This window comes from Epinephelus lanceolatus, chromosome 3, assembly GCF_041903045.1.
Source record: "Epinephelus lanceolatus isolate andai-2023 chromosome 3, ASM4190304v1, whole genome shotgun sequence".
NCBI lineage: Eukaryota > Metazoa > Chordata > Actinopteri > Perciformes > Serranidae > Epinephelus > Epinephelus lanceolatus.
In genome coordinates this window covers 17,584,811-17,656,899 of record NC_135736.1, presented here as the reverse complement: position 1 = coordinate 17,656,899, position 72,089 = coordinate 17,584,811, and the positions used below count along the sequence as shown (strand labels likewise).

The window sequence follows — 72,089 nt, the reverse complement described above, 5'->3', positions numbered from 1 at the left end:
GCCATTTTTATGTTCATATCGTCATCCTGAGAACTTTATAGCAAACTAACTCCACTCAAGTGTAGAACAGGTGTTCACTTAAAAGCAGGTCGAACACTCATAAATTTCCATTTTGCATTTTTCTTTAATTACATTTTTGGTTTAAAAAGGCAGGGTCCAAAACGTCTAACGATATATTTGAGAATCTGAGGTTTTTGGTCTTGACTGCAACCAAAGGACTTAAAGAGAGTAGATTATATACAAATTACGATTATAGAAAAATATTAAGGCACTTAAAACTGACATGAAATTACATTTATGTTCCACTAATTTCAAAACAAAAAAATATATTTTGTGATAAGAAGTTAAGAAAACATTGCCAATGAACATGCTGCATCTATAAAGTTGTAACATGTAAATTATAGCTGCTGCGCAGCCATGGGTCGGATCCGAGCATTTTTAGGCAAGTCTGAGCAACAAGCAGAAGAATTGGAAGACATTTAGGAATTTAGCAACACAATCTGCCTTTTGCATCAGCTGAGGCTTGAACTCACAACCTCTGAGACTAAAAATCAATTTCTATCTCACTGAGATATTTAGTCAGTGACAATTCATGTGTAGCTTCACAAATTGACTAAGCCAGGTGTGCAGGTTTAGCAGCCGTCCATGCATGGAAAAGCAGATTTCAAACCACTGTAAAAAATTCAGTTATCGAAACGAAAATCTGAAAATACACATATTGCATCTAGACAGCATGAAGATGTTGGTAATTTGTTTGTAACAATGATTGATTTGCTCCATAAGTGAAAAACTGATGTTTAAAATTGCCATTTTTACATTGACTCCAATTGTTCACATTAGAGCAAAATTCAAAATGCTGTCAAAAATTCAGTTTTTGAGATAAAATTCTGAAATTTGCCACCCATCATCTACCATGAACATTGAAGATTTATTTAGCAAGAATTTGAATGTATATGTTTACAGTACCGTTTACAGTCAAACATTTTGATGCACAAAAGTCTGAAGATGCTCTGTAGCAAGTTTGGTGTCAATTGAGGGAGGAGATAGGTTTAATAAGTTTTACAGGTTTTGAAAAAAACAGAGTGATGAACTTCATAATTTTAATAGGTTTAAATGTACAAAAGTTTCTTCAGTATTGGGGCTTCAGTTTGATGAAAGTTGTGAAGTTGTAGCAGAAGAAGAAAGAAGAAAGAAGAAGAAGAATACCTAGGATTACTATAGTGTCCTGGCAGCTTAGCTGCCCGGACCCTAATAATGAACAGATCAGCAAAATGTTTTCTTGCAATGTAATTCACTTGTTTTCCTACAATATCAACTCACACCACCGAAAGCATGTCTAGCCCACAGTACTTGGTTAATGTTAGGAAAAGAATGTCATAGGAAAATATTGAGCAAGACAGTGAGCTAAGACAGGACGTGCTTACTTCTTCTATTGTATATAAAACCACGATTTTTCCCAATCTTCCCAAAGGAATTGTTTTACATTTTTGGGAAATGTGCAAACTTTCTGCAAGAAAGCAAATAAGTGGATTTCAAATGGAGGCCAGAAAACCAAACTCTCTTGTGTCTTGCTCTTTGTACACCCACCACCCACCCTGACCACTTCCTCACTAGAGTATAACTCTTATTTTTTGCATTATCGTAGCCTTTTACACAGTGACAGTGTGCATTGTGAAAAAATATTTGTCCTAACATGAGACAGCTTATGGCCATTGACAGCCTTAACATGCAAATACTCAGCAAATAAACAACTGCTATGAAGCACAGGTCATGTGAAGTGTTAATGTTTGCTCAGGGCTTCACCATTCATACAGAAACTCTCACACTCATAACTACCCCCATGACTTTCTGCTCACACTGTTAGAATTTGCATATTAACATGATTTCAACAGACTACTTTGACTAAGCAAGTGTACAATAGGAAATGACACTTCATCCAGAGAAACAGGATCTGCCTTAGGAAACTACAGTCCTTCCTGATCATACATCAGCAATGACATGTTTGTCTTTCACTGCAACAGAACTGAGTGTGGGTGTTATCCAAACAAACACGCTGACTGGCACTGACCTTGACATGCTCGGCTCATAGGGCAGCAAACTGATGCATATACATACAGTAATGTTCAAAGGTTTTCTCACCCATTTCCTGTGCACACACTGCAGCTTCACTCTCTCACACACACGCACACGCGCGCGCGCACACACACACACACATAGATGAATGCAAACTTATCGACAGGACTGAGTTTTGTTGTCTACTCACCACAGTTTTATGAAGCATTCTCCTTTAAAAGCACCATTCATGCTGACAGGCCCTGAGAGTTTGACATGATGACTCAAATACACCCTGTGGTGGTGACTGAGCTGCTGATTGCAGTTCAGTCACCACTGACCACATCCTTCCAAACACAAGTACTGCATCTTCTGTATCTCTTGCACTTTATTTCCTCAGGAAAATACTTAATTCACCTTTGACTGGATCTCCTGTGACTTTAGGGATTTCCCCCTTAAACAGAGACAAGGTGCATCTGATTATTTGGCTAAGATTACAAGTCTTAAAAAAGAATAGTTTGGATTTTAGGCTTGATTTGAGTCTTGAGAGGCTGGGAAGTCAGAAATGGATGGTCATCACTGGATTCCCAAGAAAGACTTTGAAAAAAGGAAATGGGAAGGATGACTAGCATTTGCTCTTTCAACATCAACATTTGCCAGTGAGCCACACATTTAGCCTCCAGTTACAACACTGAAGCTGAACTGGCTGCTGTACAAACATGTTCTGGATGTCTCTTTGTCAATATAAAGTTAAAATAGCAGCCTCGGCCTGCTCAATCATACACATACTTGGCAGCGTATCTGCAAGGTTTACTACCTAGCCTCTGCTCTCCTGATAAAAGCTGGTCCATTTGCTGTTGTAGAGGAAGTACACGGCTGGTTATGTGTCACTTGCCAGAGTGGGGACAGGAAGTATGCCGGCCAACAGGAAACTGTTCCCCTCGACATGCCAAACATTGTCCAGAGCAATGTTTGGACTACCTTTCTAATCAGAGCTGTTAGTGCTGAATCTACAGTTTTGTTTTACACATGGTAAGTCCTGAACTTGTCAAATGTGTTGCATATGCAAGACCGTGGTTTTACACATGCTCCCACTTACTGTCTGAAAGGTATACTACACAGGAGTTTGTACAAACATCATTCAAACTTGGCTGTATGTAAACTTCAAGCTACTATTGTAGGAATGTTACATTTACTTTAATGGGAAAGCCAACACTTCAGCAAGCTAACTAAGCTAACCGCTGGCACCTATGTGTCCAACAGGAAACAGGCCAACTCCTCGTCGCTCTTCATCCCCATGGTCTTCTTCAGTGCTGGCCAGAGAGAGAGAGAGAGAGAACCAACCCCAGATTCACTCTCGTTTTGAAATTAGCCTTAAGTTTCGCATTTTTATCTTGCTATATCTGCTTTTTTTCGATGTTGTGGCCATTTTACAGCCAACCTCGCCTGCACATCGTTATTGGCAGAGGCAAAGTCAAATTTGTAAAAAGACACACAAGTTTCCATAAAGTATTTTTTTCTGCCTCAAGCTAAAAAAATTTGCTTCCCAGAAGCAAATTTGTTCTAGCAAAGGCATGATGCACCCTACTCTCTCTCTGATTGGCTAGTAAAAATATAGCACCTTTCAAAACATAGTTACAAAGTACTGTACAATGAAACAAAACATATTCAAAACACAAGAAGAATAAAACAAATAACATGTCATAAAATGTCACTAAAGTAAAAGATAAAATAAGGACGGCCAAAGTTAAAATCAAGATAATAAATGAGAAATAAAATTAATACGATAGCAAAGAAAAAAAAAGGCAAAATGAACTCAGGATATGCTTTCTGATAGCAGTACGTTTTTAGGAGAGACTTAAACGAAGCCAGTGACTCAGACAGCCTCATATCCCAGGGCCGGTCATTCCAGACTATGACGGTACTTGTACTTGTTGCCTTAGTTGGTGAGGTAGGTACGGTTAAGACAAGAGGAGCGAGACTGGTCAGGGTTAGCGTCAGAATGTCAGGATAAGCCAATCAGAGGCAGAGTAAGGCAGAGTAAGGGCGAGTCATGCCTTCTTCGTTAACACGCAATTTCGCTTCCCAGAATGTTTATCTTCCAGTGTATGCTAGGAAGTATTTTACTCATGTTTATTTAAAAAGAAGATTCTGGAAGTGGTTTAAAATATACTTTTGATTCATAAGAAAGCCTGGTAAAAAGGTTTCTTTCACCTGCACCTGTCACCAAAACTCTGTGGCTAATCTATTCTCTCTCATCTCACATAATCCAGTCATGTTTTTGTTTTACCCTCCTCTCGTGGTCTCGATACTGTTTTGACATTTCATAAACCTCATCACCTGTTGATTTTGTTCCCCTTTTTAAAACGTGACACAGATTTTGCATCCGTTTTCTCTTCAGGGGAATTCATCAGCAAAATAGAAACTAATACCATGTTTTATAAGGGAAGTACAATAATAAAAGAGCACAGTTAGAGCGCAGAAACTTTTTTTCTGTCATGGTGATTTCCATTATCACAATAAATATATTGCACCACTTAAAATTATTGTTAATTATGTATCTGTGGACTGCAATGATTCAGTCACAGTTTACGGTGATGAAGAATTTGAGAGTTAATTTCTTGTTGTTGTTGATTTGTTTTTATATTTATTCATGTACTTTCTTAGTGTTATTTATTTATTAATTCGTGCAACTCACATTACAGACATTTGTTTGTGTAGTTTGGGGTTTTAGTCAATGTCAAGTCGAGCTTTTGCAACTTTGATAGAGACAACATTTTTTATGATCTAACAGAAAATCAACAGGCTGTCTGTATGTGCTTCAACAAACTATTGTTACAACTACAAAATTGTGTAATCTGAACAATAAATCCTGAAAGTCAAATTAAATTTGAACTAAATAAAAGTGAACCATTGCTGATTTTACACATTAAAATCAGTTTTCTCATCATACAGAGTGCTAAACAGCCTGTGAAAACCCTGATGATGTCACAGAGATGTCAGCAGGGGCTAGCTTAGCTTGGGCTCAGAGACATAAAAAGTTAAATAGAAGGCTTGCATTAAAAACTGGGAGATTAGAATGTGTGAGTCTGAGAGTGCAATAGTAAATTGATAAAGTCCCCTTTAAAATGTGTTTCATGACCCAACAGTCATCTGACCGAAAGTCATAAAAACTCCATGAACCCAAACTAAAGAAGGGGATGTGTATATTTAGTGAAATGACTCTTCAGAATATTCCTTGAAGCCTCTTTTGTCAAGCATGACAAATCAAAAAGAGAACATACACAGGGTTTCGACAGAAAACCCAAGAACACAGGTCTCTCACACATTGCATGGCCATGCAAACTCTCCACAGAACCACAACCAAAACTATGAAAGCACATTTCGTCTGAGGAAGTCCACGTAGGGAAATCATTTTGAGTCGCAACAAAGTTCTCATCTCAGGTTTAATTTTAGTTTGTACTCATAACCATAGTCTTGGTAACAGATGTTTAAAACAGGAAGTGTCGGATCAAAGATGAACCACTTTAGCTCATATATTTGCACACTGTCAGAGTGTCACCACGTTCTCACGCAGCTGCTCCTCGACATGAGTGAAATCATACTAAAAACACAGCAATCAGCTCAGAGGAGTCTCAACGTGACCTCAGACAGTCATCACCACTGAGGTCAACAGCATCATTACCACTCTAATGATGGCAGCTGCTAATAAGAGCGTGAATGAAGGCGGGCAGGCGGCGGCTCAGCGGTGACTCATCTGGTGATGCCCAAACCCCACAGCCAAACAAAATGGACGCAAACTAAAGGAAAGCTGAATATGTGTGTGTAGAGAGGGAGGGAGAGGGTTGCTTTGGCGTAATCAAAGCCAAGAGAGAAATAGTCAATTAATTTGAGCATTTTTTTTTTTAAGATTATTTTTTTGGGCTTTTAGCCTTTAATGGACAGGACAGATTGAAATGGGGTAAGAGAGAGAGAGAGAGAGAGTGGGGGTTGACATGCAGCAAAGGGTTGCAAGTCGGAGTCGAACCTGCGACCGCTGCAGCGAGGCATCGCCTCTGTACATGGGGCGCTGGCACTATCCACTACGCTACCGACGCCCCAATTTGATTGTTTTTGATGTCAGGTGGAACGAGCAAGCTGAAACGAGGAGGGGCGCACAGCAGGTGACTTTGGGAGGCAAGGGAGGGGAGCGGGAAGAGTGAAGGCAATTTGAGTTGACATTTATCAGGTTTGCCGCAGGAGCGATGGGTGAAACAAAGTGCAAGTTAGGAGGATGAGTCAAGAGGCAAGGTAATTGCCAAACAAATGGGATAAAATAAGCTTTTAAGGCATCAGCTGTCACAGAGTGACGGTGTTGGTGGGGTGGGGGTGGTCACTCCTCTGACTCATTCATTTTGTTCACAAAGGTCTTTCATCCATGCTACTGTAGCTCGTGTGTGGAGGCTCTTTCTTCTAATCACTTCCCTCACATATTAGTCAACCTACAAGTCACATTAATGTCTTGAGGTGTGTGGGGGGTTATTTGTCAATGTTTCAACCTTGTCTCCTGCAAGATCATTTATATGCAAATATTCTGTATTACAAGTTTATATTCAGTGGCAACATTCAGTGCAAAAACAGGAGACAGTTTGGTATTCATTCACAGCAGTGAAATGATGCAGGTATCTGAGACAGTCCTCTCAAGAAGACTGACAGCAGCACTTGTTTTAGAAATTACCTTCTTTGTTCACGTTCAAGTCCCCCAGCAGCCATTGTAAATTAAGACAGGAGCAAAATAGGAAATTAGTGTGGGAGGGCCAGGTGGATGGTTGGATCAAGAAAATATCAGACTTTTAACATGGGAGACGTTTTCACCCAACAGTCTATGTTGTTCATTCATTAACCTTAACCACGTGTTTATATTTGTCACCATAATGTTCAAAGTAGCTATTTTATCCAGATCCACAACTTGGTAAGGTCTTATTGTTTAGGCACAAAAAATGTCACTGATTGTAGGCATAGGAAAACATGAGGTTCAGAATCATCCAATATTAAGATAATTCCTACGGATACTGGGCTGGTTTACCTGAAATATTTTTCTTGTGACTTAGGCAAGTTATTGGTTCTTAAAAAATTTTAAAGGTTTTGATGGAAATAATCCAGTACCAAGTAGTATTGAAACTTCTCCAATCAAACGATTGGATCCTCATTTTGTACCAAGATTTAGAAAAAAATATTTTTTGTATGGTTTTGTTCACAGCCAATCAGCACAAGCATTCCTCAGTTTAATGCAACATGTAATTGGCCCACTACTGCAGCAGCTACTACCCATACAGTCAGTGTTGTGGTGAAGCTGAGAGCAGTATAATGACATATTTTGATGGTTTAGTGTGCGCATCTGGGCGTCTGGTGGCATTTTACACAACTAAATGCTCCATTTACATCATCATCCCACTGGACAAAAAACTCACTAATATCTGGCTTTTGTATGTGATGGGAGAGGTCACAGTCGACATTCACTCCTGGGTCAAATGACTCTACAGTGGTCACAGGTATTTATTGGCTCCAGCTCCAATCAACAGTGATGGAAATACAACACCCGGGTGGACGAGTTAATAAATAACAGAATAGCATCCACTGTCTTCCAAGCAGAGCTCGCACATTATTTACAATCTAGTAAAGAAAGAAGAAACTACCAAAACATTTTTATGGACCTGTCCATGACGTTGAAGATGACACACCAAGAAAACAAAACAGACAAAAAAAAACCCTGAAAAAGCTGTGTACACAGCTCTGGTGTACTGGCAATTGGAAATCACCTATTTTTAATGTGTTTTCGCACGTTTAAAAAACCCAGATACTTTTAGTATCAGTAACAGTGGTTTTGGTACTTGTATCATCATTTTTCCAACTGGTCTAGCCACGGGGTCCAGATTTCTCCTCAGTCATTAGTTCAAGGTCCACACAGTTTAATACATTCAGCGTCACACTTGCGTTTGGCCATGTCATCAAGCTAGTTTTCTGTCTGTCATGTAGCTCTCTTTTAGTCACTCACTCTATAGCAAGAAAAGGCATTTAAAAATAAAAACTCTGTGCCAGAAATTCACTGTACTTAAAAACAAAGTGTGTTTTTTACAAACTTGACATGTTTGTGAGTCACTTGCGGTCCATTCAGATTGGGCCCATGACCCACTTTTCGACCGCAACCCACCAGGTGGGAACCACTGTTTTAAACAATACTCAGCCCTACTTGTGGACATGCAAATTATGACTGTCCTCTAAAGGGAAGGTGGAAGAAATGAAACTTAGTAGCTTGAGATCAACTCAGGAAATTTACATCGGCGGCTAGCAAATAAAATGTCAGAGTGGCTGTTGATTTTTGTGTTGTCACGTCATTATGCAAATACAAACTGAACATCTGAATAACGGTGAATAATTTTAAGAAAAGGATATGCTGTAGCAGTATTATATTATCAAAATTAAAAAAGTGATTATATGTATTTTTTTAATCGGCTAAATTAAAGCTAGCTGGCTGGTGTTTGCTGGTTAGCTCAAAGAGAAACTTGTCTGTAAAAATGTCTGTGAGACTGGCTGGCTGTGCAAACTGTAGCAGGTGTTCAATGACTCGGAGCACCTGGTGTGAAATAAAGATTGTATTTGTATTCTAAACTGAAAAGCCGCAGAGCTGTCTTGCTCTCTGCTGTCTCCTCTGTACCTCAGATGACGAATCAGTCTGGCAGCAGCTAGAATACATGACTAAATTTGGATTATTACCAGACTACAGATAACTTATTCATATGAATGTCTGTGTTATTCTGATGTCACATTTGGGTGATTTTCTGAAGCATTAGTCTTCAGTTCAGTAAACCTTAAACATAAGCACACAGGAGTGTGGGATACCAGCTCTTTGCTTCCTGCTCCCAGCTGCTCTCTAGGAATTCCACTCAGAGGGGAAATGCCTCACTAGTATCCAGCCCCACCCGGCTCCTCTCTGCTGGGAGACGTCTGCCTGCCTTGTCCCCTTTCATCAGTGCCAGAGGTAGTTCATGATAACAGGCTTTAGCTCCGTCACTGATTGAATTCAGGTAGAAGGGCTCATTTCCAGCATTGATCACTTCCTTAATGAACAGACGCCAAGGAGCCTTTCCTATCAAGACTCCCAGTTTTACATTTAAAACTCAGACAAACAGAGAACAGAGATAACCTGGCTTAGCGTATATCTGCCTCCACTTATATCGAGGGAGGAATCGTAGTGAAACGCTCCGTCTGTGGCAGAGGTAGATTAAAAGGCCATTAGCGTGCGTCAGTGGCTTGACTTTCAGGAGACAGGAAATTACCTTTTGATCTTTTCTTTTACCTTTTTACCAGGCAAATTGATTTTTATAACATGAAAACAAACACATGATGATGATTTGCTGGCGGAGTGGCTGGTAGAGCGGAAAAACAAATTATCCCAGGCAACAATTTACCTGCAATTTATGGATCACAGATGACCACTCACTACTCTGTTGATGCTGCAGTTGCTATCAAGACAGGATGTTCTCATACAACAGTTTGTATGATGTCTTGCAAACAAGCACACATAACATACAATATCTAACGAATGAGTTTGCCATCAGTAGTGTTACATAATGTACTTTATACAAATTAGGCTCACGGAAAGAAGCATGGTTTGGCATCACAAAGTGACCATGTACCTTAAAAACTCAAAGTTCACTTGTTTTTAAACACCAGTCCTCTGGGGGAAAGTCCTGTGTTTGTTTGTCTCATCCACCACCTCAACATGACTTTTAACTCTTCACACTAGTCCCGTCTTCACTCCCATCAGCGCATTGATCAAGTGATCGCAGCCCTCCCAGGTACAAAACACACACACACATCACATATAGTACTGTTACAGACAAAATCCACAATCACATGTCACAGCTGAATATTACGTATATCAGTGTTCACATCTTTGGGTGTCAACAAGCCATTTCTTGGCATTAAACTTAAATGAGTGATATGATGGAGACTCTCTAATTGTTTGTGGTACTGAATTCCAGTGATGCGATGCCCTGAAGGAAAAAACGGCCTGGCTGAATGCAGTTTTTCTCAGCAGGATCATGCAGTCTCCCCTATCTGCCTCTCGAGTAGCTCTGTCAGCAGTGGATCTAAAGGTAATGAAGCCAGATAGGGGCTCATCACTAGCCTATGTGGGTTTCGTAGCCATGCATACGAACAACACATTCTCACTCCGACCTCGTCACATGTTGACGTTTCAGTCATGGACCTTCCATGTCCAGCTACGACGTGCATGTTACCCTGGGTGCGCTGGTTGTTGACGTTCTGGGACAAGTTCTCCTCTTTCAAGATGCACTTCCATTTTCACAGGAAATTAACATTTACATACAGTCTATGTCAAAATAAATGCACTACATCGGTACAACACTGTGATTTGATGTTTTTTTTTTTTTACTTCAACAAAAGGCAACAAAAACACGTGGTTAGGTTTTGGAAAAAAGAACAGGGTTTGGCTTTAGAATCTTACAGGACGCAAACACCGCTCTCTCGGGTGAAAGTCGGTGTTTGTTGGATCCATCCACCGCTCCAGCCCGCCCTACTCAGACTTTCTTCGCCTTAACTTTCATCCTTATCCTGCTGCGTTTCCCCCTGATGCTGCTTAACTGTAACGGCAACCAGTCCCATATCATGCCGACATTACAGGACGCCTTTATTCATTGGGTTCTGATGCCGCAAGTCACTGGCCAAAGGCCGGATTTCGATGACTCCGGAGTGAGACTGTGCTCATGCTAACGTACTAACTGTGCATGAGAACAGCCTGTCACTTTGCAAACTATGTTTCCAACAGCGAAAATGTCAACCTAACCCAACCCTGGCTGAGACTACAAAGTCTCCATGTTTTCATTTTATTACCTACATAAGCAGGCTGCACTATGTTTTAGCTGGGCATCAGTAGTGCTCAATGCATCCACATGTAGGAACAGTTCCACAAGCAGAAGAGCTAGGCTGTCTTGGTCAATGTAGCATAGACTGAGGAATTTATTGCTTCAGTTGACTACATTAACCACCAATACTGATTGGATATCCACATAAAGGTGGCAAATTTTCCCTTTAAAAGAAGAACAAGTGTTTGGAAGCTCTCGCACCATTAGTCATCGTCACCTTTGGCATTTTCCAGGACTGTCGTAAGATTTTCTTTTTTAGAGCATCTTTGCACCAACTTGCCTCATCTTTCTCCTCTTCTGTCACTGATTTCACACTTTCCACTGAATGGGAATAGAAATCTCCAAGAGAACATGCCTGGACTCATTCAGGCCGGGTGGGTGGAGGGAATAGCGATAGCATTAAAAAAAAAATTGGAGAAAATGCAACATGTGTTACTCATCCTGGTCAACTGAGGTTTCAGAATTGTTGTGAAAGTGACACTTCTGCCTTTGTTACCTTTTATGTCTTTAAAGTTGCTGCAAAAATTTGCAAAAGTCTTGCTTTTTATTTCTGCAGGAACAACATCAAACTTCAAAACAAGAATCTGGGCAAAGAATTGAAAGGTGCAGCAGCTTTCTAGTAGTTCCATTTTGCATCAAGACTGACGTTTACGTTCACGTCTGAACTCTTTGTGCTGCTGGTCCCTTCTGCCTGCTTTGATGCCAAAGGGAGTTGTCTGCCCGCTGTCCTTCTGTAGAAACAGAAATGACTGTGCTACAGTATTCCCTAAAGATATTTTGGCCTGATTCTCTACCGCTTTGTGTATGTTTCTGTGTGTCTGTGTCCTATCTATCCCTTTGTTGCTCGTCATTTCTGTCTCAGTGACTCAGGAATGAGATTTTTTTTTTTTTTTTTTTTTTTTTCCACCAGGCTGACTCACACAGGGCGTTTTGATCACCATCTCAATAACTGTCATAAACTATTGGTCGGAAGAAAAGGTCGTTCTTTCTGACATTCTCATTTTTTATGTTTCTGCTCTTTCTCTTGCTCTCTTGTTTCATGTCTTATTGCTCATTTTAACGGCCTCCCATTAAAAACTGGCAATAATATTCTCATTAACAGAGCAATGAGTGCGAGTTTGGAAGCAACATTATTTCACGGCGTGGATTTAAAAGACAATATTTATCGTGACTTTCTTTTTTAATCTTAGACATTTTTCAGCATTATTATGTAAGATGCACACACATGTTCCAGTCTAAAGCAATTTGTAGTGACAGGACATCCATTCATCAGTGTAAAGGTTAACCCAAGGAGGTAACCTTGCAGTGGACAAAAAGATAAATGACCTATTGATTAGTGTGAATAGATCCATTGCAGTGGATCAATAAATCAATCAGCTGTTTCTTTCATGTTCCTTTGAGAACACCTGTGTCCTGTGTACATATTCCTTGGATTATTTATTGCGGTCCAATGGGAAAATGACAGAAATAAGCATACATGTCAGCATGCACTAATGTCACTCATTTTTGAGTGTGTTGTTAATGGATTTCCAACAATGCAACACACAACTTAAACTGAAGAGCTACTCAGAGCAGATCCAAGTGAAAATACTGTGCACAATGTGGCTCCAATAAAAACAAAGGAGAAAAACAGAAATAGTGTTTGAAATTTGCAGTTTGTGTGAGATTTTATTTCATTTCTTCTCAGAACAAAACAGTCCTTGGAACAAATTAACTATTTCGAGAAAGCAGATATGAACAAGGATTCTTCTAAGAGAACTAATCCCCCATAATAAACATGTAAATAAACATTAAATGTTAAATCAACAGCAACAAATATATTGCATATAAGGGGGTGGAGTGAGCTGTGGCAGCAAACAGCCCTGCCAGGAGTGCATCAACAGACTAATGCTTCATTTCCACTGCGCTGGTTGGCTCAACTTGACTCATCTCATTTTAGGAGCTAGATCCTTGTCTACATTTTTTTTTTTTTCGCAATTGATAATACCCCCTTGGTGTAGGCGGAATTGTCAGTTCATCACCATGGCGATGTTGCACAAAACTGCTATAGCATTATCTTCAGTGTGACACTTGCCTTCATTGGCAACCAAGCAGAGGTACGTCTGCACTTCTTCACTTGTATGGCATAGTATACTGGGTGGTTTTGCAAGCTATTTTTTAAAATCTGTTTCGAGTGAAGAAAGAAATCATGGTCAGCTTGCTATTTTAAAATACCAATTTTGTGTGTGACGCAAGTGATGATTGTAGTGGTGGTTCTTTCTGAACAATCAGTGGTCTGCAGTTCTTTGGCTCCACCCTCTAGTATCATCTCAACGGAAACCTGGATTGAGGTGGTCCCCAAAGTACCATCCACACCTTTTGCTAGAAAAAGGAGTGAGTCAATTTAAGTAGACCTGTACCGTACCATGCAGTAGAAATGTGGCATAATAGCAGTGTCAAGTTATAATGGTCACGCTGTACCCCTGCATGCATATGATTGGATGTTATTAATCAGCTGGTGGCCAAGTTGCTAAGAGGCATGAATGACAAAGTTGATGCAAATAAGCTAATGTGAGCATGACTCTACTTGTATACGAACTGGCAATATAGCAAACTGTCGTTATCTGAACCCTGAAATAAGCCCTGAAGGTCTGTCTGAAGGTGAGAACCTGCCAATATTTCTTCTCTTTTCCAAATATGTCCCCACTCTCAAGGTCTACAACTCAAATTGGTTCTTAAAAAGAGACATAAAAGTACACACACACACACTCAGCCCCCGCTCCTTCAGCTCCAACATTTCTGACCCACATGTCTGCCCTCTTCTCCCCCTGCAGGATTCTGGAGGATTAATGTGTTTCTCTCACTGATGACGGCACAACAGCTTAATGTCAATCTGCCTCTGCACTCCCAAACACATTCACACACAATCCCCCACTTCACAAACACAAACACACACACACACTTTCATTCTCCACTGTCCCCTTCTCACAGAGTGGAACAAACCAGTGAGTCATTATTGGGGGCTGCTACATGTGTACAGATGGCACTGGTACCTTTCCAGGTTTGTTTTATATCATAAAGCTTCAAAAAACAAAACTGCACTTCCTGGTTGTGCAAAATAACCTTCACATATAGATATGATTCATATTCTTATTATTGGCATGTTATCAATACATGTGAGTCAACATTTTCTTCCGCCATGAGCCAAGATCTCCTGGTTTCAAAACTCACTTTCTAGAACATAGCGGAACAAAAAGACATACCTCCCACTGACATTTCAACACACTCCCAACATTCTGATGGTTTCAGTGAACGTCATGTGTCATTGAGATAAGCAAGTACAAACCTCTCACCACAGTTTCATTCTGTTAGGCCAACACTTGTATCAGTATCTGTCGGGGCACACAGGATTGGCTAAGTATCAAGGTTGGGAGAGATTGGCCCAGATGTGGTTTAGTTTGGACATTGTCCACTGACACTCATTCATTCATGAGCATTAGTGAGTATCATTTCCGCTTACGCCATGTTGGCTCTGATCTTGGGGTTATGTGCAGCTAGGTCAGTGTGTCTCTTTATGAAATCTAAACAAAAAATTAAGACATGGCCTCATTGCACTATTCGTGGTCTTGTACACTCTTTATTGAAAATGTCCATAAACAATCCATAAAATGTTCTTACTGTCAACTTTAAAGTAACAAAGATCAAATAAGGTGTCATGGCAACCAATATTTCGTAACGACAGTGTACTTTGTACTGTATGCAAATTTTCTATTGCTAGTATGGCAAAGTCATGACCTGCCCTACTCTCCATCTGACTGGCTAGTACTTGTTGTCTTCGTTGGTAGGGTTGGTTAGAATTAGGCAGGAGGAGTGAGATTGGTTAGGGTAGGAATGTCAGGGTAAGCCAATCAGAGACAGAGTAAGGCAGAGAAGGGTGGGTCATGCCTTCACCACTCAAGGAAAACTATATTTGTGTACTGTGCAGCCATCATCTCCTACAGCTGGAAATAAAGTTGTGCATATAAGCGTCACACAGTCACTACAGAGCCTGTGCAGTAGCCACTCTACCTATGACATAGGCTAGACAGGTGCAAGGTAGCTATGCTGCTGTGGGGATTACATCATGGAGATTGCAAGAACTAGGATTGGTCAGCTTGTGTTCTCTTTCCCACAAATTTCTAAAGCCAGTAGAGACAGTTGATGGTGAAGACAACATTAAAGATGTACTATGCAGGATTTTCCCAAAATCTTCTGTATAGACTCATACGGAAGTAATCCACCTAAATGATCCCTTATGACCCACAAAGGACGCATTCTCACTGGCGCTATTTGGTCCGCTTTAAACGAACCCTGGTTCGCTTCCACAGATAGTTTGGTTCGTTTGGAGTGGTGTGAACATTCATTCGAACTCTGGTGCCGACCAAATGAGCGAACCCTGGTCCGCTTTAAAACCGGGGGTCTTGGTTCACTTGCAAGTGAATCCTGGTGTGGTTTGCTTACAGTTGGGAAATGCAAGCAGACTATAAAGCAAACCAAAGAGAGGAAGTGAACCAAAGAGAGGAAGTGAGCGCAGTGTATTTTGGGTAGAAAAAAAACAAAGCCAAAAGCAAACCAGTAGAAGCAAAGGTAAAAAAAAAGAAAAAGTTGGAAAATGTCTCGTGGACAGACGTGGCAGATTATATATCGCAGTTGCTTGTGGCTACCCACAGTGGATTTCCGTTTTCAGTCCTCACCAGTCAATGACCCGGCTTTTCTTCTTCCTCATGCTTTTTTTCTTCCTGGTCAGTGCTCGTATCGGGCAATATCACCCCCTAACAAGCAACTGCATGACGTTGTCCAGGCAGTTTGGTCTGCTTTAAAAAGTGCAGTGTGAAAGTGAACCGAACTAAATGAAGATGTGAAATTTTTTGGCATTCCCCACCAAATCGAACTGAGTCCCTCGGACTATCCTGGTGTGAATGCACCCTAAGATTGTGAAGCACTGTATTTAGTGAGGTGGGCTCTAGTGAGGTGGGGGCTTTATGAGAAAGTCATCCAAGTGACACAGTGATACAAACAATGATTATACAGCGAGGCAAAATGCCAAACAAGAGTGTATCTAGGGTTGGCTTTTACTTTTACTTCACTAGCGAGCTAAACACTTTACAATCCTGCACAGTATTAAGAGAGCTGATAAAAGATATATTATACATCTCAGCTGCAAAGCTTCTGCTTACCACAATTACTGTTCTGTATCCCAGTGAATGAAACAACATAAATATGATGGATGATCAGCTGCTGTCATATTCAGTATGGGCACACCATAAATGAAATAATTTGAACGCATATGGTGGAGTGGGAATAGGGAATATAATTAAAGCATGATACGGCCTTATCATGTATGATACATCTGTCATCGGTGAAATTTGATGCTGAATTATAAATGAAAACCTACGCCTTAGCATCTACAGTGGGAAACCTTATAACCCCCTGTATCTATCTCCTGTAAATGGAGCATTCTCCACACAGGTTACACAGTCTGTGCATGCTGTTCATTGTTATGATTTACCAGAGTATTTCTCTTCATATTTCCCTTTTTTTCTTTTAAGGGATACTCTTGAAAGTTGGGACAGACAGTCTGACTTATTCTGACCTTTATTAGCAGTCAAATTTGCTTCTTCTATATCAAAGTACTGATAAATGCTGCTAATGCAATTCAACTGAAATGAACCATCTCCTGTGGTGATGATTAAATATGTTTTCCACCAAATATTAACATGGTATTTGAACCCTCTGTGCTTTACTACTTACTTTAATGACCACATAACCGTGCTCAGTTTAATTTACTTCCAGTACAGCATCTGTTTATGTGCCGCCCTGCTGTGACGGGTGGATACTCAAGAGGACAGAGGAACACAGGATCAGAATTTCGACCCCCATGATTCTTGGTTTTCCAGTGAAATCTTAACAACATGCCGTGTTTCTCATTTTGTCATATGAGTTATCCAGAACTGACTATCTGGATGTAGGCACTTGATTACAGCTGGGATTCTGGTGTCGTTTATCATCTGCTACGTGTCTTTCCTCTGCTGCCCCTCCCTACACCACTTCAACCCACCCACAGACCAGCCTTATCAAGAAGCAGCGGTTCCTCGTAATCAAGGCAGTGTATTATCTAGATAAAATTAGTCCCTCATTCTGTTTGATAGCTCTGCAGGAAGGAAGAGAAGGGTGAGAGGGAGAGGGAGGAGTTACGCCTCCAACAATAAGGGATGCGTAACCTTTGTGTCTTCCCCGAGTCGGTTGGTTGGGGTGGCAGCTTGGGGAGTTCGTCAATATGAGGAAGAAAAAAAAAGAAATTGAGAGTCAAACCTCCCACATCCTTCCCTCCCTCTGTCACTGATTGGGGGAAGTTAGATGAAGACTGACAATGTATGAGTCACCACCTCAGTTACTCTGAGTGATTGTTAAAGAGGACCTATTATGCTCATTTTCAGGTTCGTACTTGTATTTTGGGTTTGTACTACAACATGTTTATATGCCATAATGTTCAGAAACACTTTATTCTTCTCATTCTGCCTTTGCTGGAACACCTGTATCCACCCTCTGTCTGAAACACTCCGTTTTAGGAACTATTTAAGACCCCAGTGTGCTCTGATTGGTCAGCATTTCTGCGCCTACTGTGTCTCACATCCCTGCACCGTCACTGCAGCCGGAGGAAATGACTGTTAAGGAGAATAGTGGCATTTTGTACTGTGAAAAATTACCAATAAAAGCTTCTAACACAACTGAACATGTTCCAGCAGGAATATGGTCCGAAATCGGGAGGAAATTGACAACAGCAGCAACCAGGATTACATGTTTCCCTGACTTTAGCATGTAGCTACATGTAGCAGTGTACTTGCAGGTGGGGATAACTGTGTATAGTGGTTCTTTCTCTCGTTAAAAGTTACCAATACAAACTTCTTAACAGAACTGAACATGTTCCTACAGGAATATGATCTGAAACAGAGTAGAAATTAAATACATCAGGAACCAAGTTTGCATGTTTCCTTGACTTTAGCATGTAGCTACATGTAGCAGTGTACTTGCAGATGGGGATAACTGTGTATAGTGGTTCTTTCTCTCGTTAAAAGTTACAGATAAAAACTTCTTATCAGAACTGGACATGTTCCTACAGGAATATGATCTGAAACCGGGGAGAATTTAAAAACATCAGGAACCAAGTTTACATGTTTCCCTGAGTTTAGCATGTAGCTACATGTAGCATGGTGGGCTACATAATGTAAACACCCATTGTAGTGTGTCTGCAGCAGATGACCATATCAAGATATCTGTTACAATCTGATGTCAACTTGTTGCCAAAACTGAGAAACTGTCGGAAACAGAGTAATCAGAACGGTCTGAGGCCTGAGGCTTTTGCTCACAAGGATTACTTTTACATATGTTTACCTCATTATTTGAAACTTTGGCCAAATTTAATCTGAACATTCAACATTATAACATCATGTATATATGACAGAAAATAAGGAAAAGCACAATAGGTCCCCTTTAAAGAATGGTATAGAAAGGGAAAACGTCAAGGCCCGGGTGACTGTCAGCATGCCCTCTAAACCCACCTACAGCTGCACTGTGCTGCATCACATCAGCTTTAAAACATTCCCATCATGATTACAAACACTAATGTGTGTGTGTGTGTGTGTGTGTGTGTGTGTGTATGTGAGCAGGGGCATCACCGTGACAATGAAATTACACAGTGCTTTCCCACCCACTGATAATCTGTCATAGTGTATTATGCAATATGAAACCTGATCAGTGAAATGTGGTTTGTCTTTTCTATTCACAAAAGCATGTGAATGGTTTATTAAATAACATTACACACCTCAAATGCAGTAGGTTGCATGAGTTAGAGCTGTAGATACCAATATTTTATGTCAGCTACAATCAATGACACCAAATTTTTTACCACAGATTATTTTACCTGTAAAGTCCAGTTTGTTTGTTGTTTGTTTGTGGTGCCACTTTATTCATATGTGTTTGTGCATAGGTCTTGGTGTGTAGAGCCAAATGAAAAAATTACCACACAAAATGTCCTTCACCCTCTAGAAACATTCACTCTAAAGGTAAAATCCACCCTAAAACACGCTGCGGACAAACAGCTGTAGGTAATGTGCCTTACATCTGTCTTTCCATTTTGTTGTTTGATGGTGTGTTTTTTCTCTGTTTCCCCGACACACTGGCACCTGCTCCCAATGACAACAGCTTGTGTGTGTGTTTAGGCATTATATACTGCGTGTGACAGCAATGTCTATACCCACTTCCTATGACGTAGGCACTCCCCAGTCGCCACCCGCTCCCAGCGCTCCTATCTATTACATCTTTCCATTCCTGCCTCTGTATTTCCATCCGCTGAGTGGGAGAGCGTCTGTGTCAGTGCGTGATGTGTGTATGTGCAGGTGCGTGTGTCTGTGTGTGTGTGTGTGTGTATGTGTGTGTGTGTGTGTGCTGTGTGTGTGCTGTGTGTGATTAAAGCGGAGTAGTGCAATCTGTAAGGTCCCAGTGAGTTTAATTCCAGCTGAGTGGATTTGGCTTTGTGCCTCCCACACAGGTGATGAGAGGGGAGAGGGGGGGGGACAGGCTGGACAACAGGGGATGAGAGAAGAGGGTGGAAGTACAAAAGAGAAAGAGAGAAAGAGGGCGAGTCGGGGACAGACAAACGGGGGGGGGAGGGGTGAGTGACTCTTAAATTCCGGTCTTTAATTAAAAAAAATCCCTTATCTCACGGCATCTGCACGGAGGAGGATTTCTGACATGGCTTCCCATGAAGGTCACATGTGTTTCCACGATGAGCCGCAGTACTATTGCCAAATCTATTGTAATTAAATTGAGACGTAAAACCCCCAAATGTAAAGTAAAACTCCAGCTGGTTGGCAGCCACAACCGTGTATTTCCCCAGTAGAATTGAATCCGCATTTATTTATATATCTACAGACACATTTGTGTATTTATTTTATATTCAATGTATTGTATTCTTTTGTAATATATGCTCTGTATTCTTTCCTTCATTTTATTTTATTCTTCACTGTGCAAAAAGAAGCAGTGTGTAACATTTATGGGGGATTAAATGGCTTGTAGCAGTGAGGACTGCGAATTGCAACCAGCTGAATCTCCTGGTTAGAATTCCTTCAGTGTTCTTCGTTCAGGAGGTTTTTACTGGGAGCCGAATTATCCATAGAGGTCTTCTCCTCTCCAAAACAAACTGACCCAGTAATTTAAACCACTAAAAACACTGAATAAAGTTGTTTCATGTTGCAAATTAGCGTTTCTTCAATGCTGTTTGGCATGTCGGAGATGGGCCGTTAGCCTGGCTCCTGCTAATATGGGCTCACCTTTTTTCTCTGATAACTTCAGATTCAGACGCTCAGGCGTTTTTTTCCAGGCGCCGAATTATCCGCAGAGGTCTCTTCCTCTCTATAACTAATGGACTAGGTCACTTAAACCAGTAAAAACACAAAATAAAGCAATTCAACATTTAAAAAAAATGTTTTTCCAATGCTGCTTGTCGTGGAGGGGTTTACCTATGGTGGCTGACATGAAAACACAAACACAAAAACAGAAAGACACAAATACTGTACACGAATGGCCCTATCTAGAGCCAGTGTTTGGTTTCTCTGTTTTGGGCTACTGTCGAAACATGGTGGTACAACATGGCAATCTCCATGGACGAGGACCAGCTTCTTATGTAGATATAAAGGGCTCATCTAAGGCAACATAAACACAATAATTCGTATTTTCTAAGTAATTATACACCAAAGAAAACATACCTCTTACATTTTATTCCATTTCTGCCAATATATCACAATAAATCCTACACACTAGACCTTTAAGATTCATCTGATCTCATTGTATTTAAAACAGTTTACTGTCAATGTCCTGTATTGGGCTGTACAGTTTATGAGCCAAAAATAATGTATGAAATACAAACACATACATTTGTTTACTGTAAACTGTAAGGAACTTGTGGCACTGATATGACTTTCATTCTGCTGTACTTTCCAAATTGAATGTCTGGTTGTGAAAACCGCAGCATGCTTTGTAATTTCAGGCAATCAGGCGCCAAATGATTTAGAATTCAGCCTGTCTGTGCAACTGAGTGCATGATGTTGTTTCAGTAGTTATCATCTCACTTGCATACTTTCACCTTACACACAGCTGCAGACACAAGCATTCGATTGTCTACAGGAATGTTTTTGAGCTTGCAAGCGAGAGCGTACTTCCTTGAACAACAAAGGCCGGTTTGCCAGGCATCAGGACATGCTCAGGAGAAGCTGAAGGCTGTTTTGCCAGTAAACCAGTTTGATTCTTTTAGTTACAGTATGTGATAATGGCTGCAAATCTTTGGAGGAAGGAAGTAATGCACCCAAATACTGACTGGGACTCTTTCTGAAAACTTTACAAAGCTTCTTGAAACCAGTTCTTCAACCTTGTGGCTTAGTGAAAGTCCCGGGATTTTTGCAGATGTAACTCTTCCAACTTTTTTTTTCTTATCAGTTTATCCAACCTCATAATTGAATGCACAAACAAAGATGAGCTAAGAAAAGTTCACAGCCACTGCAACTGAAGTAAGTCCTCCACAGTCTTCCCCAGCCCTCCTGCATTTGTACGATCCAGATTATTTTGTTCTTTGTGCAGAAAAGCGTGATGTACGCAATCATACAAAGTGCATGCTGGGATTTATTCGACAGGGCTCTGAAGTTGATGACGTATTGGCTGACTCACCACCAAAGGCTTAAAGTAATATTCATTGCCTCCTCAACGTAACATTAACACCCTCAGAGAGGTAAACACCAGCTACATTTTCACTGCTGCCCCTGTGCTTATTTATCTTCTGGCTTCCTTCCTCGTTCTCTTCTGTGACCCACTGTACTCTGCGGAAGCGAAGACGGATAACAATATAGTGACATATATGTATATTTATGGACACTAAAATTAGTTAGAGAGCAAAGCGGGGGAGGAAGGCACAGCTTTACAGAGGCATTGTTATATATAATGCTGAGGATGTGGTAGAATAATGCAGAGCAGGCAGACAGATAGGAGGGTGACTCTATCTGAATGCTATGAGCTCCTTCATACTCTCAGCTTGATTAATTACAGAGGCTGTTTTCAAGCTGCGTTTCTGCCCAGATTTCACACGTCCTGCTGAAAAAAAAAGAGGCCATGTGAACCACTGCAGCACAACAGGACTACATCTGTAGCGCCATAATGTCTGTGATGCTAAAACACAAACATATGAAATATAGGAAAGGTCAGTTTTCATTTGTTTTAGGTAAAAAGAAAAAGCAGATGCATGAGAATATCTTATTAATCTCACAAACATAAAGTGGTGAGATTTTCTACTTCCCATACTACAAAATCGAGCACTAATATGCGGGAACTGCCCATTGGTCCGACATCCCATTGTTCCGATCATATTAAACCCATTGTTCCGAAGTCCGTTCCGAAATCATCATGAAGCCCTGTGGTTAAGGTCTGGTTAGGTTTAGGCACAAAAACCACTTGGTTAGGGTCAGGAAAAGATCATGGTGTGGGTTAAAATGAAAAAGAAAGTGACAAACACAAACCGTGAGCCTGCTTCGCCTCAAGCCTTTCCCAGCTGACCCAGAGTCGATCGCAGTGCACCATCAAGGTAGAAATACGCCCGCCGGGAGCCGTTCAGCACCACGGACCGTCGGACTAATGGGATGTCGGACCAATGACATGGACCCCTAATATACAGCACAGTATCTGAAGAGGTTTGATAGCATTGTTGATTAATATCAATGACAGCTCTTGTCTAAAGGCCCAGACATGCCAAACCAACATCAACAAATTGGCGACACAAAAGCTGACTGGTGTGTTGCCCCATGTCACTGTGTCTCAGCCAAAAAGTTGCACTTAGAAACACTGCAGCGATCAATGCCAACGGCAAACCAGCATGTACGTTCTGCACCTGCATGAGAGGAAATAACTGTGCTACATTTAGATGGAACTTGTGAGCTTGTAGTAACGACATGCTTGGCGTTCAAGTGGTTAAGTCGTGAGAGCGCAGCTGCCAGGTAACGGCAACACGGACACTGCTGTCGGCATCTGGAAGCCACTGAGGCTAACAGTTTAGCAAGCTAACGAGTGAGCCAGCCACTGAGGCTAACAGTTTGGCAAGCTAACGAGTGAGCCAGCCACTGAGGCTAACAGTTTGGCAAGCTAACGAGTGAGTCAGGTAATGCAGGTAATGCAAGGGCATAGTGTCAAGGGAAAAAGATGAGGCTATGGGGAATATCAACATTTTCCCAGACATAAAATCACACAAACGTCACGACTTGAACTTAGAGCTTCCATAAAATTGAGGGGGGCACTCAAATTTACTCTTCTCATGATCACAGTAAACACGACCCCATTCGATCGTTGTAATATTCTGCATTCAAGAAGGGAAACTAAGACTGACACAGGGCTGGTTAGCCAGTTGGCACGTTAACAGCACAGTCTGATGTTGAATGAACAGTCCCCCAAAAATTATCTCACCTAAATTACATGTTTGTTTTCATCTCACTCCCTTTTGCTTCTTTGCATCAGAAAAGGATTCTTCAACATTTACCACTGAGCAAACTTGTTAGACCGTGCAAACACAGCCTCCTCCTTTCATTCCTTCAACCACCTTCTTGAAAAGGTCAGCACTGCGATATTTGCACCTATCTGAAACCCTGCTGATATCCAACTCCTTCATAAGATTTAAAAGTAAATGTGTTTCTCCTTCACACCAGACATGTGGACCTTTCTTTTTGGCATGCATCTCCACCAGGCTTACAAACTGTTGTGAGTTTCACGCATCCATGACACAAAGCTCACTGTAAAAAAAGGCAATGTGTCACAAACTGCAGTAAAATCCCCAGTACAGTGCCCCAGGGATGACATTTTATTGGAGGCGGACACGGAAGTTAACATTGCACTGATTCCTTTGTCAGAAGCCTATGGGATTTTGGGATATTGCCGAAAATAAGCTCTGTTGCAAACAAAGGTTTATGATACCTGAAGCCTAAATTGCCAGAAGTAAAAAGCTAACGTTAGACTAAAAACAAGCTACACTACAGTCGCATGGCCTCCATAACATGACTGTAAAGCTGTGTTCGGTGCAGCTTGGCATGATGACGTTTTGCAGTCTCATTTAGCCAGTAGCAACCGCCTTTAAAAGACACATAGAAGCTTCAGATCTCACTAATGGCATATTTGCTGATGTATTTTATGTCATAGAACAAAACATGAAAGTGTCTTAAGCTTGTGTGAACCACAGGCCTTATTTCAGGCATCTAACCAAAAGCCCATTTAAAAAAAAACATTGATTTTGAAACTAGGGAACCGAAAGTGGTAAAATGCTAACTCATTTCCAGGTTTTAGGACTCATTCCTGGCACTGTGTCCAAAGAATGCTCCTATAACCCAAATAATACTGGCCCATCCCACTTGTCTTAACTTGAAAATACAATATTTGTTATAAAAAATAGTAAAATGTTAGTGTGCATGTAAATGTATTCAGTGAAGGGTATGGCACAGTAGAATACCAGCATTTGGAAAAAGGCATACTTGTTACTTAGGACCAATTTATTTCTGGTTTTTGTTATTCTCTTTGTATTTGTTGACACTATAAAAATACAGAATATCACCAGCCTGATCCTTTAACCCTCCTGACTGCTTGTTTTGGCACAAAAACTACCCATCGCCTGGCTTTTCAAGACACTTTCTGTAACCCTGCCCTCGACGGGAATAGATCTCAGCGCTGCCAACAAAGTATCGGTATAACAACACATTTTAGTGGCAAAAAGCCAAGTAGCCTTGTTGACAAGCCAAAACAGGAAATGACTCCACTTTATTGTATGCTGATGTATTACTTCTTCACCACATTTCTGTTAGATCTGTGCTCTGAATAACTGCCTCATTTGTGGGTAAGGAGCAGGAATAAAGAACACAGAGTACATGATGCTGTGATACACTGGGTTTGTGAGCAGCGCTGAAGGAGACAGCACAATGAGAACGCTCCAGATATGGATGTGTGTGTGTGAATGCGAAGCAGGTGGATAGCAGGTGAACTCAGCTTTCCTGAATTGTCATCTGTCATGATAGCTTTCACAGATCTGCAGGCGCACTGTGTTATTTTAAGAGATGTGATAAGCGTGGGCTCCTCTATAAAACTCATCTATGATAACCAGGCCATGCTGTGATTCACAGTACAGTACACAGTGTAATTCAGCTGGAGTTACAGCGTCTTGTCAACCGGAAATGCTGTCTGATTTGTGAGACATCTAGACACAAATGACAACATGGGAAAAAGAAATAACCAGGTGTCTCTCTTTTTCTTTTTTTTTATAGTTTACACATCACAGAGCAGCACGATGATGTCTCGAGCTCCACGGTCAATTCCCAGAGTGCTCTCACCTCTGTGGCATAAACAGGGCAAGACAAATTTATCACCACCTGAGGCCTCAACTATTTTTACGCAGCTGGAATTTCACCTGGGGACCGAGAGTGGCTATGTTTCGAATAACTGAGGGCAGTTAAAGGGTGAATTATCTTCTGATTAATCTGCCAACACACACACACACACACTCTCTCTTTCTCTCCCCCTTTTTCGCTCTCTCCATCTTGACTTTAGCTTGCCTTGAAGAGTCATGACATGACGGTGAGCAGTGGGTGGAAATCGTGGGGTGAGTCAAGCCTTTGAGGCATTTGTGTGTGTGTGTCTGCATGCGTCTGAGTGTGCGTTCAGCATGTGTCATCTGGGCCATCATATCATGACTTGAACTCAGGAATACCAAACATTCCTGTTTCGCATTGAATTTGGCAGCCACAGGTTGACTGGTGCTTTGGATGTGATATGATTTGAGTGTGTGCTTACTCACAACGCTGACTTTTGTTGTTGCTGTCTCTGCTCATACACGGCATAAACAAGAAGTGGCATGTGAGTGCATGTCATCCGCATTTCCTGAAATACTATATTGTGTGCTTTATTAACTTAAAATCTTACTATTGTAATTATGTGGCTGCTACTTTTTTTTAACCTTAACCAGTGTTGCCAGTTTGGGTGGTTTTCCAGTAAAAACTGTCTGGGGTATGTTGAGATAATTTCTGATTGTTGTGCTTGGATGGTTTCAACCAACAAAAAGTTAATTCCAGGAAATCGGCCCCTCCTCTCATCAAAGTAGTATTACTCAGATTGGCAGGACACTGAGTTCACTCCCTTTATTTATCACTGTAATTAGTCTGGCTAATCGTACTGATAAAACAGAACACTGAGGCAATTTTGGGCTACTTTCTTGACGATTGGACCCGTTCTGTTAGTCAAATTTGGCAACACTGTCAATGACATCTTTTGTTCTTTCTGTGGTTTCTCCATTTTTGTTTGTTTCTCCCTGTTTCCATGACAAGATGTTTATGCTTCCACAGATAGCTGAGTTCGGAGGCATTGTTTTCAGGTTGTCCATCTGTCTGTCCCATTCTCAGTATCTCAAGGACACCTTGATGAGTTTGGCACAAACATTAACTTGGACTAAATGATGAACGGAGCAGAATTTGGAGCTCAAAGGTCAAAGGTTACTGTGACCTTTAAAACTTTTTTTTGGCCATAAAGATAAGAAATGCTGGGGCCCATTTCTGAGTATTTTCTGAGTTGCCAGTTAAACTGAAGATTTTGTGTTTGTTTCTTGCTCTCTGTGTATGGGGTGCCGTTTGTAAAGTGGCTCACGCTGAAACATCAACATTTTGCCACATTTAGCTTCAAACAATGTTTAAAAAAGTGTTGTGAATTTTTTAACGTCACCTTTTACCACATTTACAGCAATATTTGTTAACTTAGAAATATATTAAATAGTTAAATCTAAATATTAAATGTGGCACCTAAATGTTAAATGTTAAATCTAAATAGTTAAATCTAAATATTAAATGTGGCACCTAAATGTTAAATGTTAAATCTAAATATTAAATCTAAATCTAAATGCTAAATCTAAATCTAAATCTAAATGTTAAATCTAAATATTAAATATAAATATAAATGTTAAATCTAAATGCTAAATATAAATATAAATGTTAAATCTAAATATAAAATATTAAATCTAGATCTAAATGTTAAATCTAAATGTTCTGGGTGAAACTAAATATTTAGCTAATATGCAAATTCACACTGCCGGTCACCGGAAGTACCAAAATAAAAGCTCAAGATGGTCAGACTGTGTTTATAGAATCAAATAACAATATTTATATTTATAATATTAAATATAAATATAAATGTTAAATCTAAATGCTAAATATAAATATAAATATAAATATAAATGTTAAATCTAAATATTAAATATTAAATCTAGATCTAAATGTTAAATCTAAATGCTAAATATAAATCTAAATGTTAAATGTTAAATCTAAATGTTCTGGGTGAAACTAAATATTTAGCTTATATGCAAATTCACACTGCCGGTCACCGGAAGTACCAAAATAAACCCTCACTCTGACATCTCTCCACTTTGTGCATTTACAAACACCGGATTAGTCTAAACGGTAATATAGTGATGTGAAAAATGTGAGATATGCATATATATATGTAGCTAAACTCCGCTGGTTTTCTACCCGGAAGTATTTGTAAACAACAAGGTGATTCTCTTAGGGACACTAACAACTCAAAATTTCTCCAAACATGTTTCTTGTTATTTTAGGTAGTTATTATCATGCTAATGTATGTTCAAGTGTCCATTTCCCCTGATAAGTTGGTTTTAATTCGTTATTTGATTCTATAAACACAGTCTGACCATCTCGAGCTTTTATTTTGGTACTTCCGGTGACCGGCAGTGTGAATTTGCATATTAGCTAGATATTTAGTTTCACCCAGAACATTTAGATTTAACATTTAACATTTAGATTTAGCATTTAGCTTTAACACTTAGATTTAGATTTAATATTTAGATTTAACATTTATATTTATATTTATATTTAGCATTTAGATTTAACATTTAGATTTATATTTATATTTAGCATTTAGATTTAACATTTAGATTTAGATTTAGATTTAATATTTAGATTTAACATTTATATTTATATTTATATTTAATATTTAGATTTAACATTTAGATTTAGATTTAGCATTTAGATTTAGATTTAATATTTAGATTTAGATTTAGCATTTAGATTTAACATTTAGATTTAGATTTAGATTTAATATTTAGATTTAACATTTAACATTTAGGTGCCACATTTAATATTTAGATTTAACTATTTAATATATTTCTAAGTTAACAAATATTGAAAAGGTAAAAGGTGACGTTAAAAAATTCACAACACTTTTTTAAACATTGTTTGAAGCTAAATGTGGCAAAATGTTGATGTTATTTTCAGTGTGAGCCACTTTACAAACGGCACCCCATATCTGTGCTCTATGTCAGTGTATACTCTGGTAAAGTACCCCATCATTCTGATACTGCCTTTTACATAGACATCCCTCCTCCTCTCTTTTAATATTGAGCCTGACTTTCAGCTCATGTGTCTTTCTTTTTTCACTCTTCAGGAGATGGAGAACCATCCTCCTGACGATATTCTGGCTGTAATCATGGGTTAGGGTATGGGGAGGATTGTGATTTGATTTCAGGCTTTGTTCCCCATCATACATATGCTTTAATTTTAATACCTGCTGTGAACATGATTTGTGTAATCCTGTTAAATCTGAATAAAAATATTCTTGATTATCCATCCATCTTCTAACCGCTTCATCCTCTTGAGGGTTGCGGGGGGGCTGGAGCCTATCCCAGCTGACACTGGGCAAGAGGCAGGGTACACCCTGGACAGGTCGACAGACTATCGCAGGGCTGACACATAGAGATAGACTACAGACTACTTCACATTCACACCTACGGACAATTTAGAGTTATCAATTAACCTAATCCCAAATCTGCATGTCTTTGGACTGTGGGAGGAAGCCGGAGTGCCCGGAGAGAACCCACGCTGACACGGGGAGAACATGCAAACTCCACACAGAAGAGCTCCCACACCCGGGATCGAACCGGGAACCCTCTTGCTGTGAGGCAACAGTGCTAACCACCACACCACCGTGCCGGCCATTCTTGATTTTTTTTTTTCTTTTTTCTTTTTTTTTTTTTTTTTTTTTGTTAATGAAGAAATTATGATATTTTATATCCAAAAGGTCAAAGACTAACTTCACATTTGGTCAGTTACTGAATTGGTGGCACTAATCTTGGGTGTCCATCTTGAAACTGATTGTATAGATCTTCTGTGCTGAGAGGTTGAAGATGTGTGTGAAGTGTCCACATTTCAGAATTTGTAACTTCTTTGCAGCAACATCCATATTTGAAGCACTGTCAACTGTCATGGCCACATATGAGCGTTGGCAGACATGGATGTAAACTATAACTTGACTGCTTTGAGGAGGCATACAACTGTAATTCTACTTTACAAAGTGTATTGTTATCAAACTGAGGGTCTAAATATAGAAATTGTCTAACCTCCTGAAACTAATTGTGATTTGGGGCAGTATAAGTCAAACTGACTGAACAGTAAATTTACACTGTTCTCTTTATTCTTCTTTTTCCACTTTATGTATTAGTTTCCACATTTAAGAAAACATGTATACAAAAATAAAGCAAACATTTTTCTTTTTTTTTCACCCCCTGGGAGCAAACAGTCAGATACAATCCAGTATGAAATAATAATGTGCTCCCATTGAAAAAAAAGAAGGAAACAACAGTAATAGACAAATGTTCTTTTTATTCTTTAACATTTCTGCTGCTCCAGCTTTCAAGGTATTAGCCTACACATATTTTTTTTGACGTAAATTCAGAGTTTCTGCTCAAAGAAAGTTAGATTAGAAGGAATTCAATCTGAATTGTAGATTTTTTTTGTTGAGTTGAGTTAACTTAATTGCCATTACAGCAAAGGTTGAACTTTCCCTAGTGATCTCATAATATAGGAAAGCCAGGACAACATTCAACAGAGCATATTAATAAAACCTTTATTCATACTGACAAAACATTAAAAATACACAAATACATCAATATAAAAGATGAGCTACATACAAAAGTGCCAAACATACTCTTGGCTCCCAACAATATGTAAACTGTATAACCCCTGGAGTACACAGAAAGTACCTTATCATACGTTCCCTTATCAGTAATGGCCATCTTTGCTTTGATGGAACCGGACGCCAGTTAATACGTCATACTTGGTTAATTAGTTTCTGTGATGATTTTCTTTTTAATTCTGTGGGGGACATTACAAGGAATGAGCGCTGTTGCAATAACTGTACTGTAAACTATAAACTGTAGCTCCTCGCTGGAACTTCTTTGAGTCATCTTTGGTACCCGAGTGGAATTCCAACCGGCTGTACTCAGTGGTCAGCTGAGGTGAGATGAGTAATGTGGGCCTTATTAGGAAACAGTATCATCATCTGGAGGCTCAGTCAGCAAATCAGGAAGCACCTGCGCAGCCGAGGAGGGGAGGGAGGGGGAGCGGGGATACATGTCCCAGTGAAGGCGACCTATTGTGTTTGGGTGCTTTTTATAAATCACGTGGAAAAAGGGGACATTCTGGACAGGAAGTGACTTGACGCACTTACATACCATGCTAATGTGGTTTGGCCAGCAGCAATTCTCTGGTGTAAATAAGAAGTGTTGTGAGAGGAGTTACAAAAACAGACACATGCATGTGATATAAAGATGGCTGCAGTATTCTGTCAACAGTGTAAACAAGAAACATGCAGAAGAAATCTTTTTTTTTTTTTAATTGAGTCAGCCAGGCCTCTACTTTTGTAAAAATAATTCAACACACACAGTTTATTAAGACTTTCAACAAAAACTATTGCTTTTTTTAGACTATGTGGGCTGGTATCAAAACACAAGAATGTTACAGAGAAGTTGGACAGCAGGAAATATGTAGACTCTGTAAATAGTAGCTACACAAGAACAGTAAACAACTGGAGTTCATACAGAATAGAAGGCAGATTGGTTCTTTCCAGATCCACCGTTTTGGATCTGTGTTCAGCAATAAAACAGCAAGAAATTGATATAGATGAAGCAGAAAAACATATTTTTCCTCTTTAGGTTTTGTTTATGTGTCTTGTTTTTGAAGAAGTTGATAAGTTTTTTCAGACATAAACAGGAAATTGCTATACATTTACAATTGCAAGATTTCGCCATAATCTACTATTGGAACTATTGGAAAGCAACATGTTTTGCCTTCATCCTTCTTTGTTGACATTCTCAAACCAGCTGGCTCTTATTGCTTTTCCTTGGGGAGTAAGAACGCTCAGGTCATGTTACATTAATTAGGACAGTAGTGCAGGTAAAAACAACTGGCCGTGATGCTGTGAATTGGATAAAATCATTATATACGATCACTTTTACACATGCTTTAGAATTAATATACATTCATGCATTACATTCCCACGGTATGTGGATATGATCTACAGTTAAGTCAGCATCATTCTTATTTCTTATTATAGTTTCTGTCGTTAACATAAAGAAAATACAATGAACAATCTTTTTAAATAGCGCGTTGGTCTGAATCAGAACGAGGATCACATTATGGACCATTGGAAACCATGTCATTACAAGAGAAAAATTCACTTGTTCAGCAGTCATAAAAAATGCTGAGGACATTTTTACGACTGTCCTACATGTGCATGACAGAAAATAGAGGCTGGTTAGTGAACATAGCGGTAGCTGAGGCTACTTGTCACACACATTTAACACTTCCTACCCCTGATGGCTGCAACTAACTATTATTTTGATTTCTATTAGTATTGTTTTAATCTACTTGAGATTAAAACGGACTGAGAAAACCAGAAAGTATCCACATTTGAGAAGCTGGAACCTGTGAGTTTTTTGTCATGTTGTGAAAATAAATGAATTGTTGCTTTCAAAAGAAGTTATTTTTAGTTGATCAATTAGTCAAGTGATTGTTCTACTCTGCCTCTGCTTCATCCCATAGGATGTGTTCTTCTATTTTCCTGTGCTTATTCATATTTAATTTCACACTGCAATTACCATGCTTTCGATGATTAATCAACTGAACCTTAAAAAAGATAGGAAAAAAAAAACAGAAATCCAAACTGACCTGTTGCACTTGTGACCCAGTGACATCACCACACAGATGACACCCTTTGAGAAAATACTGCGTTGGACGCAGTCACAGCCGACACAACAGAGTCCTAACAGCCCACCAGCTGACTACAGGGCTCTGTGCAAGCAGGATTGTGGCTGGCTTAAAAATTGCCTGCCAGTTTCCTAAATTTATTAGCGATACTACAGAGCCACTGATATACTGAAGCAATCCTGTTAGACAGACGGGCTCAAAGCATTGATGTGAGAGAGAGGCAGGAGGAGACGGAGGAAAGGAGAGACACAAGAGGAGAGACAATGGGAGAAGGAAAAAGAGGAGAGATAGAGCATACAGAAATAAAAGACTTGAGTGAAAAGCCAGTTAATACACATCTTGTTTATCTGGCTCGTCTGGGTCCAATGTTGTTATTTACAGCTGACACTAACAAACCCCATAATGAAATGAGGGCTCGGAAACGGATGGTGGGCCTCCCCGCTCATCAGCCATGATGTCACAAGCCCAGATTAGACTGGACCATATGGCACGCTGCCTGCTGTCCCTCTAATCCTCAGCCGCCATCCAGGCATCTCTCTATCCAACCTGACCCATCCCATTCATCTTACAGTGCATCTATCTATCTATCTATCTATCTATCTATCTATCTATCTATCTATCCATTCATCCATCCATCCATCCATCCAGCTGCCTCTTTTCTCCACTATTGAATGATGCTGTCGTGGCCTAGACAGCTAATTATTGTTTTGTTTGTTATTGTTTTTTTTCTTTCTTTTTTGTCTGGTGTCGATCCATCTGTGTCTATTACTGCGTCTGTCTGGCTGGCTGTCCATTTGTCACATTTCTGTTGATCAGTGCCTCTCCCTCTCTCCCTCTGTTTTACTCTTATCATTCCCACGCATTCATGCAGCAGACACAACATGATGTAACACATATTTGTTGGACTCGTTTCACCATAGAGGCTTTCACGGCTCTTGTTTACACTATGTATGGGCTATATTTTCAGCACGGCTTGGCCTTTGAACGTCGCTTTGTGGGAGACTTTCATAAAAACAAAAAGGTTTTCAGTATTACACAGCGTGTAATGGGTCAGAGATTCACATTATCTAATTAGCTAGTAGTCCCTGAACTGCTGTGGCTGCCAATGGCTGTGGCCAAAACAAAAATACTCTCCAGATTGATGAGAATAATTTGTTTTTAATGTTTTGGTTGAGAATCTATGAAATGACTGTGCTCTTATATACCATACTGCAAATTGGTTCCAGTTGGACACATATCTAAACCCAAAACACACACGCACGCATGCAGACCCCAAACACAGTCTCGAGCTGCATGTTAGGATAGACTGCACATCATGTGAGTACACGCAGTGTGACGTTTAAACCTGTTAATTCATTTGGGGGATTAGGCTTACATGCTGAGGGATATAATGCAGGTTCACTGGGCTATACATGGGACTGAGCGGAAGTCAGAGGTTGCTTGTCAGCTACTTGTCATCCACCTACTGAGCTCTCCTTGAAAGTCCCCACATTACTGAGCACTACACAGATGATTATTCATAAGTATAGCCTCAATGAAAAAGTAAACACATTTGGGGATTCCCAGCACAGTGGGTGTGTCACTCACTGATGAGTTTATAGTATCTGAGCATAAAATATTATACAGCATTTTTTATTTGCCATTCTCTAAATATTATTTTTTAGATGACCTCTGGGGCTCTATGTGTTTTTATATTATTGCTATAAAATTACTGTAATATTATTATATAGTGTTCCCCTGTAAGTGTGTATATTTATATGTTTGCAGTGTTGTGTGTGTGGGGCACAAATTAATGAGTTGAACATACACAGTATGTGACCATACCCACCTTTTTGCATCAAGGCTAAAACAATTAGCTGAGTACTGTAATCATTTAACTGACAGAACATTAATCAGCAGCCACTCTAATAATTAAAGCAGCTGTGACATTTAGTGCATATCTATGACTCAGAGGTTGTCTGCACATGGCTCTCAACATGGACGTGGCTGAGCCGGTGGCTAGCAGCTAACAATGTTAACAGGGTGAACAGCAGTGTTGGGCTTGTTACTCTAAAAATGTAACGTAATACTCATTACTTGTTTCTCCTTTTAAAAGTAATAATATTACGTTACTTAATACTCCCTGCCAACAGTAATTCATTACACTACTCTTTATATTACTTTTCTGTTACAATCCATAAAATTGGTATTTGCGTATCTCCTCAAAATTGAGATTTGTGTGTCTATGTGAATGTCAGTGTATTTGCTGTTAGGTGTAGCTAATGCTAGATAGCTTCTTTTTTTACCTGGGGGTTTTCTGTTGCCTGTCACCAGTATTTTCCCAAGGCTCTGCCCGAAAGACGGAGAGTCACTTCTTCGTAGCTGCAGCTGTCCACGATTAAAATCCAGTTTTGGTTGTTTAGCCAGTGCGGGGCCACAGCCGACCTCCGCGGCCAAGGAGGGCTCACATTTGGTAGGGTGTATTTCCTGGAGCTTCACGTTGTTGTGTTGTGGGTCATAGTAGCCAAAGTGTTTCAGACCAGAGATTTGAGGACGTGTTTTTTGCAGTGGAAAAAGTTTTAGTCCAACTTCCTGCAGCAACAGTGTTCTTGTAATCGTTCCTCCTGACAAAAATCAAAGTGATGGGAATATTTCCAGCCACTAAGGTAAGTGTTTCCAACTAGATTGCTGCAAGTGCGCAGCACAACAATCACAAAAATGAGTCACCTGATGTGACTGTTGTATTTCAAGTTAGTAGTGATGTGATAACAAAAGTAACATTGTAATGAGTTGTTTGGTTTTGGAGTAATTGTAATATTATTACTAATTACTGGAAAAAGAAATATTACTAGTTACTAGTAACGCATCACTGCCCAACACTGCTGAACTGTACTAACAACGGTAACAGTACTGATGGAGCTAATGGTGTTAGCATTGGAGGATGGGTGCCACGCTTTTGCTAGTAACAATCGTGCAGAGTGACAGCAATGAGCTGACCAGTGGGATACCGCAACAAAGGACAGAGTAGCTCGGATTATAACACACACCCAGACCAGAGGGAGCAGGACTTCACTCTCTGCTCAGGACGCCATCACTTCACATATATCTTTGCTAATAGTTGTTTGTTCTAATTGTCATATACAGGACCTTTAATCAATTGTTTGAGTATTTTCTAAGCAAAAATCACAAATATCCCCCAGTTTCTAGCTTCTTAATTGTCAATATCATTAAAAAATTTGGTCATCTTTAGTTTTGAGTCTGCTGGTTGGATAAAACAAGACATTTGAATATGTCACCAAAGGAAATGTTTCACTATCTTGTGATATTTTGAGACCAAATAGCTAAATAATCAGTTATTGTTATATTACTCAGTTAAATACTCAGAAGATTAATCAATAACAAAAACAATGGTTACTGTTGCAGTCCTATTTCATATATTGTCTGGTGTCCCTGTTTCTATATGCCTTATACCTTCTTTTTGGATATAGGTGCGTAGATGTGTTTGTGTTATCATTATTCATCATGTGTCTTTGTTCTTTCCAATGGGGATTTGTAATTCTGACTGTGATGTCTGACAACTCCTTCCAAAATTAGCATCCTTTTTTTTAAGTCAAGGCGATGTACCTTATTGTCTGTGGTTCTAATGAAAACACTGCTTGTATGTGCCTAACTGTTTGGGAACTGAGAATGAAACGGCAAGTGTAGGTGCTGGTGGAGGACACATAGTGAGTAATGGTTGAATCAAACACACACACTCTGCAGTAGTAGGGTTTTTATTTACCAGGACCCGGAGGCGGAGTCACAGCTCAGTCATAGATGTGGGCGGGTTATTTTCTCTGCGATCACACCTCACCGGTGTCCATACATGGTTCGTGACGTCACGCGCCGGAGGTTCCATTCACATAAAACTGATCGGCTGGAATCCCCTTGGAGGACATGTAGGCACAGACGCGCGCGGGACTCCTCGCTCGTCCGTATCCCTTCGTTTAGGAGTGATCCAGTTGAATTCTTTAGGCAATAACAAACAACTCCTAAGCGTCAAAATGAAAGTCTCCAGCATTGACTGCAGGCGTCTGCGGAAGATCATCAGGAAGGAGTGCGGGAGCTGCCTTATTGTGGATTGCCGACCTTACCTTTCATTCACGAACTCCAGTATCAAAGGCTCTGTCAATGTCAATCTCAACTCAGTGGTGGTCCGGAGGTCCCGAGGAGGGCCGGTGCCTCTGCAGTTTGTCATCCCAGATGAGAGGTCCCTGCTCCGGCTTCGGGAGGGGAGCATATCGGCTATCGTAGCTCTGGATGACCGGACGTCCCACTGGCAAAAACTGAAAAAAGACAGTGTAGCACAAATAGTAATAAACACTCTCTCTCATCTAGCGAGCGGGGCAAACATCTGTTTCCTGAAAGGTGAGAACTTTGTAATATGTTTATAATTTATTTAGGAAAACATAAAGTGAGTTTGCTTTTTTGTTTTAATAGCCTTAAATGTGTCAGCGTTTTATTTCTTACAAGAGGACCTTTTAATCAAACAATTTTGTTTATGGATTAAATTTCTGTTATTGTATGTCTATAGTGTGTGCTCCAGAAATCTAAAAGCAGGCTAGTATAATTTTCATACTTTACTTATTTAAATCTTCATAACTGCAGTCAGGCGTGCGTAAAGATTTTTTAGTCCACTTCTCTGTCTCCTCGTTTTCATGGACTTACCCACAGGCCCTGTGCTTTACATATTTTATTTCACTTTTCCTAATAACCCAGATACAGTTAAGGCCAAGTCATATTTCTCCCATTATCCCCCTCGCCTGTGTTGAGAGCAGCCTACATTTTTCTCTCACTTCTTGGAGAGATAAATGTCCTGCGTGAGTCAACGGAGCGGATGAGTCAGTGCGAGAGAAACGCAAGCAAATTGGTGGTACCATGACTTTCATTGATTAAGAAGGGGGGGAAAACAAGTAGGAATGAAAATTGAATCCCATCCGAAGTATTTCTTCTAGCTAAATAAAACCATCGGGGTTGTGTTGAGACACATCCATTTCCGTCTGTCACGCTGCGTCCTCAGGATGTTGCCCTAAATGGATTACCGGTCTCTCAACTACAGGCTCCTGTAATTAATTAGGCGCTTATAGTCAGGTTATAAAGGTTATAATCCGCTGCTAAGACATGTTTCATAAACTCTGCCATTTCACAAGATGTGTGTGTGTAAGGGGGGTAGAGGCAGAATTATTCTAAGCTTATTTATTACAGTGTGTGCTCATGGTTTTCCCCCCCCTCTCTCTCAGGAGGATACGAGAACTTCCACTCTCAATACCCTGAACTTTGCACTGAGGTGAAAACCATCGACCAGAGCGGAACTGAAACCGAGAAAAGAGTCAACAGCCACAACGAGAAGCTTGCTCACCACAAACCAGATTATGATCAGGTATGGAAACACCCTTATTTATTTTTTACAGCACAGTACTTCCCTTCCCTCTCTCCCACACAGGGCACACATCCACTGAGATCTTTTTTATTTTTAACCTTATCAAAAAAAAACTCATCCAAGCCATGCTGACATCAGAGAGTTTATATTTGGCATCAGCCCATCAAAACATTTTCTCAACATACATATGATATTCTGTGACCTTCACTCCTCCCCAGCCATGTCATATTTGGCACAAAAAAAGGAGAGACCACTCAGTGATGCCCAGCTGACATCAGGACACCCCATAGAGAAAAACACTCTTTTATCCCTGACCTTTCTTCCATCTCCTCCACTGCCCAAACAGAAAACATGTGACAGCTTCATATCTCAGAGGACACTCTGTTGTGTCTGGTTGACATAGTCCTATTGTGGTTTTTTTCACTTAATGGTTTACATAATAGGGGAAATCCATTCGTCCAGCTGCATGCGTCCATGTGTGTTTTGTCTGCAGATGAACGTAATGTTCTGCTCTGCAGCTTATTGGACTGACAGGTGTTTGGATGTTGTGGCCTGGACCATTTTCTCAGGGGTGGATTATGGGTGGATTAAAGCACATGCATCAAAATGTGTTGACCAGTGTTATGTCCTGTTAGGGTGGCCGTGAAATCACAGTGCATTGTATATTCTTGTCCTTATCCACATGAACTAACATCTCTTTTTTCTCTCTCCCTCTCAGGGTAAACCTGTAGAGATCCTGCCTTTCCTCTACCTCGGTAGTGCCTACCACGCCTCCAGACAGGACTATCTCAGCGACCTTCACATCACGGCCTTGCTCAATGTGTCACGCAGGGACCTGCAGCCGGCCAAGGGCCACTACGACTACAAGTGGATCCCAGTGGAGGACAGTCACATGGCCGACATCAGCTCCCACTTCCAGGAGGCCATAGAGTTTATTGGTGAGTTGAAGGATATGCCTGGCTCTCCTTTTATGGGGCAGCTATTTTCTATGTACAGGGGATTGCACTCAATGGTTTATATCTGAATCTGAATTCTAAAAAGCCACTTGGCTTAGTGCTCGAAATAGTTCACTCACTCAAACTAGCTAGGAAGGGAAATAAATACACCACCACTAAGATGGAGCCTTTTCCTGGAACAACAACTTCCGTATATTTATAGTGCAACATCACCCTAAGGCGTCTCGAAACTACCCAAGCTGAGTTAGAGAGGCAACTATACATAGATGTGTTTATTTTTGAAATGCCTCCTCAAATAAGTCCCCTTTGTTGGTCCTCTCACCTGCTACCATTCACAAATAGAGGGCCATAAGAACCCTAGCCGTAATCAGTTTAACTTGATCGCCTGCCTCCAATCCCCCACTAACATATCCCGCCAGCCTGCTTTCATTCAGGATTTGCTCACTTCCCCCGTTCCCTTCCTCCCTCCCTCCCTCCCCCACGTCTTTACTTGAAAAAGACGCTCCCATGCCGTCATTGCCTCCCAGGCCTAATCTCAATGGCTTACACTGCCGGGTGTGGCCACTCAGTGTGACAACTGGGTGAGCTGTCTGTGTTTAGTAATGGCCGGGTGGAAGAGGTTGGGGGCTTACTGACACACACACACACACAGTTGTTTATGATGGCTGGGTGGAGGATAAATGCCAGCTGACTGACACATAATGAGAAAGCGTAGTTGTTGTTTGCCCGCAGGTGGGAATCATTGATGGACCTGAGGGCAGCGGGGCAGTGAATGTGTTACAGAGGAAGAGAGAGTGTGTGGGAGAGGCGAGAGGTGCTGGATAATAACAGCAGCAGCAGCAGCAGCAAAAGATGTACATAATGTGCTGGTGGCTATTTATAGCAGTCATAACCAAGGACAAAGCTCACCCACGGGCAGCTTGGCTGACCAGCATTGGGTGGCTGCTATTGTTGGTATTGTGCATTGTTTGGGGATGCAGCCCACATTTAGGGTGTCTTTGTGTAAGTCTATTATTACATAAGAGCAAAAATTGTTCCAGGGGCAGGTTTAGCCTACATCCAGAGAGAGCCACCAAAATTCATCAACCATGTCAAGTGATTAGAAATGTGGTGCGCACAAATAATCACCAAGCTGCAGCTGGGTCCCAAACGAAAATCAATCACCAATCAAAAAACCCTTCCGACCTGGTGACTGATGTACAGTCAGGGGGGAGATGATAAATATTATTGACCCACTGCTGCCGTCACTCTTTTTTTTTTCACCCCACCATCCTCCACTCCAGATGGGATGTTCATGATTCATTCATGTGGTTTATTGAGGACCAGAGCTGTCAGAAATCATCGTTGTTCCCCCTGCAGTGGCTCTCAGGACCAGACAGAAGTGGCCCTCAATGTTTCTATTTAACAGAGACAGACATATGTGTAGGTGTCTGCAGAGGCTTCGTGGAACTAAGTGTCCGTAGGTAGATTGAATTTACACACGCGACAGAGAGAAAAGGAGACGTGTAGGAGTTCACAGTGGTTCTAGGAACGAACCAAATCTTTAAATGTGTTGTGAGTGACACTTATACAGATGACAGAAGTGGATTTTCGTGTGGGCTTTAGAACATACAGATACTTGTGTGGGAGTGCTGCAGCTCTAAATTCAAACACACATCTCTGTGCCACAGTGAACTCTGCAGCAGCAGCAGCAGCAGCAGCACCCAGCGCCTCCACAGCAGTGTAGGAGAAAGAGAGCCTCATTGAGGCTACAGCTGCACTCTGTGACTAACAAGTGTCTGTGCGTACACAACTGAAACTGGTACAAGATGTGTGTCCATTTCTGCGTCCATACAAATGAGGTGTACTGACAAGGATGATGTTCCTGTTTGTCCATTAAATCCTGCTGCTGATGCTGCTGCTGCTGTGTGTGTGCGTGTGTGTGAGAGAGAGAGAAACTAGATGCAGAAAAGTGTTTGCATTAATTAGTGAGTGGGAGAAAGGAATAGGCAATGATTACACAGTTAAAATGTGATTTTTCATTTGTTATTATTCAGTGTTTAAAACTCCCTAATGATTCATTGTAACCTCTCCACCACGTAACTTGACTTTAAAAAATATCAATTACAGACACACACACACAAACAAAACAAAAAATAAAACCTGACAACACAAATGCTTATATTTTGAAATTGTCTTTTTTTGCTGATGATCACAGACAAAATCATGTATCAATAACCTTGGTTTGTCCCCTTCTTCTCCTTTATAGATCACGTGAAGCAATCAGGGGGAAAGGTTCTGGTCCACTGCGAAGCAGGCATCTCCCGCTCACCTACCATCTGCATGGCCTACATCATGAGGACGCAGCAGCTGCGACTGGATGCAGCCTTTGACATCATCAAGCAGCGCCGGGCAGTCATCTCACCCAACTTCAGTTTCATGGGTCAGCTGTTGCAGTTTGAGTCAGAGGTCCTCTCCACGGCCCCAGCTCATGCCGCCACACCTGAACCAGCCACACCCTGCATCCCGGAGTCCGCCTCCTTTTTTGCCAATGACTTCAACACCACCTTCAACACCAAAAACTTTGAGCCATCTGTGTTCACCCTCCCTACCTCTTGCCTGCAGTCCCCGGTCCACCACCAGTTCAAACTGAGCCCAATAACTGCACTGCCTTAAAATGAACTGTGACTGCTTGTAGTCTTACTTGAAAAAATAAAAATCAATGCTCTCTGTGTGCCTGGTGTTGAAACCAGCAGAGCAGACAGACAGAAACAGAAGATAATTGTATCAGTTCATGGGACTCGAGGCCTATGAAAACTCTGGGCTTCAGACATCGATGCTGTTTTCCTGTCTTCTGAACTGCTATGATGAAACAACACAGCACAGTGATAAACTGCAATATACATGCCTTAGGTTGATATTGTGATTTATGCCTATTCACAAATACAGTCAGGCATTTAAACCTAATTTATTTGAAAATTACAGTCTGTCTGATTTTTTTCAATGACGTGGATGTTAATATGTGTTTAATAAATGTTTTCACCACGAAAATAAAGCTGTTGTCATGTAGTCATTCTAGCACTGTTCTTGTCGGGGTAGTTTACAGGTCTACAGCTTAATTGGGAGGTCAAATGGGAGTGAACTTTTTCCAAGTCATTCACCGCAGGCCTGTTTCTCCAAATATGACAGGAAAAATCAATGAGTGCATTTACATGTGCATTAGTATCCTGTTCTTGAGCCTTATTCAGGTTTAGATCCTGTTTAGGGTATGATGTTTTCCTGGAACATGGGGAATCTGGTTATTCATATCCCTGCAGTTTCCAGGTTTCTGATCATCTATTTGCAGTTGTCTTCGTTTCTCACCAAATCAGTCACGTCAGAAACCTGAGTCAAGTGTTTACATGCCACTGTATTCTGGTTAAGAGTAATCTAGCACAGGTTTCTGAAACCAGGAAATGATGTTTAGGCCTATATTCACAACAAGAAATACTAGGATACTCCAAAACCCGACCATAACCAGGATACTGGATACTTTTAAGATATTTACTGTAGGCCTAGATCATAAACTCTAACAGGATGAATACAGCATAAGAGGCAAACAGTGACACCTGCAGTGACTGAGGTGGCTCTTGTGAGCAGATTCAAATAGGAAATAGCCCATTGCTTATTCATAGTTATAGTAAGACTGCATGTCTAGATTATTTTTCTCATCAAGTTAGTGTAAACTGGTGCAAATATGCAAACTACTGATGAAAACTTGTGCACAAATGAAAACCTGCCACGGGTAAAGAATTTCACTGCGATTTAAAAACAGAGTGAAGTTGTGCTTCCCAAAGAAAGTAAAAAACATATTGTTTGGGGATTATCAACCAACAGCAGTCTTTGTCCATTAACAAGATCTGTTTCTAATTGCATCAACTGGCTTAACTGTCTGCAGTTTATACTCTGTATCAGCTCCTCTCTGTCTTTGGCGCCTTGAAGACAGACAGCTAGACTGTACCAACTATGAAAATAGGGACAAATAGGGAGGTACTTACATAAAAAACGTATCAAACCTGTTATTTACGTACAACCTAAAAATTAAGTTATTGTGCTTACACATGCGGTATTGTTCCATCGTCTTATTATGTCTAATGTATTTCAGTAAAACACATAATTTAGTATATGTTTACTGCTACAACCCTGTTTTCACATAGTGGTACGGTCCATTCTTTCCCGCCCCCTCCGCCATTTTCCATGTTATTCTCCTCTGCCCGTGCTCCACCAGTTTTAAATGTATGAATTTTTCTAATATTTTGCTAACTTTGGGTTATTAAATTTCTGGCTTCTCCAGTTAAGCGGACCGGGGGAGCTTATCTCCAAATTCAGCCGAGGAGACGCCCTGTTTAGACAGCCATGTACATCAAACAGGTAAGCTAACGACTCCAGACTTGTGCGTGTTGCCGACTCTCGCTGGCCTAACGTTAAATAGGCTATCATAACGTTATTTTACTGAATGGTAGCGCTCGGTATAGCGGGCTTTTGCACACATTTTAACGTTAGCTGGCTTACAGAGCTATGCAAAATCACACAGAAACAGCTCTACGTTAAAAAGCTAGCTGTTAGCTTGTGAATGCTAGCTAGAGCTACCTGGATTAAGCTGTATATGAACTGCCCGTCCCCCTTCCCGGGATGCTAAGCTAATGCCACTAGGCTAACGTGAGGCTAGTGGATTTTGTCGCTGTTCTTTCAATGTTGCACGATACAACATCACAGTCGATTTTGTTAGATGTGAATATAAGCTTTGGTAGTATTGTAGTTGTCTAATTTACGACTTAGTTTGTTAGTAAGCTTGCAAACCCGTTAACGTCTTGAATGAATACTGGCTCGTACAGTTAGCCGACAGTCAAGGCCCTGCTGTCCTCGCTTATGATACAGTAGATGCTGAGTTGAGTTGAAGATGCTGAGATTATTTTAACGTTATAGGAGGGGCATATTAGTGATATTGCTGTAGTCAGGAATAGTTCCTGGCTTGAAACTGACGTGTTATTACATGGCTTTGTCTAGCTACAGTATGTCGGGAATGTTAGCATAAATAGGAGGATGTTATGCTCACAGTGGGGTCTGGGTTCCTCTGCAGGTCATCATCCAGGGGTTCCGAAGTTACAGGGACCAGACTGTGGTAGACCCGTTCAGTCCAAAGCACAATGTCATCGGTTAGTATGTCCTCACCTCAACTTTTCACTCATGTTTGTACACATTGAATTCTTTCTATAATGTATGTATGTGAGCGCGAGGGGATGGTTGCCGGACTCAAATTAGTGTCCTCAAGAATTGTCTCTTGTGAGGGGCTGCGTACATGTGTCCCCATGTCCTCATTTTGACTTGTTTTTCCGTTTCATACAGTTGGAAGAAATGGATCAGGAAAAAGTAACTTTTTCTATGGTATGTCTGCCTCAGTTTTACCATACAACAGTCAAACATTACTACTGTGTAGTGATTTTTTGTTGTCTAAAACTGTTGCTCCTCTCTGCTCCCTTAGCCATCCAGTTTGTGCTCAGTGATGAGTTCAGCCACCTGCGACCTGAACAGCGCCTGGCTCTGCTCCACGTAAGTTCAGGCAAATGTCAGACACGGCAGATCTACTTGGCTACTGCTTTGTGAATACCTCTGTGACACAGTGGTTTTGTAGAAATTACTTGTTTGGCAAACTTATGCTGACTAAGGCATGTGTAACTTCCTAATAACTGCTGGATTGCAAAAGTCTTATGATGAGTTGCAATTTGGTGAAAAAAATATGACGTTTTGTAGGTGATTGAAACAGTGGGAAACATTTTATCAAACAAGGCTATTGATCAATATAAACATGTAATCATTGTGCTTCTTCTCCCCTGTCTCTGTAGGAGGGAACTGGTCCTCGTGTCATTTCAGCTTTTGTGGAGATTATATTTGACAACTCTGACAACCGGCTGCCGGTAGGAATGAAAAACATTTCACATTGACCCTATTACTGTAATAACAAACACACACACACACTGATGAAACTTTTCAATAAGCTTCTCAAAGGATATTCCGTCTTCATAGTATGTGTGTTGTAAATACTTGGTTGTTTTAATTATTGGTACCAGTATAAGATAAAACTAGAGGTGTACTGGTATGTTGGTATGCTGTCTGGGTTGGCCAGTGTGAGTTTAAATGTGCATATCAGTCTTTGTCCAATTAATTGTTTTACTGCTGATGTGTTGACAATTTTGTGCACAGCACTTGTGCCAAATTAACCCCAGCAAAAAAGAGTATTACACTTCTCTCTCAAATAAGCCCCAGAATAGAAGAGAAGCTTTGAGATGGGCAACTCCACCCATTTCACACCTGTATTTGTACCAAGATTCCTAAAAATCTACATCAGAACATGGGGCAAAATTGTCAGATCTTGGCATCACCTTCGAAATAACATTTCCCACCATCCGTAGTCCAATCTGCCAGTGGAAATGGTAAATTATCACAATGTAATGTATCTGAGCTCACATTGAACTGTCTCCCTAAATTGCTGACGACTGCTGTGACCACTGATTGCAGTTGCGCTGCCTCCAGAACACACAGTGCTTACTTTCCTGATGATGATGATGTTTGTACCACTCTAGAAATCTGAAGATTGCAGCCTGGCAATACTGTGACATAACCAGCCAATTCTGCCACAGTGTGTGAATCTCCTCTTTACTAGTGTTAACTGTCTCTCCATCCAGATTGACAAAGAGGAAGTCTCCCTTCGCCGCGTCATTGGTGCAAAAAAGGACCAGTACTTCTTAGACAAGAAGATGGTGACGTAAGTGTTACTGGGAATGGACTGTTTATTCAATCACAGGAAATAGCAACTCTGTGAATCCATGTAATCACTTTGTTGATGGCGTCTGTGATTGTTGCAGTAAGAATGACGTCATGAACCTTCTGGAGAGTGCCGGCTTCTCCCGCAGCAACCCATACTACATTGTCAAGCAGGGAAAGGTGAGAAAGGAGTGGGAGCAAATTTCACACTTGTTTAAGACACAATAATTATGTAGGTTTTTTTAGTGTAGTGTTATGCTTTGCAGAATTTCATCAGGGCTGCAAAAGAGTGCCAGTTGCACTAGCTGGATGTTTCAGCCTGTCATGTTGAAATCATAACCTCTACAATATCAGCTGATTTAAGGGTTAGTGTTAAAATCAGAAAATCAACATCTGCTAAAATTCATATAAAATTTGTAATTTTTCAGACAGGAAAATCCTAGCACTATGTTGAACAGCAGATTGTTCCATATTACACATTATTTTAATGTTTCATTCAGATCAACCAAATGGCCACAGCACCGGACTCCCAGCGTCTGAAGCTGCTGAGAGAGGTGGCAGGGACACGGGTGTACGATGAGCGCAAAGAGGAGAGTATTTCTCTCATGAAGGAGACAGGTAAAAGCCTCTTAACTTTATTGTCTCAAAGACTGCCATTATCGTCATAATGCTTTTACAGTTTGTGCTATACAGCATTCACCATTAAATTATCACTTGTAGCCAAAATAAAAATCCAGTCCCAGAAAATTAAATGTATAGTTAGTAGTGGTTTACATAAAGAAAGTTTGAAAGGAGAAACAATGACATGGTGTGTGTTCCTCAGAGGGGAAGCGAGAGAAGATCAATGAGCTGTTGAAGTACATTGAGGAGCGTCTGCACACCCTGGAGGATGAGAAGGAGGAGCTGGCTCAGTACCAGAAGTGGGACAAGATGAGAAGAGCCTTGGAGTACACCATCTACAACCAGGAGCTGAATGAAACCCGCGCCAAACTGGATGAGGTAACAAAGGAAATGATGTATTGTGCGTATACAAAGTAAGAGACTGAAAATGTTACACTTTGTGAGTGACAACTGTTTTGGTGCCAGGTTGGGAGATTATCACAACCCTTTGTTCAGAATACATACACAATATAATGGAGAATATTCATCTTAGCTTGGATATAACTGGTTTATCAGCATTTGTAATGGCAGGTGTAGAGCCATTAAAAGTTAACAGGTAGAAAAAAAACGAGTGATCCTTGTTAAAATACAAATGACAGCAAGAATCTAGCTGTCACCGTGGTCAGTGCCCCAAACATGAGGTTCTTCCTTTCTTGTGTACACATTCAATAACAATACTGTGTGTGTGTGTTTTTTCCCAGCTTTCCAGCAAGAGAGAGACCTGTGGAGACAAATCCAGGCAGCTGCGTGATGCTCAGCAAGATGCCCGAGACAAAGTAGAGGTAAAGACTTCCACCTTGCAGAAGAAGTAGTATTGTCTGTGATTAAGGATGTGGGGGGAGAATAAACATCATCATCTCACAGCATTAAAAAACCGAGTCACAATATTTAGTGCATTATTGGAAATCACGTCCAATTTCAGCTGTTCGTTTGTTTTCATCTGATCACATAGTTGAATAATGATTCATTATGAGTCCAGAAATGTCTATTTTTTCAAAACAAAATATGGTTACTCTGACTGATCTTCCAATGTGACAGATTTTAGCAAGATTTAACTTGTCATGCAAGTATGATTTGTGAATCACAGTGTCACTTAAGCAATTTTGTCAGGATGTGACTTTAAAGAGAAGTGATAAATGCTGTCACTGAACATGAGTCCATTCAATATCTTGGCAGCAAAACATAAGGCATTAGACACAAAGAAATAGAACACAAAAACTTCTTTCTAATAGTTCAGCTTTTTGTCATTTGTCATCATATTTCTTGTTTTTTATGTCCTATTGTAACCCTGCCAATAAATAAAAATATTTGCTTTTAATTTAACAACATTTCCATAAGACAAATGTATCCAACTCTTCTGACAGTATCTGGCTTTGTTAAATAGATGGACAGTTGATTAATCACAGAAGAGGAAGTAAGTTGTTGGATTAACACTCCTTTGAATTAAATCTCACAGCCTGTCTCTTTATTTTGGCTTCCTTTCTGTAGGAGACGGAGCGTGTTGTGCGCGAGCTGAAGTCCAAGATTTCTGCCATGAAGGAGGAGAGAGAGCAGCTTTCGGCCGAGCGCCAGGAGCAGATCAAGCAGAGGACCAAGCTCGAGCTCAAGGCCAAGGACCTGCAGGACGAGCTGGCAGGCAACAGCGAACAGAGGGTACGGAAGCCTCCCATCTGCGTCACTCTGCACACGTGATGCTGCACCAGCAACACTCCCCCACCCCCTTTTACCCTGCACCATCACTGTATGTAGAGGATAGTCATATTTTTCTCTTTTCACCCGCTCTGCTCATCCCTTACTAGTGGTAAAGAGGGGCAAGTGCATGATTGCTTTCCCTATAAATAAGACTACAATATGCAGTCTAAAAACATTTAAAAAAGAAAAAAAAAGGAGAAGTGGGATTACCAGGTCTCTAATTATATCTCTAATAATATATTAAAATTGTTTATTTTCTCTGATCAACAGTAAAACAAAACAAAAAAAAAAAAGTATTTTACTGTAACATGAAAAGCACAGTTTTTTTTTTAAACTATAACCACCACAGGTTTAATTTTAATTGATAAATGATTTATTCACAAAATAGTCAGCAAATCAAAAAGCAGTTTGGCTTAGTGTATAGAGTTGACAGCTTTATCGCTGAATATTTCAGAAGAACGTTTGCTGGTCCAATTGTGAATTAAGGAACCAAAACAGAGGACGCTCCAGCCTGTGTATGACTCTTTGCCATCAGCTCCAATATACATCATTCCTGGCATGAGGATGTGTGTGCAGAGCTGGCATGAATCATTCTCCGTATGGCCATGTGTTCAGTGTGTGTTTGTGCGCACGTGTGCGAGTATGAAGACGATGATCATACATAACGGCTTTATTGGCTCAGTCTGTGTGCGACCCATGATGGGTCCCAGGCAGCATGCTGGCTGTTGGTTGGATTAAGCCCACCTGGCCACGGCTGGCAGAACATCAGCCAAAAGTTACTGGAGCAAAATGAAAAGCAAAAGAATCAGAACTGCGTCACTCGCTGCTGATGGTTCTGGTTTGACGTGGCATTGACATGGGTAGAGGTTTCATACCTATCATCATCACCCACACAGGAAAATCTGTCAAAATTAGGGCAGGTCTGCTGTCAGGGAGATCCAAATGAAAGCTAAGATTTTTAACGAAGGTGGAGGAATCTTGATGAATCTTCAGAATGGCTTTATCTACACAGGAAGGTTTTTTTTTTCCTAATACATACCCTATGCATTTGCTTTAAGTTTCCTGTATTCAACACCTTGTTATCATTCTTTGAATATTTCATGTGTCCAGAGTAGACTGTAGTTTCCTTGTAGTATCCTAGTTTTATTCACTTGTGAGAGTGGTTCACAAGTGCTAACAATTAGAGTGATTGGAAGTGCAAATATATGGTCATTTATTATGGTGTTTCCTTTATACTGTATTTACTATAAGGTAAACACATGGTATATATATATATTTAATAAAACATCTGCATTGGGTACACACGTTTTTAGAGTTTGCCTCGTCCAAAGCTTTACATAAGTTAACTTTTTATTCCACAATAGGCGTTTGGTTTCCAAATCTCTATCTATCCCACACTGTAAAATACACTGAGATTGTGTGGGACCTATTCTCAATTTTTGTTGGCCGGAGTTAATTAATTATATTAGTTATAGTAAATAAAGTGCAAGCCTAATATGAGTGTTGTAGATAAACAACAACTGAACTGTTTTAAGTAGTTTTGTTTTAGTATTATTTGTAGCACACAAGTTTTGCAAAACCTCAAATTTGTCCCAAGTTTACATTTTTGGAGTCAGATAGGTGGCATGAGCAAATGTTCTGTAGATACATAAATAAACTGAAAATAATAATCGGTACGTTCTAAAATCAACTTTCCACTGTGCTTCTTTCACAACAGTTTTTCCAGTTTCCCACACATTTTTCTTCCTTTCTTCCTCTCCTCACCAGTATGTTCTACATTGTGAAGATTTATTTTAAACAATGTCTCCTCTTGCTCTCCCAGAAACGCCTGCTGAAGGAGCGTCAGAAGCTGCTGGAGAAAATTGAGGAGAAGCAAAAAGAGCTGCAGGAGACAGAACCCAAATTCAACATGGTGAAGGAAAAAGAGGAGCGGGGTATATCCAGGTAGGGATGACTCATTCTCAAATGCCCCCTCAAGCAGCTTATGGCCAGCTCTTAACTGGATGAGTCAGTCATCACATTTTGAATACATTCGTACAGCAAGAGATCAAGAGGTGGATCCACATGAGATATTTGTGGATCCTTCTACAGGGTAATTTGATTCAGGTGTGCTACAGACATTTAGAATCCTACACTGAAGAAAGGTGACCCAGACAAAGCTGTTTTTGGTCCTTTTTCAGTGTTCCCTTGAAGGACCCACATCAGTCACACCTATCCTTCTTTTTCAAAACGTTGCTGTTTACACGTTACGTGTCATTTATATTTAGCAGACACTGTATTACATGGCCATAAATGATCAAAACAAAAAGGCACATCGGTAGAGAACTGTGGCGTAATCTATCAAAATCAGCTGTTACAATGGCTCATTTCTAGATAAACGTGGATTTTTGCTAACTGGATGCTAACTTCATTCCTCAAACAAACCACAGTTCTTCAGACACAGTATTTTCTCATCACTCTGCATGGTGTTGTTGGGTGTGCTTGTTTTTGTTGATGTAGATTTTGCTGGCAACAAATAAGTGTCCCCAAGCTTTTTTGTGTATTTTCTATCTCAGCACAGCCCCTGGAGTAGAGCTTACACTCCCAGTCTGGAAGGCCAGTGGGCATTGATGTGTCTTTGTGGCCACTGTACTGCAAATTATAAAGGCCTTTTAACTCAAAATCATGGCTTATGCTTAATATTTGCTTAATATTAAGTTTAAAAACAATACTGATATCATCCCAAAGCTATCCTCAACAGTGAATAAAACTCAATGTGTTTCAGGGTCAATGTGACTGAAAATGGTAAAAATTGTAAATGTTTAACTGTGGCTAACAAGGTTGTTAACTGTGCACATCTACACGCACAGTTTGTCGAGAAATGAAAATAACTGAAAATGGCTCACTTGGGATTTAGTTATAAAAAATGTATCTCCCTCTGTGGTTACACCTTCCTCCAGACTGGCCCAGGCTACACAGGAGAGGACCGACCTGTATGCCAAGCAGGGTCGTGGCAGCCAGTTCACCTCAAAGGAGGAGAGGGACAAGTGGATTAAGAAGGAGTTGAAGTCTTTGGACCAGGCAATCAATGACAAGAAGAGGCAGATCGCAGCCATTCACAAAGACCTGGAGGACACAGAGACCAACAAGGAGAAGAACCTCGAGCAATACAACGTATGTTCTTTCTGTTTAAGATGAATACAAAATGATAACCTGTTCAGTTAGAAGCTTCTTCTAGTTTTAATCAAACCTCCTGACAGGTGAGTGTGTATGACCAACTCTTAACTTGTCTCTATAGAAACTTGATCAAGATCTAAACGAGGTCAAGACCCGCGTCGAGGAACTGGACAAGAAGTATTATGAGGTTAAGAACAGAAAGGATGAGCTGCAGAGCGAAAGAAAGTAAGAACCTTTTCCTTCTCTTTTACCTCACATCTGGGACCTAATTTAAGTCAAAGATGTCCACGGTGTGGTTTCACAGTGTGTAACATCACTTCATTTAAATGAGTCGTTTTGAGTCGTGACTGCGTCTTGCAGTAAGCTGAAAGTTTTAATAGTTCACCCATCCTTTTAGTCAACATGCTGTCTCTGCTTGGCAACCTTTAGTAACATACCAGAGTATTGTCTGCTGTGAATGTCACCAGGCTTTCTCTGTCCAGTTAAACAATGAGGTTTATTTATATATCAGAGGATGATGCCTCAGGCCTCTGCTGCCAGACACCTTTTTGCTTTTAAAAGGTCCTCCGGGGTGGATTAATTGTGTTGTGGGTTAGTAGTGAGAATCTAGTCCAGACAGCTGCTTCCCTGCTTCTTGAAACACAACAAAGGGAAATGTGTTTTTAATTCAAGTTTTAAAAAGAGGTTGGGACCTTTTTTTAATTAAAAAATTAGAATTCCATTAAATTAAATAGCAGGCCCTCAGTATCTCGATCACTAAATGAAACAGATTTCATGAATATGTTTGTGTGATGTTGAATCCTCCCTTCTGTTTGCTCTGATCCATTGTTGAGGTGTAGTAGGTGAGAAGGCAGCATAATGACATCTTTGATAGAAGGATCACAAAATGCAGACCCCACAGCTGCATGCTATTAGTGGTCTATCATCTAAAAATATGAACAGATGACAAAAACACCCTAATGGAAACAAGAGGGAGACTGTTTTGGCAGCATTATTGTTTTATGTATTTAAATTAGGTTATGTAAGAATTTAAGGACTTAATGTTTCACTTGAGGATAAAAGAAATTGTTTGGAATAGGTCGTTCACCTATTATTGCATAAATGCATATAATTAATCTGCAGCTGTGGACAAGGAGTAATGTTGAATTTACAGTTTGTTAATTTTTTAGGAAGAGAAAAACCTGAGTTTTTCATTTTAATGTTATGATGTTCTTTACTGAAAAAGGCTATGTCCTTAGGATGCAAAAAATCATCGTGAAATAAATACAGTGTCCTAGTTTTTGGGGTGTTTTTTTTAATAATTGACTGACTTCTTTTGTGAGTATCATGGCTGCGGTTTGGTTTTGATCTTTCTGGTGACATAAGTGTAACAGTGTGTGACTGTCTGTGTCTGTCCAGCTACCTGTGGCGTGAGGAGAACGCAGAGCAGCAGGCCTTGGCAGCCAAACGAGAGGACCTGGAGAAGAAACAGCAGCTCCTTCGAGCAGCTACCGGCAAGGTCCGTGTCACTGTACATCATTGCGTAATTATTGACTTGCATAACGCAGCTACAGGATACCTGATGCTTCCGTCTGGACAAAAGTGAAAGACGTGTCTGTGTGTGAGTGAAAGCATAGAAACATAGAAATCCCTTTTTTTTTAAAGGATTGAAGTTGATGACAGATTTATGGTACTTTGCTAATCGCTTTTATTTGTGCACACACACTTACTTGCCCTTTTCTCAGGATGACACTTGCACACCAGAGGTAGACCTGCCACGCCACACATCTTTTAAACCTTCACACACGCACTTAGTTACTGGAGTACTGTGAGGGAGGAAATGGGCAAGTGAAGATAAATCGAACCCAGAGTGAAAAAGTGCCTCTCTTTCTCAGCCCACCTGAATGCTGCGAAGGACTCACTTTGTGACTCAGCCAGTTGTCAGGATAGGTATATCAAATGGAATCATTCATCTGCCTCGCTACTGGCACCTTATCATAGCTGGTTAAATTTACATATGACTCACTCCTCGCTGCCTCATCCTGTAACTGCCAGTCATTTCTTCTGGGCATATACATCAATCAAATATCACTTCTGAATAATGTCTGCTGTGATGAAAGGAGGCTGTTTGTGGCTTCATGGACAAATGTCCTGCATTTATTTTTCTTTCATTGGTCCCGGCTGACTCATCCCGTCTACACAACAGGCAACAGCCAACAGGACGGACTCTTATCGTCTCTCACATTTTATATTTATAGTGTACAGTTCATAGTGTTGCACAGTTATAACAAAATACACAGTTCCCTTTCAGTTTCTATCTATACACCTTAAAATATGAGTGGCAGTATAATTGAAACACATTTTTCATTTTGGTTTTCTCCATCAGGCAACTTAAGTTTCACTTGTTCACAGCACAGTATGTCACCCGTGGTTAGTTCATATTCTGTTTTAACAGCAGGAAAGTCGAGTGTCTGTTATTTAACCTGCTGAAGTCAGTTGAGCAAATAAGTGAAGATGATGTTGTCAGTACCGATTACAGGCTGGCCTGGCCTGGTAGATAAAACAACAACAATAATTATCTCGATACGTTCCTCGATGGAGATATAAAGAATGTTCGATGAATCCTCGCTATAATTGAACCACCCATATGCTCGCATGGGGAGCGGTAATGCACCTTAAACGCCAAGTGCCACCCACCATTTTCCAGAAGAAGTAGTAGTGACTAAAGGTAACATGAATAAAACTTTTATACATTCAATCGTCCGTAAACATGATTTCTGCCTCAGTCAAATAGATTTTCATCTGCAATAAATGACCCTTCGTTACTTCACGACGTCATCAAAGTCCGTCTTCTGTTATTGTTTTGATTGAGAAACTGCAAAATTACATGCTGTGGTTTTAAAACTTGAACAGAATGTATTGACCACAGTTGAGATTTTGTTTTGTCTATTTGTTCTTTTTACACTTTCAGCTAAACACTATAAACCTTCTGTACACAGTTTGGCATGCTCCTGCCCAGAATTAAGATTTCTTTGTCTGTTAATTGTTTTATTTATTGACATTATTTTGATTATAATTGTTTTGAATCTACCTCAGATTTGTGAATTGTTATGCTGTCCGGCAAATGTCAGTCACATTCTGACAATTATTAATAGTTGAAACCACAATTAACCACATGGTTTATTCAACTTTTACTCAGGAGCAAAAAAATCAGCCTTTAAACTTAGAAGAAATAATGATTTGGAGTTTATTGTGAATATTTTTTTATCGTGTATCGTTATTTTGTTTGATTTCAACAGATCGGTGATGCTGTTTTGCCCTTAATGTTCTCTTTAACATTTGCTAGAAGTGATGCGTGTTGGCCCCTGTGGGGTTTTATGTGCAGTGAGCACTGTGCCAGACTCCCTTTAAAAAAAAAAATCTTTTAAATGCTGCATTACTTGTCAGCAGCCAGTAATAACTTAGGAGGCACTTTGGCCTCATGTGCTCCAATCAATTTGGCATGTTGTTAGCACACCGGTCATAATTTTGTTTTAATGAAAACTCGACTTTTACATTTGCTCCTGGTGTTTTTCACCACTGTTATGGGAGAATGAGTGCTGTGCAACAGGTTTACAATGTCAAAGCAGTCAACACAAGGGAAACACTGTTTTTTATGGGACCAGTATAACAAGGATTTGGAGTGTGTTTATGCTGTGTTAATTGTTAAATACATATTCATTCACTGTGTTCATATATTGGTGTATATGTTATTTTTTTATCTAAAGTTTTAAAATGATTGATTTGCGGATTAAATTGTTATTATTATTATTATTATTGTTATTATTATTTTTCAATGGAGGTGAGATTCATTATCCCTCTTCTCTCTCTTGTGGTCTTCCAGGCTATTCTCAACGGCATTGACAGCATCAACAAAGTCCTTGAGCATTTCCGCCGGAAGGGCATCAACCAGCATGTCATCAATGGTTACCATGGCATCGTCATGAATAACTTTGAGTGTGAACCCGCCTTTTACACCTGTGTGGAGGTGACTGCTGGCACCAGGTGAGGGCTGCTTTTCACATTTCACTGCTTCCTCCTTGTGTTGTTCTCAACAGATGATGTATATAGACAGAATGCCTTTGTTTTTTTTCCATGGCCGTCTGCACCACTTTAAGACTTTCTGGATCGTGCGTTTTATACATTAACCTGCCTCACCAAAGATCACTTGTCACACCAGCCATTAGAGCCAAGCAGCACTTCCTTCCTCCCTCTTGTAAAAATTATGTTATATATAGTTTGTACATCAAATACTTCTAAAGATACACAGACAGTCGTTGGTTGTTTACAATGACTCAGCCTTGATTTAAAGTTAAAGTGACAATGTGGCAAACCATCATGCATCTCTACTTTTCTCTTTCTCCTTGTCGTTGCTCTGTCTGCCTACCTGCTCTAATGTTTTTCAGACTGTTCTATCACATTGTGGAGACTGACGAGGTCAGCACCAAAATACTAATGGAGTTCAACAAAATGAACCTGCCTGGAGAAGTCACATTCCTGCCTCTGAGCAAGCTGGACGTCAGGGACACCGCCTACCCAGAGACCAATGTAAGGAACATGCATACATTTCATCTGGTACCATGGGGTAGTCAGTTTGGACCCTGACAGCAAATGGCTAAAATAAACTCTTCCCTTTGAGACATGAGGCCACAGTGAGCTAATTAGATTTTCTCAGTTACACCAAACATATCTTCCACTGTTACACATTCTCCAACAGACAGTTTTTGTTTGATAAAAAGGTATCTGCCAGTGTTTTTATACCAACTTGTCTCTGCCCCATAAGGACGCTATCCCCATGATCAGCAAGCTGCGCTACAGCACCAACTTTGACAAGGCCTTCAAGCATGTGTTTGGGAAGACCCTGATTTGTCGCAGCATGGAAGTTTCCACCCAGCTGGCCAGAGCTTTTACCATGGACTGTATAACTCTGGAGGGTAAGCTGACCTGTGATACCCAGTATAATACATATATATCACTACCACAAGAACATAAAAGGAAGGGGGCGAGGAAGGGGGCGGCTGTCAGAAAAACAGTTGTGAGCCAGTGAGGTGGTAGGTTTACCACTACACAGCTTGGTACCAGTCTACCTCGGGATAATGTAACTTCACTTTGGGCCCTCAAGTACATTTTAAATCGACAGCATCAGCAATTTTGTAGCATTTTCCTGATGCATCCTTGTCAGAAAAAGTAGCTAATACCTCCATTTGTACAGCCACCGCTATTGTGTCTGACCTTTTCTCCAGACGACCCATGTGCACATACAGGCTGTGAAGTGAGTAAAAGCTGTATTATGTGAACTCTCCACAGTGTCTGAATTACACTCCCACTTCAACTGTTGAAGGTTGACGGTTGTCACTGCGCCCTACATCAGGATCTTTGATTTGCCTTTGTAAAACTGAACCTTGTACATCGTAGTTCAGTTTTTCATGTAGCATGAATTTGATTTTTAGGACACTTTGTCATTTTAACTCCTCCACTGTAGAAGCCTTTTATCTCTTGCTCAGTGCGTTGTGTTGTGATCTTCTAGGTGACCAGGTGAGCCACCGTGGAGCTCTGACAGGAGGCTACTACGATACCAGAAAGTCTCGTCTGGAGCTGCAGAAAGACATGAGGAAGGCTGAGGAGGAGCTGGGTGAGCTGGAGGCCAAGCTCAACGAGAACCTGCGCAGGAACATTGAACATATCCTTTAAATATATATCATCAAGATAATATTACATCGTCGATGCCAACAGGAAAATTCAAAATCCATTTGCTCTTCATTGGAAAGGCAGAACATGTAATTGAAATTATTTTTCAGCGTGGGATTTGTATTGTAATTTTAAAAAGTCTCTGCATGTCTAGACATTGTTCCAATGTTACTTAATCATTTGATGGTTGGATGTAAATTAGTAAGAGCTTACTCATCCTCTTTGTGCTGGCTGAGTTTGGGACTGCTTTACTAGTTTAAGTGAGTCATGAATGCATTTCTGTAAAAGCTTCACCAAGTGATCACTTCATCAGAAGGACAGATTTTTTTTTTTATCCCCGTTGAGATATATTGATTATAACAAAATGGTTGAGTCACTGATGATTACTAAACAGTTGTTATGTCAGTACAAATCCCATGAGATATACAGCAAGTCGTAGGAGGAGCGCATTGCATTAGTGGAGATGTTTCTACATTTGAAACACAAAAAGGTTGTCATCCCCTTTGAAATATTGTCAAGATATGAGCAGAAACTTGAAACAGTTAATCAGGAATCAGTTTGTCATCTTCTTGTTACTTAAGTGTCCAAGTATTCAGGATTGAATCGCCTTGTTAAATGATGAATATTAGTGGAACTAATTTTTCCAAATCAGTTTTGCTAATGACATGTTTGTCAGTTTTCATAAAATGATGCATATGCATACATATATTTTGAAGTCTGGGTAAAGCAAAACTAAATATGTGTCACTGTTGTTGGAAGCCAATCTGCAATGAGCGTTGTTGGAAAAAAACGTGAAACGCCTTTATTACTTGTTTTAACTGGTTGAAGTGGTCGGGTTTGTTTGTTTCGGAGAGGAAAACGTCTGGATCTTAAGTTATCAGACAAAAAGGTGAGCGCACATTAGTTTTTGGATGACGAGCTAAGCAGTGACATGCTAAACAGTGTTGGGGACACAGTGATTTGTAACATGAAACTGCTTTATTCAGGGTTTTTACGGTTTTATGTTTTAATTATCTGATGTGTTTGGTCTGGAGAAAAAGAGACCTCTGTGGATAATTTGGCTCCAGTTAAAACCTCCTGAACAATGAACCCTGGAGGAATTCTAAGCGACAGATGTTTCCGCTGGTTGCAGTCTGCAGTCCTCGCTGCTAGATGCTACTAAATCCCCCTAAATGTGATGCACTTCACTTTTAAAGGCTGCAGGCAGTACAAGGAAAGCTTTAGATTGCTGTTGTCTGGAGTACACTGAAATAAAACAGCAAGTGTGATAAACCATAGGCACTTGTAATATTGGCATTCTGCACTCATCCTCTGAGGATTGGAGTAGGAAACATCATAGTCATGCACAGTCAATATTTTGTCACAGTGCGTATTGGAAAAGAAAATATCGGTCTTGAAAAAAGTGACCTTCACACAGTCGTCCTTCTGTTGAAGTGTTTGAATTCATATGTCACCTTGCAGTGTATCGGAGCCTTTGTCCTATCAAGGAACTCTGTTGAAAGAAGTTAGAACACCCTTCAGTGCAGCAGTCACTCAATTACAGTGTGATGTCACATGGCTGAGCCTGTATTTTAAATGTGGATTACATCCATTTGGGTTATGTAGCTACTTGAGCCAGCAGGAGACTGACTCGGGCACAGTGAGAGGGTCAAAGAGGATTAGTGTATGTTAGGTCATATCAGCCAGAGCCATGACTCACTTCTGGACAGACTATAAAGGCAAAACAGGCGGATCAGAGAGGATTTGTGTTTGCATGTACAGTATGTTCATGGATATGGTCACTTCCGCTTAGGTATGATTATGTGTCTGTTTGCACACCTGTGTGATTGTGTAGCTTTTCACTGGTAGCCAGCACTGCGTATGCAGGTTAATATGTGCACCTGGTGATTACGTATATGTGTGAGTAGGCAGGGGAAACAGATGACTGAGCTGATGACATGGTGCTAGTCCTTCACTCCTGCAGCGATGAGTCAGAACAGATCAATTATTTAAAAGCCTCTCCACCTCTGCCCTGTCGATAAGCATGAGATGCACCTCACCCATCCCGTCTATTTTAAGTTGCTGTCTTCATTTTGCCACCAGCACCACACTGCAGTGGAAGTATTGAGGTCATGCAGTGAGTGCACTTGCTTTGTGACTGCTCATAACTGTTACAGCTCTAACTGACTTGGTTCGTTGAAATGCACCTGATTTATATATTTTATTCATAAGAATTGAAGTGGTCATCACTTTGGTTTCTTTTTCTTTTCTTAAAAAATAATTTAATTTAGGGCAGTTTGTGTTTTAATGCCAGCTGATCCCATTCAAGAAAATTATCAGAGGGCCTTTAAACCATCTTCTTTTTCCATCTGTGCCGTCAACAGGCAGGGCAGTCCTCTGACTTTCAGTGGCTCTTTTTAAATCAGCAGATTGATTAGCTTCTGTGTTTATTGAGTCCTGTGAAACCTCAAAGGCTCATTGGAGTGTTGTAGCCCTGGACGATTGATTAGCCTGTCTGTTGAATTAGATTAATGATGTGATGTGCAGCCCTCCTTAATCCTCTGCCTTGATATTAGTGATGACACAGTCTTTCCTTGGAAGGTCAATCAAGTTAAAGCTCTCTGAGTTGCACTGAAAAGCCTACAAGCCGTCCTGTGACCTTTTATTCTCTAATGCCACTACAAACAAAGGTCTCTTGTTTTTATTTAGTTCATTTGTGTGTGTTGCATTTTTGCCTTGCTCTATACTGAAAGGACAGGCGGCTGTTTGAGCAATGCAAGGCTTGCAAAAGGCAATGTATTGTGCACTCAAGTTAATATATTGATTTTATCATCATGATTGTCTGTGCTGTAATTTTATTACGTTGGTCTTTACTGTACACGATTTTATGGCATGTCTGTGAGGTTTGTTACTTTACCCCAGTTTTTCCTTTTCTGAGTCGAGGGTCTAAGGATGAAAAATGTCTTATCCTGCACAGGCTGTGAAATCCCTCAACGCAAAGTTGTGATATTCGGCTATATAAATGAAATTGACTTGACTTGACTCACAGAACTAGGCAGTGCTACAGAGGTAACGTGGACAGCTGTATCCTGTAGTCACTGGGTCATATCAAGTTGGAAAACCTATGCGAAGATAAAGTCTGACTAGTCAGCTCAGCTTTAAATTTCTTTGCTAAGTGATTACTGAGAGGAAATGAAGTTGCTTATCTGTAATAAACACTTGCTTGTACATCCTTAATCGCTGCCTCCACGCATTAACAATGAGATCGACCAGCTGATGAACCAGATGCAGCAGATCGAGACACAACAGAGGAAGTTTAAGGCATCCAGAGACAGTATTCTGTCAGAGATGAAGATGCTGAAGGAGAAGAGGCAGCAGTCAGAGAAGACATTCATGCCCAAGGTGATCATATATTGATGATGTTTGAATCTCATCATTTAAACTCCTATATAAGCCCAGAGATCAAGGTCACTGAGGCCTGAGGGAACAGAAAATGCTTCCTTGTTCTGCATGATCTGTGACTGGAGATCAGCCTGTTCCCAGCTCACAGTCTGTATTTTTCACTTCTTCCTCTTCAGCAACGCAGTCTCCAAAGTCTGGAGGCCAGCCTCCACGCCATGGAGTCCACCAGGGAATCACTGAAGGCCGAGCTCGGTACAGATCTGCTCTCTCAGCTCAGCCTGGAGGACCAGAGGCGTGTGGATGACCTCAACGATGAGATCCGTCAACTCCAGCAGGTCAGCAGGAGCATCATACAGAGACGGTTGATCTGCGTTTGTTGTTAAACATGGGATCTGTGGTGCAATTTTCACACCTTGAAATAACTAACAGTCACATGATTTCTGGATCCAGTATGGATTTGTCTTAGATTGAGAAAAATTAAGAAAATGTTTTGTAGCAAAGTGGTTGGGTGAAATAAGTTCCTGCTCACTGAAGTCCCTGCACCATTAGGATTAGTCTGTAGGACATGTCAGTGCTGTCACATGCTGCTCAAACATATCTGTATTTATTCGCATGTTTATTTCTTACAGAAATTAGCCACCATTTCCCACTTTTTTTTCAAATGTAAGACACTGGCCTTATTTTTATTTGTTCTCAATTAATTAGTCCATGCTGTCAATATTAAGGAGCAGTGCTTCTTCTCTATTTATGATTGACACAATCTACAATTGTCATAAATGTTCAATAGATTTTGCTACAAATGTTTTGCTTCAAAGATTTTTGACAGAGCTCATTGACGTTAAAAAATAGGTCCAGCTATCTCAGATTTTGGCAAAATGTTTTTGTCCACTTAGATTTGAAAACTTGAAAACATTTTGATTTTAGAATTTTATGACATCCAAATTTTTTGGAGCCACAATAAACGACAATGTTTAATTTTAATTCAGTCATAATGTGGGGCGTGGATTTTAAGGATCATTTGGATCAGAAACGTTTTAGAACCGATGAGCTGAAACAGTGGATGCATTCACATCCCTCCACCTGCCTCTGTGTAGTTCAGACAATACGCCTGTTACCTAAATTTTGTTGTTCTGCTGTTTCCCTTCCCTCTTCGCCTCCTGCTTTTGTATTCAAATGACCCGACTAAGGTGAGAGTAGCAGCATCTGTGTGTGGGTTGTTCTTGTGATCCAGTGTTGCGCCCTCTTTCTCTTTCACTGCCAGCTGCTCTCAGCTCTCAACTCAATGAACTCTCAGCCATTCCTGCTATCATTGCGCAACTACTCCGCCCCCGGAACATGGAGCCTTTCATGTTGGGCTCTGCGATGTTGGCGGTTGTCAAATTAAATTGCTTGCGACATAACCCTTTGTTAGGAGCTATTGTTAATATGCCATTTGACTGGACTGAAGTGAATGCACACACAGAGGCGTTTGTGTACCAATTTTGGGCAAAGACTGTAAGTATGAGGGTCCTTATATGTTGTTTACAGGTGACTAAAAGGTATTAACTAGAGACTTGATCCTACACAATTTGTAGCACTGCTTTAAGGCCAAATCTTATCCTGTGAGTGTCAACATGAGGTAACTGTTGTCATCTGCCCATGTCTACAAGGGTTCGCACTAGGGGTGAGTTTGTGTACAAAAATCTCTAAATGTTTAGAGTGGGTCATTTTTTTCATGTACACGGGTTTCACCGCTGGGTGGTGCTATTGCATTATACCAGTAAAGCCCCTGTTATCCGAATACCAACCGAACGGGCTATTTAACCAACGGTTACAGGCTGCCACTCCAAAATATCGCCATTCCGACGGTCTGCCATCCCGAATTCTGGTCCCTCAGTCCTGACAGTATGTTATGGCGAGCCTGTAGAAGCCGTGTTTCCCATGCATGTCAGCGATTTTCACTGGGGACACACGCAAGTAATTCAGGCTGACCTTTTTTTGAGCGAACTCCTCTGATAGTTTTATTAAAAAGCATGGCATATAGGTCCACAGTAACTTATTATTATTATTATTATTATTATTATTATTATTATTATTATTATTATTATTATTATTATTGGGTCTTATAAGAGTGGGCTACAATGAGTACCAGGCCATCAAATCAGAGCATCCGCGATGAGAGGACACGCAATTGTGTGCGCTTTTACGCACACGGGTCTAAGCGATCACGGATAGCCTATTTGATGTGGGAAAGATGTAGCCAGATGTATTACCTGTTTCTAAGCGGCACCGAAATACGTGGCTCATCCGTCCGTAACACGAGTCATGTGCGCCACTGACCCATGCATAAAAGCGCAAACAATTCCGTGTCCTCTCAACGCAGATGCTGTGATTTGATGGCCTGGTACTCATTGTAGCCCACTGGCGAATGACCCCCTTAACGAACGCCCCGTTTTAATAGAACGGAGCATGTAGGCTACTGACCTGTTGCCAAACCCGGTTTCACACCATTTCTTGTCATATTCGCAGTCTATCACAGTTAGTCAACAATTAGTATCACCCCCCCCCCCAAAAAAAACAACTTTTTTTTTTGTGTGTGTGTACTAATTTTTCATAACCGTTTCAACCGATCTCAAACATATGTACATGTTTACACGTCTATACGGGCTCACCCCTAGTTCGGCCTGTACACGTAGCAGGCGTGCTGACTTTGTATGCTCCATTTACAAAATATCTCTCATCTCTTGCACCAATATACTTTATTCCCCATCCCTGGTCCTATTCTTGTTGCGCACATACAGTTTCTCTTTTTGCATTTTCTTGTCGTTCAGCCAAAAACTACAACTTTAGGAGCTCTTGTTGCTATCATGAGGTTGCCATTTTCTTTCCTGATACACATGCTGTCTTTTCTTAGGGATTTTAATAGAGGTTGGCAACAATGTTGTAGTGCATTATCGCCACCAACTGGAGTTGAGTGTGGATTGGGAAATGTGCATCCCTAGCTCTCTGAGGGCATCAGTCTGTGCAGTCGATTTCTTCCAGCTGATACACAGAGCAAGAGAAAATTGTTTTAAGAACTTTTAGATATTGAGTTGGTGACATTGTAATAACATATTGTTTGTCTGCGCTTGGCAAAGAGTAACTGTTTGTATTTTGTGTGTTGATCCCTCTCTCCACCCACAGGACAACAGACAGTTGCTGAATGAGAGGATTAAACTGGAGGGCATAATGACCAGAGTGGAAACATATCTCAACGAGAACTTACGGAAGCGTCTTGACCAAGTGGAGCAGGTACACTGTCCCTTAAAACTCCCTACAAACATGCAATAAGTCTCATAGTATGGCTCTGCATACATTGTTTCCATAAAATGTTTATGTATACTGTTTTGTGTTTTTGTTATTCAATAAATTATACATACTTCCTTGCATAACCTAAAAGTTCAAGGGTTTTGTTAGCAGCTGTTAGATGATTCAATTATTGTAATGTGTTGAAATTGTCTGCTGTTATACATGGAGAGTTTTGGATTCAGTGCTTTCATTCATACAAGTCAGAAGAGAGGTGTTTGAATTTGCATGACCCTCTTTTTTTGATGTGGCCTAACTTGCACTGACACAGGAGCTAAATGAGCTGCGAGAGACCGAGGGAGGCACAGTGCTCACAGCCACAACATCCGAACTGGACGGCATCAACAAACGTGTCAAAGAGACTTTGGCACGATCGGAAGGTACGCATTGTACTTAAAACACAAAAGTGGGATGAGAAGCCTAAAGTTTAGAGAAACCAGCTTGTAACCATCAGCAGATAGTGAGAACTGCTGTGATGAGATCGACTCGCAGTATAGATCAGTAGGTGATTTGTTCAATTTTAATGCGGGATAAAAGACCACTCTTTATTAAAAGGTCTGTTTTCGCTCTTCTACTTTTCTCGCTTTAGACCATAGCATGTGAAATTACTTTTCTCTGACCCCCTTTTTCTCTGACTGTTGTGTCTTGTCTCGTCTCTTGTGTGTGTGTGTGTGTGTGTGTGTGTGTGTGTGTGTGTGTGTGTCTTTCTCACTCACTGACTTGAGTTGAAATGTTTATCAGAATGTAGAGATTTGATTGGCTGAGTAGGATCACGTGAGATGATAAACAATGCATTGACAATGTGAATGCAAGATATGATGCACTGCTTAAAATAGAAACGCTCTGTCAAAATTTAATAATAATTTAATGGTTATCTGTCTGGGTCCAGATAGGATGGCGTCTGGGGAGGGGGATATCCCCCTCGTCCCTCCTCAAATCACCTACTGTGGATAATGGGTTGTTCCACAGACAGCCTGGCCGTTGTATAAATGTTCTAGTGGCTCCATGACTCAGATGAGGTTGACAGAAGGCAGTTGTTACTGAATAGAATTAATTTGCATGGATTCATATTTAATCATTGTCACTAACTAATTAAAGACATATTCTCAGCATGACCCAATTCATAAGTAGACATTATATCCATTCCATTGTTCAAAACTCTTTACATGTCAATTTTCCGTTTATGATTCAGTAAGCAATCAGATTTTCTTCTTGTGTCTCTTAACAGAGTGGGAGAAATAGCCCCCACATTATTAGGTTGGTGATGATGAAGGCTGTAAAGCCAAATGAAGTAATTGTGGCTGCTAAATGAAGATAAAACTCATGAGTCCCAGCTGTTATCATTTTATTTATTTATTTTTTTCCAGTCTGCTTTTGAAAAAATACCACCCATACCACCCTCTCAAATGTCTTTCCCAGATCTGGATTCTTTGGTCGACAAGACAGAGTCAGAAATCAAGGACCACATGAAGAACATGGAGCGCTGGAAGAACATTGAGAAGGAGCAGAATGACGCCATCAACCACGACACCAAGGAGCTGGAGAAGATGACCAACAGGCAGGGCATGCTGCTCAAGAAGAAAGAAGAGTGCATGAAGAAAATCAGAGAGCTCGGCTCGCTGCCTCAGGAGGCCTTTGAGAAGTACCAGACCCTCACACTCAAACAGGTACACAAACACACCCACACACTGCTTAATGAGGATACATAATGGTTTGTGGCGTTTTAGTTTTTAATCAGGCAACATCAGCATCATTTAGAGGTGCACTGCTACAGTGTTATTACTAAATGTGGATTTGAATATCACATTGAATAATGCATTTTAATTGAGCTTTTGGGCCTCAGAGTGCAAACTACTGAGCCATGAAGGTGATGCCAATTGGTTGGAGTAAATTAAAGTTTTGATTTTTTGGTAATTTACAAAAGTCGTTATATCTAAATGTGCTCAAGAGAAATGTCAAATGTATAATTTCCATGATGTCTTATGTTTGAATATCACCAAGCCAAACATGACACATCATCAGACAGACAAAAATGTTTTACCAAAGTAAGCTAGCTAACATGCAGTCAAACAATATGGCTTGGTTTTTGAAACAAAAAAGTTATGTTGGAAACAACCCTGCACCTGGAAAAGCTCCAAAGCATGTGGTGAGGAAAGACCTTGTATACATTAACTTTGGGTTTATAATGGCAGGCAGTGACGATTGGCAGGTGTGTTGGATGTGGTTGAGATCCTGTCAAATGAGGCGCTAAAGCCATCGAAGCTCCAAAGACACTTCAACACAAAGCAGCCGGGATGTGTTGGGAAGCCAACGGAATAATTCCTAAAGAAAAAGGACAGACTATGCACAACATTAACAACTCAGCAAAACACCATCTTGAAAGCAAGCGATATGGTTGCTACTCGTGTAGGTTGCCACAAGAAACCATTTGCGATCACAGTGGAGCTAATCTTGCCTAGCGCTGTGAATGTTTGCTAAAGTTACATTAACAGAGGTCAGAATACACAACTCACAACGTGTATGGTGATAAAACCACAACACTCAAGAGTAGCTTCTAGTGTTTGGCTGATTTGCTGTCACAGACGGGCTTTTCTGTTTGTTGTGACAGTTTCTGACTGACATATCATGCAGCTCAGGATAGACAGTAGCATTAGCTGAAGGAGCGGCAGTAACAACACCACCAGCGGCTTTCTGAAAAGTTAGGGCCTGCGTCCACATAGCATCTTTTTCCTCAGCACTGGCATCTTCTTTTAATTGTTCCAGTGAAGACTGAGGGCATGTGGCCACCTAGAGAAAAGGCACAGTCCCCAGGATCTTATTTCAGAGCGCTCCACCTTTTTGGTGCAGCCACTTGGAGTGCTTCGACTTGAAAAACTTGTCAGAAAGCCACTGGTAATGTCACTGCGGCTTCTTTAGCTAGACTACCATCTACCCTCACAATAAAGGCAGAAAAGCCTATTTTTTGGGGGGGGGGGGGGGGGGGCAGATTGGCTGGCAGACCCTGGATGTTGCTAGTGAGTGTTGAGCTTTTATCACTGTTTGCTTTGTAAGCTTATTTTTGACTGTGTAGTCAGCTCACTGTTGCGTTAGCTACCTAGCCAATGTTGTGTAGAGATAGTGTTGTCATAGAAACATACCCATCAGGGCACGTCATTAAAAATAGCCCCAGGAGCTCTTTTTTATGAAGCACAGGGATGAAGCACTCCCCCGTGCCCTGCCAATGCTTTTCTACTAAAGAAAACGCTGTGGACACAAGCCCTTAAGAGATTTTCAACTAGAAGCGCTTGGAAGAGCCTCACAAAAAAGCTGGAGCACTCTGAAGAAAAGAGTGTGGCGCTTACTCTCAGGATAGCTACATGCAGCTGAATACAATCTCTCCTCACAGGGAACAATTGAATAAAGAGACCTTTGTGCAGAAGAAAATGCTATGTGGACATTGTAACCGATCAAATCCATAGTCCTTCTGTGCAAAAACACATTCAGCAGCTTGTCTAAATTTAATACAAGGCTTCAGCACTCTAGGATAGACTGATCAAGTGGATATTTTGAGTGTTTAGTACAGGTACCCACCAGGACAGTCTTTCCTTGCTAAGCTACAGTGAATGGACAGTAACACATTGGTAACTGAGCTTTTTCATTACACAGAGCCGTCAGAGTTATTTTCAGTTTAGAAGAACTTGTACAGCTTTGAGGCCTTGAAGGTGCTACAAGGGTAAATTATTAGGGTGCCAGACGTTTAGACAGCCAGTCCCAAACAGTTTGACTTCACAATGACACTAAAGACAAAACTACGGCAGCTCTAACAATAACCATGACCATCTACTGAAGGTCAGTTTTTCTGTGCATCCAATCCTACCACCTGAATCAAGCTTATGAGCATGTGCAGGCCCAGGTCTCCTAAGGAATAAGACCCGAGGCCATCACATCCCTCCCACTCACCAGTGACTCAGACACTAGTTAGTGCTCTGTCTCTGGTTTTTTCAGCCCGCTGCCTCTGGGAGCACAGACTGTGAGTTGAGTGGACTTGGCTGCATCTTTCATAAGTGTCTCAGTGTATACATTGTGTTTGTGTGTGTCTGTGTATCTGTGTATGTGTGTGTCATCTCCCCTCCTTGACAATGCTGAAAATAGCCTCACACTTTCTCACAAACACTCCACATAGTTAATCGCTCTCCACAGGATACTGCTCGGGGGCAAGATGGTGCCATTGATTGCAGAAGTGGATGAGAGGGCCAAGTAATAATGGCACTCGCCCGTGTTCCCTCGGTTATTAGTGATTCAGATGGATGAATTTATAGTTTGAGAGTTTGCAGAGTGCGTGTCACTGTTGATCAGACTAAGCTGGTTCTTAATCAGTTCATGTCATCTTCAGATATCATTAGACTCTGGCAACATACTTTTTGAGATGAATAATGGATGTGAGTTGATGTCCCTTTTTAAGTCAACAAGCAGTGTCAGTGCACCCCCTGATACTAGTGGGACACAGCTTACTCTTGGCAGATTTTTGCTTGTATATTTTGGTGTGAATGAAAACTCTCTATGATATTAAGTAATAAATGATGTAGAGCAACCCTTTTGAAACACTAAACAGTCTTAATAATATGGATGAGAATGGAATTATTCTGATTATTATACTTCTAAGCCACATTATAGACAAGGCTTTTGAAAAAAGCGCACATTGAGAAGTAATTTTAAAGATACTGACAGACTTGATTTGACCTGATTTACCCTGAAGTTACCAACTAATCTCTTTTTTCCACTCCAACAGTTGTTCCGAAAACTGGAGCAGTGCAACACAGAGCTGAAGAAGTACAGCCATGTCAACAAGAAAGCTCTGGACCAGTTTGTCAACTTCTCTGAGCAGAAGGAAAAGCTAATCAAGCGTCAGGATGAGTTGGACCGCGGCTACAAATCCATCATGGAGCTCATGAATGTTCTGGAGCTGCGCAAGTATGAGGCCATCCAGCTCACCTTCAAACAGGTACGCAGGCACATCAGACCCCATTCAAAGCATCCAGATGGGTGCATACATCCATGGACATTACATAGCTTGTGCAGACGTCTGTTATGTATCAGTCAGCTGGGTATTTGGCACAGTTTTTTGGACAATCTGGTAAATTATTTCACTTAATATTTATGCTCTTAGTTGTTCTTATAGACATGAACAATATTTTGCTTCGGACCCACATTAATATTCACTGTGTTCCTTTTCTTGCCGTGTTTTCTTTCCCTCAGGTGTCGAAGAACTTCAGTGAGGTTTTCCAGAAGCTGGTGCCAGGAGGCAAAGCTACATTGGTAATGAAGAAGGGTGATGCTGAAGGCAGCCAGTCTCAAGATGAGGGTGAGAGCGGGGCTGACAGTGAGAGGGGCTCTGGGTCACAGAGCAGCGTTCCTTCAGTGGACCAGTTTACTGGAGTTGGCATCAGGGTAAGAGTCTCCCCATTTGATTGAGAATCCTTTCTCTTTTTTAAAAACAGATGATGATGAATGTAACGTCTTACCCAAAATATTGTTTTTTAAATCACACAGTCAAAGGTGTTGAAATGACTGTATCTCTTTGCTTTAGTTTTTAAACTCACTATATTTAATACTGTATATATTATGCTTTTGTTGTAACAGTTGTAGCGTAATGTAAAATGGTAAGGAAATGCATAAAGTGAGGAAAAACTCTATGGTTCCTGAATTCTCATTATAAAATTCACACGTTCAAGCTGAGCTACAAAAGAGGACCAAGGTGGAGCTGGTCATGGGATGAGTAATACCCGATTCTCTTCACTCTGAATTTATCTGTTCATCATCAAAGCTGTCATAACAGCACAGAAGCATTCTGGTCATCTGTTCAATCATCTGTCCCAGAACAGAGAATCTAATAATAATAATGAAACCATGAATTGAAAATAACAGATTTCTCTGTGTGTTTCTGCCTTGAGTCTAAAACTTAACCTCCCCTATCCTGTGTAGGTGTCGTTCACAGGGAAGCAGGGTGAGATGAGAGAGATGCAGCAGCTCTCTGGAGGTCAGAAGTCTCTGGTGGCTCTGGCCCTGATTTTTGCCATCCAAAAGTGTGACCCTGCTCCTTTCTACCTGTTTGATGAGATCGACCAGGCCCTCGACGCTCAACACAGGAAGGCTGTCTCAGACATGATCGTAGAGCTGGCAGGCCACGCTCAGTTCATCACCACCACCTTCAGGCCTGAGCTGCTCGACTCCGCTGACAAGTTCTACGGTGTCAAATTCAGAAACAAGGTGAGTCTTCTGCCAAAGAGCAGGATTGGTCCACAAGAATCATTCAAGTTATATTCTGCCTTGAAGAGGTTTTCTCACGACACATTGTGGAGGGTCTCAACAGTGCAATGACATTCCTCAGAAATCAGATGCACTTGTTTTCTCATTTTGCAGATTGTGCTGATGTTTTAAGATTTACAGCTTTGGGAGATCCAGCTCAGTAGTGCATGTGCAGGCTGTAGCATCAGGGCTGTGTATGAACACTGGATTGTTTTTTCAGCGCACACAGTGTTTTAGAATAGAAGTAGAAGTAGAATCGCAAACTCCACCTTTAACCCAAACACAACTATGATGTGTTTCAAAACAGCTCAGCTCAGTAGTGTATGATGGTTGAGTCAGAGTGTGTAGTGGTGAAAACAAAAAAACAATTACAGTTTACTTGCAGCTTTCGTCATACAAAGCTTTGCTTGCAGTGACTGTAGAATTCAAAATGGCACCAGACTTGGAATTTAAAAAGAGCAGTTTATACTCCAGTCTCTGCCTGTGCATCATCATCCTTGCCGTCGTCATTCTAGAGTCTCAATGACAATGTGACATTTTAAAAAAAGTATGGATACACAACATAAATCAAGTTTTTTCCCAAGTTTTACACCGTTTGATTCTGAATTGTTATCACAGAAAGTTTGTGATTCCCTGTAATTTAAAGTTACCAGTAAATAGACCTTCCTCTTGTTGCTGTAACTAATTATTCTTTCAGTCCACTGTTTTCTGTTGAGTCCTTCACACTTTCCCTCTGTAGGCCAGGTTGTTTTTTTCTACTGAGCTGCTTTAGTGAAAAGAAAATATTTCCTTTTGAGTTTCTGTGGTTTCATAACATAAATGATCACTGCTTAGTCAGAGTGGCTGAAATGGAGGCATTGAATGGTCATTAAGTGTGTGTGTGTGTGTGTGTGTGTGTGTGTTTTAGGTGAGTCACATCGATGTGATCACAGCGGAGCAGGCCAAAGACTTTGTGGAGGATGACACCACCCATGGTTAATAGTCTTCAGTCCTTCATCATCCTCCTCGCGCCCTCCTCCTCCTCCGCCTCGACAGTGCACTGCGTAGCTTGAAGCCTTCCACAACAGGGCCCAAAGACAGAAATATCCCAGTCAGCCTTTTTTTAGTCCCTTTGTAAAAGATAAACAATGCAGCAAGTGTTACGCCTCTCAGACCATCTCCAAAGGTTGAAATTTGATTGGATGTGCTGTTTTGATAACACCCCGAGAACCCAAGCTCAAAATAACTTAGTGTTTACTTTTGACATCATTCCAGGCTGACAAAACTACAAATTTGAGAAGAATGTTTTTATGTTGAAACCTTCGTGCGAGGGACATTTGTTTTGTCGCATTTTCCTGCATTGCCGTGCCTCTCTATGTATCAGCCGCACTGGATCCGACAGCTAACACAAGTGTAGTTGTTTTACACTGAAATGAAAATATCCCCATTTTGTCTGACGAGGTCCTGAAGAGAGCACAACCTTTGTGTTACTGTGTTCAATTCTGGCAAATAGTTTTGAGTTTAGTTTTCTGTCATTTGAAATGCAAAGTGCCAGAGATGCTCAAGTTTCTGTAATGCATACCCTTTATACTCATGAAACAATGTTACTTGTATCTGTCATAACCAACCATATGGCGTAACTTGTTTAAAGGTTGTGGTTCCTTTTTATGGTCGTTTCTGTGTTGTGTAATTTCCTGTTTTTTAGGTAAATGAAATATATGAGTAGTTTAATTCCAAAACAGATATCAGCACAGCTCCCTGAATTTTAACAGTCAATATGTCATAAGCAGAAGTGATTCTTAACGTCTGTAGTAGTTGCGCTTTTCTGGAATGCAAACTTTTAATTTATCATTTCCTTACTGGATATATTCTTTGGGATTAAACTCCTCATATGTTGCATCTAGTTTAAAATCTACGTTTTGAATGTTTTGGTTCATTTTTATGTAACTAGAAAACCTACAAAAATAATAAAAGATTTAAATAATAAACTGTCAGTGTTGCGCCCCACTTAATATGACCACTAGGTGGTGCTGTGCCACTGAATCCTGACACTCAATGTCACTGTATGAAGAGAGAAAGGAGCTGTTTCATGTAAGGGGGAACTGTTGAGGAAATATGAGACATATTTAAGAGGATTTTACAGCATAATTATATGAAAATCAATTAAAACTTGTGTTTCTGGAAAGATAATATAGTTTTAAACTTGTAATTAGCAAATATGTTGTTGTTTTTTTACTATATTTATAAATGTACTTTAGCAGAAACATGTTCTGTATGAATCCACAGACAAGAAATTCACATATTGACCATGTCTGTATTTTTGTTTTCAGACTTTTACACCATGTGCATGTTGATGGAAATTTCATGGAATAACTAGGGAGGGAAAATTCAGTGTCGAAGTACAGTGGACACAAGGTCAACGACTATCTGCCGTCAAGGTCAGAATCTGGCGCCCTGTTTCACAGCCCATACGTCTGCGTCATATTTTGTTTGTGCTGTCAATGACCCCATCCAATCAGTGTGCCAGGGGAGATCCCACATGTCACACATACATGGCTCATTCTAGTGTAACATCACCTTGTGCTGGTGACAAATCTGAAAGGTTGTGACCTCTTGCGATGGATTCGTGGACTCCTGTTGTAATACCGCAGACCTCCGGAGC

At 40.6% G+C, this 72,089-nt stretch overlaps 2 protein-coding genes across 2 annotated transcripts; both read left to right on the top strand.

Annotated features, from left to right (window-relative positions):
• The first annotated feature begins 36,012 nt into the window (after positions 1–36,012).
• Positions 36,013–41,498, top strand: dusp5 (dual specificity phosphatase 5). The gene is made up of 4 exons (XM_033622999.2): positions 36,013–36,496; positions 37,369–37,508; positions 38,227–38,446; positions 40,713–41,498. Exons 1-4 carry the CDS (start codon positions 36,133–36,135, stop codon positions 41,117–41,119), a joined length of 1,131 nt encoding a protein of 376 aa, XP_033478890.1. The 5' UTR covers positions 36,013–36,132; the 3' UTR covers positions 41,120–41,498.
• Positions 41,499–42,672: 1,174 nt separating this feature from the next.
• On the top strand, positions 42,673–71,415 carry smc3 (structural maintenance of chromosomes 3). The gene is made up of 28 exons (XM_033624037.2): positions 42,673–42,853; positions 43,563–43,638; positions 43,829–43,867; positions 43,965–44,032; positions 44,326–44,397; positions 45,166–45,245; positions 45,346–45,424; positions 45,745–45,862; positions 46,068–46,243; positions 46,606–46,686; positions 47,393–47,557; positions 49,419–49,540; positions 50,536–50,749; positions 50,874–50,977; positions 52,151–52,250; positions 54,615–54,775; positions 55,177–55,318; positions 55,554–55,704; positions 56,298–56,450; positions 59,688–59,839; positions 60,016–60,174; positions 63,002–63,109; positions 63,435–63,543; positions 64,583–64,830; positions 67,932–68,144; positions 68,399–68,590; positions 69,125–69,409; positions 70,356–71,415. The coding sequence occupies exons 1-28, from the start codon at positions 42,839–42,841 to the stop codon at positions 70,425–70,427; spliced, it is 3,654 nt and encodes a 1,217-aa protein (XP_033479928.1). The 5' UTR covers positions 42,673–42,838; the 3' UTR covers positions 70,428–71,415.
• Positions 71,416–72,089: the final 674 nt, after the last annotated feature.

Coding starts and splice junctions, on each gene's coding strand:
- dusp5 (XM_033622999.2), top strand. CDS start 36,133: ATGAAAGTCTCCAGCATTGACTGCAGGCGTCTGCGGAAGATCATCAGG. Junction 37,509..38,226: donor ACAAACCAGATTATGATCAG/GTATGGAAACAC, acceptor TCTCCCTCTCAG/GGTAAACCTGTAGAGATCCT. Junction 38,447..40,712: donor GGAGGCCATAGAGTTTATTG/GTGAGTTGAAGG, acceptor TCTCCTTTATAG/ATCACGTGAAGCAATCAGGG.
- smc3 (XM_033624037.2), top strand. Junction 45,246..45,345: donor TTAGACAAGAAGATGGTGAC/GTAAGTGTTACT, acceptor TGATTGTTGCAG/TAAGAATGACGTCATGAACC. Junction 64,831..67,931: donor AGACCCTCACACTCAAACAG/GTACACAAACAC, acceptor CCACTCCAACAG/TTGTTCCGAAAACTGGAGCA.